The following is a 72089-nucleotide window of genomic DNA, read 5'->3' as shown; positions in this document are numbered from 1 at the left end:
TTAAGGTGTGAGAGCCAAAATGAACTTTTTATTGCTTTAAATGCGTTTTCAGCCCGATTGTACACTTCAGGTGAAACTGTCAAAATCTTCAAAATGAGCATAAGCACATTGAAATAAATGCTGGAATCATCTTCAGGATGCTAAAATACACTAAATACAGCAAAAAGTTTGAGTCTACAACGTTTAGTTTAGGTGTGAGAGCCAATATTAACTTTTTATTGCTGTAATTTCAGCCCCTGATTGTACACTTCAGGTGAAACTGTCAAAATCTTCAAAATGAGCATAAGCAAATTGAAATAAATGCTGGAATCATCTTCAGGATGCTAAAATACACTAAATACAGCAAAAAGTTTGAGTCTACAACATTTAGTTAAGGTGTGAGAGCCAAAATGAACTTTTTATTGCTTTAAATGCGTTTTCAGCCGATTGTACACTTCAGGTGAAACTGTCAAAATCTTCAAAATGAGCATAAGCACATTTAAATAAATGCTGGAATCATCTTCAGGATGCTAAAATACACTAAATACAGCAAAAAGTTTGAGTCTACAACGTTTAGTTTAGGTGTGAGAGCCAAGATTAACTTTTTATTGCTGTAATTTCAGCCCCTGATTGTACACTTCAGGTGAAACTGTCAAAATCTTCAAAATGAGCATAAGCACATTGAAATAATTGCTGGAATCATCTTCAGGATGCTAAAATACACTAAATACAGCAAAAAGTTTGAGTCTACAACATTTAGTTAAGGTGTGAGAGCCAAAATGAACTTTTTATTGCTTTAAAAGCGTTTTCAGCCCGATTGTACATTTCAGGTGAAACTGTCAAAATCTTCAAAATGAGCATAAGCACATTTAAATAAATGCTGGAATCATCTTCAGGATGCTAAAATACACTAAATGCAGCAAAAAGTTAGAGTCTACAACATTTAGTAAAGGTGTGAGAGCTAAAATTAACTTTTTATTGCTTTAAATGCGTTTTCAGCCCGATTGTACACTTCAGATGAAACTGTCAAAATCTTTAAAATGAGAATGAGCACATTGAAATAAATGCTGGAATCATCTTCAGGATGCTAAAATACACTAAACACAGCAAAAAGTTTGAGTCTACAACGTTTAGTTTAGGTGTGAGAGCCAAGATGAACTTTTTATTGTTGCAATTTATGCCCGTGATTGTACACTTCAGGTGAAACTGTCAAAATCTTCAAAATGAGCATAAGCACATTGAAATAAATGCTGGAATCATCTTCAGGATGCTAAAATACACTAAATACAGCAAAAAGTTTGAGTCTACAACGTTCAGTTTAGGTGTGAGAGCCAAGATTAACTTTTTATTGCTGTAATTTCAGCCCCTGATTGTACACTTCAGGTGAAACTGTCAAAATCTTCAAAATGAGCATAAGCACATTTAAATAAATGCTGGAATCATCTTCAGGATGCAAAAATAGACTAAATACAGCAAAAAGTTTGAGTCTACAACGTTTAGTTAAGGTGTGAGAGCCAAAATGAACTTTTTATTGCTTTAAATGCGTTTTCAGCCGATTGTACACTTCAGGTGAAACTGTCAAAATCTTCAAAATGAGAATAAGCACATTTAAATAAATGCTGGAATCATCTTCAGGATGCTAAAATACACTAAATACAGCAAAAAGTTTGAGTCTACAACGTTTAGTTTAGGTGTGAGAGCCAAGATTAACTTTTTTTTGCTGTAATTTCAGCCCCTGATTGTACACTTCAGGTGAAACTGTCAAAATCTTCTAAATGAGCATAAGCACATTGAAATAAATGCTGGAATCATCTTCAGGATGCTAAAATACACCAAATACAGCAAAAAGTTTGAGTCTACAACAGTTAGTTAAGGTGTGAGAGCCAAAATGAACTTTTTATTGCTTTAAATGCGTTTTCAGCCCTTTTGTACATTTCAGGTGAAACTGTCAAAATCTTCAAAATGAGCATAAGCACATTTAAATAAATGCTGGAATCATCTTCAGGATGCTAAAATACACTAAATACAGCAAAAAGTTAGAGTCTACAAGGTTTAGTTTAGGTGTGAGAGCCAAAATGAACTTTTTATTGCTTTAAATGCATTTTCAGCCCGATTGTACACTTCAGGTGAAACTGTCAATGTCTTCAAAATTAGCATAATCACAATGAAATTATTGCTGGAATCGTCTTTAAGATGCTAAAATACACTAAATACAGCAAAAAGTTTGAGTCTACAACGTTTAGTTAAGGTGTGAGAGCCAAAATGAACTTTTTATTGCTTTCAATGCGTTTTCAGCCCCTGATTGTACACTTCAGGTGAAACTGTCAAAATCTTCAAAATGAGCATAAGCACAATGAAATTATTGCTGGAATTGTCTTCAAGATGCTAAAATAGACTAATTACAGCAAAAAGTTTGAGTTTTCAACGTTTAGTTAAGGTGTGAGAGCCAAAATGAACTTTTTATTGCTTTAAAGGCGTTTTCAGCCCGATTGTACACTTCAGGTGAAACTGTCAAAATCTTCAAAATGAGCATGAGCACATTTAAATAAATGCTGGAATCATCTTCAGGATGCTAAAATACACTAAATACAGCAAAAAGTTTGAGTCTACAACGTTTAGTTTAGGTGTGAGAGCCAAGATTAACTTTTTATTGCTGTAATGTCAGCCCCTGATTGTACACTTCAGGTGAAACTGTCAAAATCTTCAAAATGAGCATAAGCACATTTAAATAAATGCTGGAATCATCTTCAGGATGCTAAAATACACTAAATACAGCAAAAAGTTTGAGTCTACAACGTTTAGTTTAGGTGTGAGAGCCAAGATTAACTTTTTTTTGCTGTAATTTCAGCCCCTGATTTTTGACTCTTCACGTGAAACTGTCAAAATCTTCAAAATGAGCATGAGCACATTGAAATAAATGCTGGAATCATCTTCAGGATGCTAAAATACACTAAATGCAGCAAAAAGTTAGAGTCTACAACGTTTAGTTAAGGTGTGAGAGCCAAAATGATTTTTTTATTGCTTTAAATGCATTTTCAGCCCGATTGTACACTTCAGGTGAAACTGTCAAAATCTTCAAAATGAGCATAAGCACAATGAAATAAATGCTGGAATCATCTTCAGGATGCTAAAATACACTAAATGCAGCAAAAAGTTAGAGTCTAAAACATTTAGTAAAGGTGTGAGAGCTAAAATGAACTTTTTATTGCTTTAAATGCGTTTTTAGCCCGATTGTACACTTCAGGTGAAACTGTCAACATCTTCAAAATGAGCATGAGCACATTGAAATAAATGCTGGAATCATCTTCAGGATGCTAAAATACACTAAACATAGCAAAAAGTTTGAGTCTACAACGTTTAGTTTAGGTGTGAGAGCCAAGATGATTTTTTTATTGCTGCAATTTCAGCCCCTGATTGTACACTTTAGGTGAAACTGTCAATGTCTTCAAAATTAGCATAAGCACAATGAAATTATTGCTGGAATCGTCTTTAAGATGCTAAAATACACTAAATACAGCAACAAGTTTGAGTCTACAACGTTTAGTTAAGGTGTGAGAGCCAAAATGAACTTTTTATTGCTTTCAATGCGTTTTCAGCCCCTGATTGTACACTTCAGGTGAAACTGTCAAAATCTTCAAAATGAGCATGATCACATTGAAATAAATGCTGGAATCATCTTCAGGATGCTAAAATACACTAAATACAGCAAAAAGTTAGAGTCTACAACGTTTAGTTTAGGTGTGAGAGCCAAAATGAACTTTTTATTGCTTTAAATGCATTTTCAGCCGATTGTACACTTCAGGTGAAACTGTCAAAATCTTCAAAATGAGCATAAGCACAATGAAATAAATGCTGGAATCATCTTCAGGATGCTAAAATACACTAAATACAGCAAAAAGTTTGAATCTACAACGTTTAGTTTAGGTGTGAGAGCCAAGATGAACTTTTTATTGCTGCAATTTCAGCCACTGATTGTACACTTCAGGTGAAACTGTCAATGTCTTCAAAATTAGCATAAGCACAATGAAATTATTGCTGGAATCGTCTTTAAGATGCTAAAATACACTAAATACAGCAAAAAGTTTGAGTCTACAACGTTTAGTTAAGGTGTGAGAGCCAAAATGAACTTTTTATTGCTTTCAATGCGTTTTCAGCCCCTGATTGTACACTTCAGGTGAAAATGTCAAAATCTTCAAAATGATCATAAGCACAATGAAATAAATGCTGGAATCATCTTCAGGATGCTAAAATACACTAAATACAGCAAAAAGTTTGAATCTACAACGTTTAGTTTAGGTGTGAGAGTCAAGATGAATTTTTTATTGTTGCAATTTCAGCCCGTGATTGTACACTTCAGGTGAAACTGTCAATATCTTCAAAATGAGCATAAGCACAATGAATTTATTGCTGGAATCGTCTTCAAGATGCTAAAATACACTAAATACAGCAAGAAGTTTGAGTGTACAACATTTAGTTAAGGTGTGAGAGCCAAAATGAACTTTTTATTGCTTTAAATGCATTTTCAGCCCGATTGTACACTTCAGGTGAAACTGTCAATATCTTCAAAATGAGCATAAGCACAATGAAATTATTGCTGGAATCGTCTTCAAGATGCTAAAATAGACTAAATACAGCAAAAAGTTTGAGTCTACAACGTTTAGTTTAGGTGTGAGAGCCAAGATGAACTTTTTATTGCTGCAATTTCAGCCCGTGATTGTACACTTCAGGTGAAACTGTCAAAATCTTCAAAATGAGCATAAGCACATTGAAATAAATGCTGGAATCATCTTCAGGATGCTAAAATACACTAAATACAGCAAAAAGTTTGAGTCTACAACATTTAGTTAAGGTGTGAGAACCAAAATGAACTTTTTATTGCTTTAAATGCGTTTTCAGCCGATTGTACACTTCAGGTGAAACTGTCAAAATCTTCAAAATGAGCATAAGCACATTTAAATAAATGCTGGAATCATCTTCAGGATGCTAAAATACACTAAATACAGCAAAAAGTTTGAGTCTACAACGTTTAGTTTAGGTGTGAGAGCCAAGATTAACTTTTTTTTAATGTAATTTCAGCCCCTGATTGTACACTTCAGGTGAAACTGTCAAAATCTTCAAAATGAGCATGATCACATTGAAATAAATGCTGGAATCATCTTCAGGATGCTAAAATACACTAAATACAGCAAAAAGTTAGAGTCTACAACGTTTAGTTTAGGTGTGAGAGCCAAAATGAACTTTTTATTGCTTTAAATGCATTTTCAGCCGATTGTACACTTCAGGTGAAACTGTCAAAATCTTCAAAATGAGCATAAGCAAAATGAAATAAATGCTGGAATCATCTTCAGGATGCTAAAATACACTAAATACAGCAAAATGTTTGAGTCTACAACGTTTAGTTTAGGTGTGAGAGCCAAGATGAACTTTTTATTGCTGCAATTTCAGCCCCTGATTGTACACTTCAGGTGAAACTGTCAATATCTTAAAAATGAGCAAAAGCACAATGAAATTATTGCTGGAATCGTCTTTAAGATGCTAAAATACACTAAATACAGTAAAAAGTTTGAGTCTACAACGTTTAGTTTAGGTGTGAGAGCCAAGATCAACGTTTTATTGTTGCAATTTATGCCCGTGATTGTACACTTCAGGTGAAACTGTCAATATCTTCAAAATGAGCATAAGCACAATGAAATTATTGCTGGAATCGTCTTCAAGATGCTAAATTGACTAAATACAGCAAAAAGTTTGAGTCTACAACGTTTAGTTTAGGTGTGAGAGCCAAGATGAACTTTTTATTGCTGCAATTTCAGCCCGTGATTGTACACTTCAGGTGAAACTGTCAAAATCTTCAAAATGAGCATAAGCACATTGAAATAAATGCTGGAATCATCTTCAGGATGCTAAAATACACTAAATACAGCAAAAAGTTTGAGTCTACAACGTTTAGTTTAGGTGTGAGAGCCAAGATTAACTTTTTATTGCTGTAATTTCAGCCCTGATTGTACACTTCAGGTGAAACTGTCAAAATCTTCAAAATGAGCATAAGCACATTGGAATAAATGCTGGAATCATCTTCAGGATGCTAAAATACACTAAATACAGCAAAAAGTTTGAGTGTACAACATTTAGTTAAGGTGTGAGAGCCAAAATGAACTTTTTATTGCTTTAAATGCGTATTCAGCCGATTGTACACTTCAGGTGAAACTGTCAAAATCTTCAAAATGAGCATAAGCACATTTAAATAAATGCTGGAATCATCTTCAGGATGCTAAAATACACTAAATACAGCAAAAAGTTTGAGTCTACAACGTTTAGTTTAGGTGTGAGAGCTAAGATTAACTTTTTTTTGCTGTAATTTCAGCCCCTGATTTTTGACTCTTCAGGTGAAACTGTCAAAATCTTCAAAATGAGCATGAGCACATTGAAATAAATGCTAGAATCATCTTCAGGATGCTAAAATACACTAAATACAGCAAAAAGTTAGAGTCTACAACGTTTAGTTTAGGTGTGAGAGCCAAAATGAACTTTTTATTGCTTTAAATGCATTTTCAGCCCGATTGTACACTTCAGGTGAAACTGTCAAAATCTTCAAAATGAGCATAAGCACAATGAAATTATTGCTGGAATCGTCTTTAAGATGCTAAAATACACTAAATACAGCAAAAAGTTTGAGTCTACAACGTTTAGTTAAGGTGTGAGAGCCAAAATGAACTTTTTATTGCTTTCAATGCGTTTTCAGCCCCTGATTGTACACTTCAGGTGAAAATGTCAAAATTTTCAAAATGAGCATAAGCACAATGAAATAAATGCTGGAATCATCTTCAGGATGCTAAAATACACTAAATACAGCAAAAAGTTTGAATCTACAACGTTTAGTTTAGGTGTGAGAGCCAAGATGAATTTTTTATTGTTGCAATTTCAGCCCGTGATTGTACACTTCAGGTGAAACTGTCAATATCTTCAAAATGAGCATAAGCACAATGAATTTATTGCTGGAATCGTCTTCAAGATGCTAAAATACACTAAATACAGCAAAAAGTTTGAGTCTACAACATTTAGTAAAGGTGTGAGAGCCAAAATTTTCTTTTTATTGCTTTAAATGCGTTTTCAGCCCCTGATTGTACACTTCAGGTGAAACTGTCAAAATCTTCAAAATGAGCATAAGCACAATGAAATTAATGTTGGAATCATCTTTAGGATGCTAAAATACACTAAATACAGCAAAAAGTTAGAGTCTACAACGTTTAGTTTAGGTGTGAGAGCCAAGATTAACTTTTTATTGCTGCAATTTCAGCCCGTGATTGTACACTTCAGGTGAAACTGTCAATATCTTCAAAATGAGCATAAGCACAATGAAATTATTGCTGGAATTGTCTTCAAGATGCTAAAATAGACTAATTACAGCAAAAAGTTTGAGTTTACAACGTTTAGTTAAGGTGTGAGAGCCAAAATGAACTTTTTATTGCTTTAAATGCGTTTTCAGCCCGATTGTACACTTCAGGTGAAACTGTCAAAATCTTCAAAATGAGCATAAGCACAATGAAATAAAGGCTGGAATCATCTTCAGGATGCTAAAATACACTAAATACAGCAAAAAGTTTCAGTCTACAACGTTTAGTTTAGGTGTGAGAGCCAAGATGAACTTTTTATTGCTGCAATTTCAGCCCCTGATTGTACACTTCAGGTGAAACTGTCAATATCTTCAAAATGAGCATAAGCACAATGAAATTATTGCTGGAATCGTCTTTAAGATGCTAAAATACACTAAATACAGTAAAAAGTTTGAGTCTACAACGTTTAGTTTAGGTGTGAGAGCCAAGATGAACTTTTTATTGTTGCAATTTATGCCCGTGATTGTACACTTCAGGTGAAACTGTCAATATCTTCAAAATGAGCATAAGCACGATGAAATTATTGCTGGAATCGTCTTCAAGATGCTAAAATAGACTAAATACAGCAAAAAGTTTGAGTCTACAACGTTTAGTTTAGGTGTGAGAGCCAAGATGAACTTTTTATTGCTGCAATTTCAGCCCGTGATTGTACACTTCAGGTGAAACTGTCAAAATCTTCAAAATGAGCATAAGCACATTGAAATAAATGCTGGAATCATCTTCAGGATGCTAAAATACACTAAATACAGCAAAAAGTTTGAGTCTACAACGTTTAGTTTAGGTGTGAGAGTAAAGATTAACTTTTTATTGCTGTAATTTCAGCCCCTGATTGTACACTTCAGGTGAAACTGTCAAAATCTTCAAAATGAGCATAAGCACATTGAAATAAATGCTGGAATCATCTTCAGGATGCTAAAATACACTAAATACAGCAAAAAGTTTGAGTCTACAACATTTAGTTAAGGTGTGAGAGCCAAAATGAACTTTTTATTGCTTTAAATGCGTTTTCAGCCCGATTGTACACTTCAGGTGAAACTGTCAAAATCTTCAAAATGAGCATAAGCACAATGAAATAAAGGCTGGAATCATCTTCAGGATGCTAAAATACACTAAATACAGCAAAAAGTTTCAGTCTACAACGTTTAGTTTAGGTGTGAGAGCCAAGATGAACTTTTTATTGCTGCAATTTCAGCCCCTGATTGTACACTTCAGGTGAAACTGTCAATATCTTCAAAATGAGCATAAGCACAATGAAATTATTGCTGGAATCGTCTTTAAGATGCTAAAATACACTAAATACAGTAAAAAGTTTGAGTCTACAACGTTTAGTTTAGGTGTGAGAGCCAAGATTAACTTTTTATTGTTGCAATTTATGCCCGTGATTGTACACTTCAGTTGAAACTGTCAATATCTTCAAAATGAGCATAAGCACGATGAAATTATTGCTGGAATCGTCTTCAAGATGCTAAAATACACTAAATACAGCAAAAAGTTTGAGTCTACAATGTTTAGTTTAGGTGTGAGAGCCAAGATGAACTTTTTATTGCTGCAATTTCAGCCCGATTGTACACTTCAGGTGAAACTGTCAAAATCTTCAAAATGAGCATAAGCACATTGAAATAAATGCTGGAATCATCTTCAGGATGCTAAAATACACTAAATACAGCAAAAAGTTTGAGTCTACAACGTTTAGTTTAGGTGTGAGAGCCAAGATTAACTTTTGATTGCTGTAATTTCAGCCCCTGATTGTACACTTCAGGTGAAACTGTCAAAATCTTCAAAATGAGCATAAGCAAATTGAAATAAATGCTGGAATCATCTTCAGGATGCTAAAATACACTAAATACAGCAAAAAGTTTGAGTCTACAACATTTAGTTAAGGTGTGAGAGCCAAAATGAACTTTTTATTGCTTTAAATGCGTTTTCAGCCGATTGTACACTTCAGGTGAAACTGTCAAAATCTTCAAAATGAGCATAAGCACATTTAAATAAATGCTGGAATCATCTTCAGGATGCTAAAATACACTAAATACAGCAAAAAGTTTGAGTCTACAACATTTAGTTAAGGTGTGAGAGCCAAAATGAACTTTTTATTGCTTTAAATGCGTTTTCAGCCCGATTGTACACTTCAGGTGAAACTGTCAAAATCTTCAAAATGAGCATAAGCACAATGAAATAAAGGCTGGAATCATCTTCAGGATGCTAAAATACACTAAATACAGCAAAAAGTTTCAGTCTACAACGTTTAGTTTAGGTGTGAGAGCCAAGATGAACTTTTTATTGCTGCAATTTCAGCCCCTGATTGTACACTTCAGGTGAAACTGTCAATATCTTCAAAATGAGCATAAGCACAATGAAATTATTGCTGGAATCGTCTTTAAGATGCTAAAATACACTAAATACAGTAAAAAGTTTGAGTCTACAACGTTTAGTTTAGGTGTGAGAGCCAAGATGAACTTTTTATTGTTGCAATTTATGCCCGTGATTGTACACTTCAGTTGAAACTGTCAATATCTTCAAAATGAGCATAAGCACGATGAAATTATTGCTGGAATCGTCTTCAAGATGCTAAAATACACTAAATACAGCAAAAAGTTTGAGTCTACAATGTTTAGTTTAGGTGTGAGAGCCAAGATGAACTTTTTATTGCTGCAATTTCAGCCCGTGATTGTACACTTCAGGTGAAACTGTCAAAATCTTCAAAATGAGCATAAGCACATTGAAATAAATGCTGGAATCATCTTCAGGATGCTAAAATACACTAAATACAGCAAAAAGTTTGAGTCTACAACGTTTAGTTTAGGTGTGAGAGCCAAGATTAACTTTTGATTGCTGTAATTTCAGCCCCTGATTGTACACTTCAGGTGAAACTGTCAAAATCTTCAAAATGAGCATAAGCAAATTGAAATAAATGCTGGAATCATCTTCAGGATGCTAAAATACACTAAATACAGCAAAAAGTTTGAGTCTACAACATTTAGTTAAGGTGTGAGAGCCAAAATGAACTTTTTATTGCTTTAAATGCGTTTTCAGCCGATTGTACACTTCAGGTGAAACTGTCAAAATCTTCAAAATGAGCATAAGCACATTTAAATAAATGCTGGAATCATCTTCAGGATGCTAAAATACACTAAATACAGCAAAAAGTTTGAGTCTACAACATTTAGTTAAGGTGTGAGAGCCAAAATGAACTTTTTATTGCTTTAAATGCGTTTTCAGCCCGATTGTACACTTCAGGTGAAACTGTCAAAATCTTCAAAATGAGCATAAGCACATTGAAATAAATGCTGGAATCATCTTCAGGATGCTAAAATACACTAAATACAGCAAAAAGTTTGAGTCTACAACGTTTAGTTTAGGTGTGAGAGCCAAGATTAACTTTTTATTGCTGTAATTTCAGCCCCTGATTGTACACTTCAGGTGAAACTGTCAAAATCTTCAAAATGAGCATAAGCAAATTGAAATAAATGCTGGAATCATCTTCAGGATGCTAAAATACACTAAATACAGCAAAAAGTTTGAGTCTACAACATTTAGTTAAGGTGTGAGAGCCAAAATGAACTTTTTATTGCTTTAAATGCGTTTTCAGCCGATTGTACACTTCAGGTGAAACTGTCAAAATCTTCAAAATGAGCATAAGCACATTTAAATAAATGCTGGAATCATCTTCAGGATGCTAAAATACACTAAATACAGCAAAAAGTTTGAGTCTACAACGTTTAGTTTAGGTGTGAGAGCCAAGATTAACTTTTTATTGCTGTAATTTCAGCCCCTGATTGTACACTTCAGGTGAAACTGTCAAAATCTTCAAAATGAGCATAAGCACATTGAAATAATTGCTGGAATCATCTTCAGGATGCTAAAATACACTAAATACAGCAAAAAGTTTGAGTCTACAACATTTAGTTAAGGTGTGAGAGCCAAAATGAACTTTTTATTGCTTTAAAAGCGTTTTCAGCCCGATTGTACATTTCAGGTGAAACTGTCAAAATCTTCAAAATGAGCATAAGCACATTTAAATAAATGCTGGAATCATCTTCAGGATGCTAAAATACACTAAATGCAGCAAAAAGTTAGAGTCTACAACATTTAGTAAAGGTGTGAGAGCTAAAATGAACTTTTTATTGCTTTAAATGCGTTTTCAGCCCGATTGTACACTTCAGATGAAACTGTCAAAATCTTTAAAATGAGAATGAGCACATTGAAATAAATGCTGGAATCATCTTCAGGATGCTAAAATACACTAAACACAGCAAAAAGTTTGAGTCTACAACGTTTAGTTTAGGTGTGAGAGCCAAGATGAACTTTTTATTGTTGCAATTTATGCCCGTGATTGTACACTTCAGGTGAAACTGTCAAAATGTTCAAAATGAGCATAAGCACATTGAAATAAATGCTGGAATCATCTTCAGGATGCAAAAATAGACTAAATACAGCAAAAAGTTTGAGTCTACAACGTTTAGTTAAGGTGTGAGAGCCAAAATGAACTTTTTATTGCTTTAAATGCCTTTTCAGCCGATTGTACACTTCAGGTGAAACTGTCAAAATCTTCAAAATGAGAATAAGCACATTTAAATAAATGCTGGAATCATCTTCAGGATGCTAAAATACACTAAATACAGCAAAAAGTTTGAGTCTACAACGTTTAGTTTAGGTGTGAGAGCCAAGATTAACTTTTTTTTGCTGTAATTTCAGCCCCTGATTGTACACTTCAGGTGAAACTGTCAAAATCTTCTAAATGAGCATAAGCACATTGAAATAAATGCTGGAATCATCTTCAGGATGCTAAAATACACCAAATACAGCAAAAAGTTTGAGTCTACAACAGTTAGTTAAGGTGTGAGAGCCAAAATGAACTTTTTATTGCTTTAAATGCGTTTTCAGCCCTTTTGTACATTTCAGGTGAAACTGTCAAAATCTTCAAAATGAGCATAAGCACATTTAAATAAATGCTGGAATCATCTTCAGGATGCTAAAATACACTAAATACAGCAAAAAGTTAGAGTCTACAAGGTTTAGTTTAGGTGTGAGAGCCAAAATGAACTTTTTATTGCTTTAAATGCATTTTCAGCCCGATTGTACACTTCAGGTGAAACTGTCAATGTCTTCAAAATTAGCATAATCACAATGAAATTATTGCTGGAATCGTCTTTAAGATGCTAAAATACACTAAATACAGCAAAAAGTTTGAGTCTACAACGTTTAGTTAAGGTGTGAGAGCCAAAATGAACTTTTTATTGCTTTCAATGCGTTTTCAGCCCCTGATTGTACACTTCAGGTGAAACTGTCAAAATCTTCAAAATGAGCATAAGCACAATGAAATTATTGCTGGAATTGTCTTCAAGATGCTAAAATAGACTAATTACAGCAAAAAGTTTGAGTTTTCAACGTTTAGTTAAGGTGTGAGAGCCAAAATGAACTTTTTATTGCTTTAAATGCGTTTTCAGCCCGATTGTACACTTCAGGTGAAACTGTCAAAATCTTCAAAATGAGCATGAGCACATTTAAATAAATGCTGGAATCATCTTCAGGATGCTAAAATACACTAAATGCAGCAAAAAGTTAGAGTCTACTAAATTTAGTAAAGGTGTGAGAGCTAAAATTAACTTTTTATTGCTTTAAATGCGTTTTCAGCCCGATTGTACACTTCAGGTGAAACTGTCAATATCTTCAAAATGAGCATGAGCACATTTAAATAAATGCTGGAATCATCTTCAGGATGCTAAAATACACTAAACACAGCAAAAACTTTGAGTCTACAACGTTTAGTTTAGGTGTGAGAGCCAAGATGAATTTTTTATTGCTGCAATTTCAGCCCCTGATTGTACACTTCAGGTGAAACTGTCAATGTCTTTAAAATTAGCATAAGCACAATGAAGTTATTGCTGGAATCGTCTTTAAGATGCTAAAATACACTAAATACAGCAAAAAGTTTGAGTCTACAACGTTTAGTTAAGGTGTGAGAGCCAAAATGAACTTTTTATTGCTTTCAATGCGTTTTCAGCCCCTGATTGTACACTTCAGGTGAAACTGTCAATATCTTCAAAATGAGCATAAGCACAATGAAATTATTGCTGGAATTGTCTTCAAGATGCTAAAATAGACTAATTACAGCAAAAAGTTTGAGTTTTCAACGTTTAGTTTAGGTGTGACAGCCAAGATGAACTTTTTATTGCTGCAATTTCAGCCCCTGATTGTACACTTCAGGTGAAACTGTCAAAATCTTCAAAATGAGCATAAGCACAACGAAATTATTGCTGGAATCGTCTTCAAGATGCTAAAATAGACTAAATACAGCAAAAAGTTTGAGTCTACAACGTTTAGTTTAGGTGTGACAGCCAAGATGAACTTTTTATTGCTGCAATTTCAGCCCGTGATTGTACACTTCAGGTGAAACTGTCAAAATCTTCAAAATGAGCATAAGCACATTGAAATAAATGCTGGAATCATCTTCAGGATGCTAAAATACACTAGATACAGCAAAAAGTTTGAGTCTACAACATTTAGTTTATGTGTGAGAGCCAAGATTAACTTTTTATTGCTGTAATTTCAACCCCTGATTGTACACTTCAGGTGAAACTGTCAAAATCTTTTAAATGAGCATAAGCACATTGGAATAAATGCTGGAATCATCTTCAGGATGCTAAAATACACTAAATACAGCAAAAAGTTTGAGTCTACAACATTTAGTTAAGGTGTGAGAGCCAAAATGAACTTTTTATTGCTTTAAATGCGTTTTCAGCCGATTGTACACTTCAGGTGAAACTGTCAAAATCTTCAAAATGAGCATGAGCACATTGAAATAAATGCTGGAATCATCTTCAGGATGCTAAAATACACTAAATACAGCAAAAAGTTAGAGTCTACAACGTTTAGTTTAGGTGTGAGAGCCAAAATGAACTTTTTATTGCTTTAAATGCATTTTCAGCCCGATTGTACACTTCAGGTGAAACTGTCAAAATCTTCAAAATGAGCATAAGCACAATGAAATAAATGCTGGAATCATCTTCAGGATGCTAAAATACACTAAATGCCGCAAAAAGTTAGAGTCTACAACATTTAGTAAAGGTGTGAGAGCTAAAATGAACTTTTTATTGCTTTAAATGCGTTTTTAGCCCGATTGGACACTTCAAGTGAAACTGTCAAAATCTTCAAAATGAGCAAAAGCACAATGCAATTAATGCTGGAATCATCTTCAAGTTGCTAAAATACACGAATGACAGCAAAAAGTTTGAGTCTACAACATTTAGTTAAGGTGTGAGAGCCAAGATGAATTTTTTATTGCTGCAATTTCAGCCCCTGATTGTACACTTCAGGTGAAACTGTCAATGTCTTCAAAATTAGCATAAGCACAATGAAATTATTGCTGGAATCGTCTTCAAGTTGCTAAAATACACTAATGACAGCAAAAAGTTTGAGTTTACAACATTTAGTTAAGGTGTGAGAGCCAAAATGAACTTTGTATTGCTTTAAATGCATTTTCAGCCCGATTGGACACTTCAAGTGAAACTGTCAAAATCTTCAAAATGAGCAAAAGCACAATGCAATTAATGCTGGAATCATCTTCAAGTTGCTAAAATACACTAATGGCAGCAAAAAGTTTGAGTCTACAACATTTAGTTAAGGTGTGAGAGCCTAAATGAACTTTGTATTGCTTTAAACGCGTTTTCAGCCCCTGATTGTACACTTCAGGTGAAACTGTCAAAATCTTCAAAATGAGCAAAAGCACAATGAAATTAATGCTGGAATCATCTTCAAGTTGCTAAAATACACTAATGACAGCAAAACGTTTGAGACTACAACATTTAGTTAAGGTGTGAGAGCCTAAATTAACTTTGTATTGCTTTAAATGCATTTTCAGCCCGATTGTACACTTCAGGTAAAACTGTCAAAATCTTCAAAATGAGCAAAAGCACAATGAAATTAATGCTGGAATCATCTTCAAGTTGTTAAAATACACTAATGACAGCAACAAGTTTGAGTCTACAACATTTAGTTAAGGTGTGAGAGCCAAAATGAACTTTTTATTGCTGTAAACGCGTTTTCAGCACCTGAGTGTACACTTACGGGGAAACTGTCAAAATCTTCAAAATGAGCAAAAGCACAATGAAATTAATGCTGGAATCATCTTCAAGTTGCTAAAATACACTAATGACAGCAAAAAGTTTGAGACTACAACATTTAGTTAAGGTGTGAGAGCCAAAATGAACTTTGTATTGCTTTAAATGCATTTTCAGCCCGATAGTACACTTCAGGTGAAACTGTCAAAATCTTCAAAATGAGCAAAAGCACAATGAAATTAATGCTGGAATCACCTTCAAGTTGCTAAAATACACTAATTACAGCAAAAAGTTTGAGTCTACAACATTTAGTTAAGGTGTGAGAGCCTAAATGAACTTTGTATTGCTTTAAATGCATTTTCAGCCCGATTGTACACTTCAGGTAAAACTGTCAAAATCTTCAAAATGAGCAAAAGCACAATGCAATTAATGCTGGGATCATCTTCAAGTTGCTAAAATACACTAATGACAGCAAAAAGTTTGAGTCTACAACATTTAGTTAAGGTGTGAGAGACAAAATGAACTTTGTATTGCTTTAAATGCATTTTCAGCCCGATTGGACACTTCAAGTGAAACTGTCAAAACCTTCAAAATGAGCAAAAGCACAATGAAATTAATGCTGGAATCATCTTCAAGTTTCTAAAATACACTAATGACAGCAAAAAGTTTGAGTCTACAACATTTAGTTAAGGTGTGAGAGCCAAAATGAACTTTGTATTGCTGTAAACGCGTTTTCAGCACCTGATTGTACACTTCAGGTGAAACTGTCAAAATCTTCAAAATGAGCAAAAGCACAATGCAATTAATGCTGGAATCATCTTCAAGTTGCTAAAATACACTAATAGCAGCAAAAAGTTTGAGTCTACAACATTTAGTTAAGGTGTGAGAGCCTAAATGAACTTTGTATTGCTTTAAACGCGTTTTCAGCCCCTGATTGTACACTTCAGGTGAAACTGTCAAAATCTTCAAAATGAGCAAAAGCACAATGAAATTAATGCTGGAATCATCTTCAAGTTGCTAAAATACACTAATGACAGCAAAAAGTTTGAGTCTACAACATTTAGTTAAGGTGTGAGAGCCTAAATTAACTTTGTATTGCTTTAAATGCATTTTCAGCCCGATTGTACACTTCAGGTAAAACTGTCAAAATCTTCAAAATGAGCAAAAGCACAATGAAATTAATGCTGGAATCATCTTCAAGTTGCTAAAATACACTAATGACAGCAACAAGTTTGAGTCTACAACATTTAGTTAAGGTGTGAGAGCCAAAATGAACTTTTTATTGCTGTAAATGCGTTTTCAGCACCTGATTGTACACTTCAGGTGAAACTGTCAAAATCTTCAAAATGAGCAAAAGCAAAATGAAATTAATGCTGGAATCATCTTCAAGTTGCTAAAATACACTAATGACAGCAAAAAGTTTGAGTCTACAACATTTAGTTAAGGTGTGAGAGCCAAAATGAACTTTGTATTGCTTTAAATGCATTTTCAGCCCGATTGGACACTTCAAGTGAAACTGTCAAAATCTTCAAAATGAGCAAAAGCACAATGAAATTAATGCTGGAATCATCTTCAAGTTTCTAAAATACACTAATGACAGCAAAAAGTTTGAGTCTACAACATTTAGTTAAGGTGTGAGAGCCAAAATGAACTTTGTATTGCTGTAAACGCGTTTTCAGCACCTGATTGTACACTTCAGGTGAAACTGTCAAAATCTTCAAAATGAGCAAAAGCACAATGCAATTAATGCTGGAATCATCTTCAAGTTGCTAAAATACACTAATGGCAGCAAAAAGTTTGAGTCTACAACATTTAGTTAAGGTGTGAGAGCCTAAATGAACTTTGTTTTGCTTTAAACGCGTTTTCAGCCCCTGATTGTACACTTCAGGTGAAACTGTCAAAATCTTCAAAATGAGCAAAAGCACAATGAAATTAATGCTGGAATCATCTTCAAGTTGCTAAAATACACTAATGACAGCAAAAAGTTTGAGTCTACAACATTTAGTTAAGGTGTGAGAGCCTAAATTAACTTTGTATTGCTTTAAATGCATTTTCAGCCCGATTGTACACTTCAGGTAAAACTGTCAAAATCTTCAAAATGAGCAAAAGCACAATGGAATTAATGCTGGAATCATCTTCAAGTTGCTAAAATACACTAATGACAGCAACAAGTTTGAGTCTACAACATTTAGTTAAGGTGTGAGAGCCAAAATGAACTTTTTATTGCTTTAAATGCGTTTTCAGCCGATTGTACACTTCAGGTGAAACTGTCAAAATCTTCAAAATGAGCATAAGCACAATGAAATAAATGCTGGAATCATCTTCAGGATGCTAAAATACACTAAATGCCGCAAAAAGTTAGAGTCTACAACATTTAGTAAAGGTGTGAGAGCTAAAATGAACTTTTTATTGCTTAAATGCGTTTTTAGCCCGATTGTACACTTCAGGTGAAACTGTCAAAATCTTCAAAATGAGCATGAGCACATTGAAATAAATGCTGGAATCATCTTCAGGATGCTAAAATACACTAAACACAGCAAAAAGTTTGAGTCTACAACGTTTAGTTTAGGTGTGAGAGCCAAGATGAATTTTTTATTGCTGCAATTTCAGCCCCTGATTGTACACTTCAGGTGAAACTGTCAATGTCTTCAAAATTAGCATAAGCACAATGAAATTATTGCTGGAATCGTCTTCAAGTTGCTAAAATACACTAATGACAGCAAAAAGTTTGAGTTTACAACATTTAGTTAAGGTGTGAGAGCCAAAATGAACTTTGTATTGCTTTAAATGCATTTTCAGCCCGATTGGACACTTCAAGTGAAACTGTCAAAATCTTCAAAATGAGCAAAAGCACAATGCAATTAATGCTGGAATCATCTTCAAGTTGCTAAAATACACTAATGACAGCAAAAAGTTTGAGTCTACAACATTTAGTTAAGGTGTGAGAGCCTAAATGAACTTTGTATTGCTTTAAACACGTTTTCAGCCCCTGATTGTACACTTCAGGTGAAACTGTCAATGTCTTCAAAATTAGCATAAGCACAATGAAATTATTGCTGGAATCGTCTTCAAGTTGCTAAAATACACTAATGACAGCAAAAAGTTTGAGTTTACAACATTTAGTTAAGGTGTGAGAGCCAAAATGAACTTTGTATTGCTTTAAATGCATTTTCAGCCCGATTGGACACTTCAAGTGAAACTGTCAAAATCTTCAAAATGAGCAAAAGCACAATGCAATTAATGCTGGAATCATCTTCAAGTTGCTAAAATACACTAATGGCAGCAAAAAGTTTGAGTCTACAACATTTAGTTAAGGTGTGAGAGCCTAAATGAACTTTGTATTGCTTTAAACGCGTTTTCAGCCCCTGATTGTACACTTCAGGTGAAACTGTCAAAATCTTCAAAATAAGCAAAAGCACAATGAATTTAATGCTGGAATCATCTTCAAGTTGCTAAAATACACTAATGACAGCAAAAAGTTTGAGTCTACAACATTTAGTTAAGGTGTGAGAGCCTAAATGAACTTTGTATTGCTTTAAACGCGTTTTCAGCCCCTGATTGTACACTTCAGGTGAAACTGTCAAAATCTTCAAAATGAGCAAAAGCACAATGAAATTAATGCTGGAATCATCTTCAAGTTGCTAAAATACACTAATGACAGCAAAAAGTTTGAGTCTACAACATTTAGTTAAGGTGTGAGAGCCTAAATTAACTTTGTATTGCTTTAAATGCATTTTCAGCCCGATTGTACACTTCAGGTAAAACTGTCAAAATCTTCAAAATGAGCAAAAGCACAATGAAATTAATGCTGGAATCATCTTCAAGTTGCTAAAATACACTAATGACAGCAACAAGTTTGAGTCTACAACATTTAGTTAAGGTGTGAGAGCCAAAATGAACTTTTTATTGCTGTAAATGCGTTTTCAGCACCTGATTGTACACTTCAGGTGAAACTGTCAAAATCTTCAAAATGAGCAAAAGCAAAATGAAATTAATGCTGGAATCATCTTCAAGTTGCTAAAATACACTAATGACAGCAAAAAGTTTGAGTCTACAACATTTAGTTAAGGTGTGAGAGCCAAAATGAACTTTGTATTGCTTTAAATGCATTTTCAGCCCGATTGGACACTTCAAGTGAAACTGTCAAAATCTTCAAAATGAGCAAAAGCACAATGAAATTAATGCTGGAATCATCTTCAAGTTTCTAAAATACACTAATGACAGCAAAAAGTTTGAGTCTACAACATTTAGTTAAGGTGTGAGAGCCAAAATGAACTTTGTATTGCTGTAAACGCGTTTTCAGCACCTGATTGTACACTTCAGGTGAAACTGTCAAAATCTTCAAAATGAGCAAAAGCACAATGCAATTAATGCTGGAATCATCTTCAAGTTGCTAAAATACACTAATGGCAGCAAAAAGTTTGAGTCTACAACATTTAGTTAAGGTGTGAGAGCCTAAATGAACTTTGTTTTGCTTTAAACGCGTTTTCAGCCCCTGATTGTACACTTCAGGTGAAACTGTCAAAATCTTCAAAATGAGCAAAAGCACAATGAAATTAATGCTGGAATCATCTTCAAGTTGCTAAAATACACTAATGACAGCAAAAAGTTTGAGTCTACAACATTTAGTTAAGGTGTGAGAGCCTAAATTAACTTTGTATTGCTTTAAATGCATTTTCAGCCCGATTGTACACTTCAGGTAAAACTGTCAAAATCTTCAAAATGAGCAAAAGCACAATGGAATTAATGCTGGAATCATCTTCAAGTTGCTAAAATACACTAATGACAGCAACAAGTTTGAGTCTACAACATTTAGTTAAGGTGTGAGAGCCAAAATGAACTTTTTATTGCTTTAAATGCGTTTTCAGCCGATTGTACACTTCAGGTGAAACTGTCAAAATCTTCAAAATGAGCATAAGCACAATGAAATAAATGCTGGAATCATCTTCAGGATGCTAAAATACACTAAATGCCGCAAAAAGTTAGAGTCTACAACATTTAGTAAAGGTGTGAGAGCTAAAATGAACTTTTTATTGCTTAAATGCGTTTTTAGCCCGATTGTACACTTCAGGTGAAACTGTCAAAATCTTCAAAATGAGCATGAGCACATTGAAATAAATGCTGGAATCATCTTCAGGATGCTAAAATACACTAAACACAGCAAAAAGTTTGAGTCTACAACGTTTAGTTTAGGTGTGAGAGCCAAGATGAATTTTTTATTGCTGCAATTTCAGCCCCTGATTGTACACTTCAGGTGAAACTGTCAATGTCTTCAAAATTAGCATAAGCACAATGAAATTATTGCTGGAATCGTCTTCAAGTTGCTAAAATACACTAATGACAGCAAAAAGTTTGAGTTTACAACATTTAGTTAAGGTGTGAGAGCCAAAATGAACTTTGTATTGCTTTAAATGCATTTTCAGCCCGATTGGACACTTCAAGTGAAACTGTCAAAATCTTCAAAATGAGCAAAAGCACAATGCAATTAATGCTGGAATCATCTTCAAGTTGCTAAAATACACTAATGACAGCAAAAAGTTTGAGTCTACAACATTTAGTTAAGGTGTGAGAGCCTAAATGAACTTTGTATTGCTTTAAACACGTTTTCAGCCCCTGATTGTACACTTCAGGTGAAACTGTCAATGTCTTCAAAATTAGCATAAGCACAATGAAATTATTGCTGGAATCGTCTTCAAGTTGCTAAAATACACTAATGACAGCAAAAAGTTTGAGTTTACAACATTTAGTTAAGGTGTGAGAGCCAAAATGAACTTTGTATTGCTTTAAATGCATTTTCAGCCCGATTGGACACTTCAAGTGAAACTGTCAAAATCTTCAAAATGAGCAAAAGCACAATGCAATTAATGCTGGAATCATCTTCAAGTTGCTAAAATACACTAATGGCAGCAAAAAGTTTGAGTCTACAACATTTAGTTAAGGTGTGAGAGCCTAAATGAACTTTGTATTGCTTTAAACGCGTTTTCAGCCCCTGATTGTACACTTCAGGTGAAACTGTCAAAATCTTCAAAATAAGCAAAAGCACAATGAATTTAATGCTGGAATCATCTTCAAGTTGCTAAAATACACTAATGACAGCAAAAAGTTTGAGTCTACAACATTTAGTTAAGGTGTGAGAGCCTAAATGAACTTTGTATTGCTTTAAACGCGTTTTCAGCCCCTGATTGTACACTTCAGGTGAAACTGTCAAAATCTTCAAAATGAGCAAAAGCACAATGAAATTAATGCTGGAATCATCTTCAAGTTGCTAAAATACACTAATGACAGCAAAAAGTTTGAGTCTACAACATTTAGTTAAGGTGTGAGAGCCTAAATTAACTTTGTATTGCTTTAAATGCATTTTCAGCCCGATTGTACACTTCAGGTAAAACTGTCAAAATCTTCAAAATGAGCAAAAGCACAATGAAATTAATGCTGGAATCATCTTCAAGTTGCTAAAATACACTAATGACAGCAACAAGTTTGAGTCTACAACATTTAGTTAAGGTGTGAGAGCCAAAATGAACTTTTTATTGCTGTAAATGCGTTTTCAGCACCTGATTGTACACTTCAGGTGAAACTGTCAAAATCTTCAAAATGAGCAAAAGCAAAATGAAATTAATGCTGGAATCATCTTCAAGTTGCTAAAATACACTAATGACAGCAAAAAGTTTGAGTCTACAACATTTAGTTAAGGTGTGAGAGCCAAAATGAACTTTGTATTGCTTTAAATGCATTTTCAGCCCGATTGGACACTTCAAGTGAAACTGTCAAAATCTTCAAAATGAGCAAAAGCACAATGAAATTAATGCTGGAATCATCTTCAAGTTTCTAAAATACACTAATGACAGCAAAAAGTTTGAGTCTACAACATTTAGTTAAGGTGTGAGAGCCAAAATGAACTTTGTATTGCTGTAAACGCGTTTTCAGCACCTGATTGTACACTTCAGGTGAAACTGTCAAAATCTTCAAAATGAGCAAAAGCACAATGCAATTAATGCTGGAATCATCTTCAAGTTGCTAAAATACACTAATGGCAGCAAAAAGTTTGAGTCTACAACATTTAGTTAAGGTGTGAGAGCCTAAATTAACTTTGTATTGCTTTAAATGCATTTTCAGCCCGATTGTACACTTCAGGTAAAACTGTCAAAATCTTCAAAATGAGCAAAAGCACAATGGAATTAATGCTGGAATCATCTTCAAGTTGCTAAAATACACTAATGACAGCAACAAGTTTGAGTCTACAACATTTAGTTAAGGTGTGAGAGCCAAAATGAACTTTTTATTGCTTTAAATGCGTTTTCAGCCGATTGTACACTTCAGGTGAAACTGTCAAAATCTTCAAAATGAGCATAAGCACAATGAAATAAATGCTGGAATCATCTTCAGGATGCTAAAATACACTAAATGCCGCAAAAAGTTAGAGTCTACAACATTTAGTAAAGGTGTGAGAGCTAAAATGAACTTTTTATTGCTTAAATGCGTTTTTAGCCCGATTGTACACTTCAGGTGAAACTGTCAAAATCTTCAAAATGAGCATGAGCACATTGAAATAAATGCTGGAATCATCTTCAGGATGCTAAAATACACTAAACACAGCAAAAAGTTTGAGTCTACAACGTTTAGTTTAGGTGTGAGAGCCAAGATGAATTTTTTATTGCTGCAATTTCAGCCCCTGACTGTACACTTCAGGTGAAACTGTCAATGTCTTCAAAATTAGCATAAGCACAATGAAATTATTGCTGGAATCGTCTTCAAGTTGCTAAAATACACTAATGACAGCAAAAAGTTTGAGTTTACAACATTTAGTTAAGGTGTGAGAGCCAAAATGAACTTTGTATTGCTTTAAATGCATTTTCAGCCCGATTGGACACTTCAAGTGAAACTGTCAAAATCTTCAAAATGAGCAAAAGCACAATGCAATTAATGCTGGAATCATCTTCAAGTTGCTAAAATACACTAATGACAGCAAAAAGTTTGAGTCTACAACATTTAGTTAAGGTGTGAGAGCCTAAATGAACTTTGTATTGCTTTAAACACGTTTTCAGCCCCTGATTGTACACTTCAGGTGAAACTGTCAATGTCTTCAAAATTAGCATAAGCACAATGAAATTATTGCTGGAATCGTCTTCAAGTTGCTAAAATACACTAATGACAGCAAAAAGTTTGAGTTTACAACATTTAGTTAAGGTGTGAGAGCCAAAATGAACTTTGTATTGCTTTAAATGCATTTTCAGCCCGATTGGACACTTCAAGTGAAACTGTCAAAATCTTCAAAATGAGCAAAAGCACAATGCAATTAATGCTGGAATCATCTTCAAGTTGCTAAAATACACTAATGGCAGCAAAAAGTTTGAGTCTACAACATTTAGTTAAGGTGTGAGAGCCTAAATGAACTTTGTATTGCTTTAAACGCGTTTTCAGCCCCTGATTGTACACTTCAGGTGAAACTGTCAAAATCTTCAAAATAAGCAAAAGCACAATGAATTTAATGCTGGAATCATCTTCAAGTTGCTAAAATACACTAATGACAGCAAAAAGTTTGAGTCTACAACATTTAGTTAAGGTGTGAGAGCCTAAATTAACTTTGTATTGCTTTAAATGCATTTTCAGCCCGATTGTACACTTCAGGTAAAACTGTCAAAATCTTCAAAATGAGCAAAAGCACAATGAAATTAATGCTGGAATCATCTTCAAGTTGCTAAAATACACTAATGACAGCAACAAGTTTGAGTCTACAACATTTAGTTAAGGTGTGAGAGCCAAAATTAACTTTTTATTGCTGTAAACGCGTTTTCAGCACCTGATTGTACACTTACGGGGAAACTGTCAAAATCTTCAAAATGAGCAAAAGCACAATGAAATTAATGCTGGAATAATCTTCAAGTTGCTAAAATACACCAATGACAGCAAAAAGTTTGAGTCTACAACATTTAGTTAAGGCGTGAGAGCCAAAATGAACTTTGTATTGCTTTAAATGCATTTTCAGCCCGATTGTACACTTCAAGTGAAACTGTCAAAATCAAAATGAAATTAATGCTGGATTCATCTTCAAGGTTCTAAAATACACTAATGACAGCAAAAAGTTTGAGTCTACAACATTTAGTTAAGGTGTGAGAGCCAAAATGAACTTTGTATTGCTGTAAACGCGTTTTCAGCACCTGATTGTACACTTCAGGTGAAACTGTCAAAATCTTCAAAATGAGCAAAAGCACAATGCAATTAATGCTGGAATCATCTTCAAGTTGCTAAAATACACTAATGGCAGCAAAAAGTTTGAGTCTACAACATTTAGTTAAGGTGTGAGAGCCTAAATGAACTTTGTATTGCTTTAAACGCGTTTTCAGCCCCTGATTGTACACTTCAGGTGAAACTGTCAAAATCTTCAAAATGAGCAAAAGCACAATGAAATTAATGCTGGAATCATCTTCAAGTTGCTAAAATACACTAATGACAGCAAAAAGTTTGAGTCTACAACATTTAGTTAAGGTGTGAGAGCCTAAATGAACTTTGTATTGCTTTAAATGCATTTTCAGCCCGATTGTACACTTCAGGTAAAACTGTCAAAATCTTCAAAATGAGCAAAAGCACAATGAAATTAATGCTGGAATCATCTTCAAGTTGCTAAAATACAGTAATGACAGCAACAAGTTTGAGTCTACAACATTTAGTTAAGGTGTGAGAGCCAAAATGAACTTTTTATTGCTGTAAACGCGTTTTCAGCACCTGATTGTACACTTCAGGTGAAACTGTCAAAATCTTCAAAATGAGCAAAAGCGCAATGAATTGAATGCTGGAATCATCTTCAAGTTGCTAAAATACACTAATGACAGCAAAAAGTTTGAGTCTACAACATTTAGTTAAGGTGTGAGAGCCTAAATTAACTTTGTATTGCTTTAAATGCATTTTCAGCCCGATTGTACACTTCAGGTAAAACTGTCAAAATCTTCAAAATGAGCAAAAGCACAATGAAATTAATGCTGGAATCATCTTCAAGTTGCTAAAATACACTAATGACAGCAACAAGTTTGAGTCTACAACATTTAGTTAAGGTGTGAGAGCCAAAATGAACTTTTTATTGCTTTAAATGCGTTTTCAGCCGATTGTACACTTCAGGTGAAACTGTCAAAATCTTCAAAATGAGCATGAGCACATTGAAATAAATGCTGGAATCATCTTCAGGATGCTAAAATACACTAAATACAGCAAAAGTTAGAGTCTACAACGTTTAGTTTTAGGTGTGAGAGCCAAAATGAACTTTTTATTGCTTTAAATGCATTTTCAGGCCCGATTGTACACTTCAGGTGAAACTGTCAAATCTTCAAAATGAGCATAAGCACAATGAAATAAATGCTGGAATCATCTTCAGGATGCTAAAATACACTAAATGCCTCAAAAAGTTAGAGTCTACAACATTTAGTAAAGGTGTGAGAGCTAAAATGAACTTTTTATTGCTTAAATGCGTTTTTAGCCCGATTGTTACACTTCAGGTGAAAACTGTCAAAATCTTCAAAATGAGCATGAGCACATTGAAATAAATGCTGGAATCATCTTCAGGATGCTAAAATACACTAAACACAGCAAAAAGTTTGAGTCTACAACGTTTAGTTTAGGTGTGAGAGCCAAGATGAATTTTTTATTGCTGCAATTTCAGCCCCTGATTGTACACTTCAGGTGAAACTGTCAATGTCTTCAAAATTAGCATAAGCACAATGAAATTAATGCTGGAATCGTCTTCAAGTTGCTAAAATACACTAATGACAGCAAAAAGTTTGAGTTTACAACATTTAGTTAAGGTGTGAGAGCCAAAATGAACTTTGTATTGCTTTAAATGCATTTTCAGCCCGATTGGACACTTCAAGTGAAACTGTCAAAATCTTCAAAATGAGCAAAAGCACAATGAAATTAATGCTGGAATCATCTTCAAGTTGCTAAAATACACTAATGGCAGCAAAAAGTTTGAGTCTACAACATTTAGTTAAGGTGTGAGAGCCTAAATGAACTTTGTATTGCTTTAAACGCGTTTTCAGCCCCTGATTGTACACTTCAGGTGAAACTGTCAAAATCTTCAAAATAAGCAAAAGCACAATGAATTTAATGCTGGAATCATCTTCAAGTTGCTAAAATACACTAATGACAGCAAAAAGTTTGAGTCTACAACATTTAGTTAAGGTGTGAGAGCCTAAATTAACTTTGTATTGCTTTAAATGCATTTTCAGCCCGATTGTACACTTCAGGTAAAACTGTCAAAATCTTCAAAATGAGCAAAAGCACAATGAAATTAATGCTGGAATCATCTTCAAGTTGCTAAAATACACTAATGACAGCAACAAGTTTGAGTCTACAACATTTAGTTAAGGTGTGAGAGCCAAAATTAACTTTTTATTGCTGTAAACGCGTTTTCAGCACCTGATTGTACACTTACGGGGAAACTGTCAAAATCTTCAAAATGAGCAAAAGCACAATGAAATTAATGCTGGAATAATCTTCAAGTTGCTAAAATACACTAATGACAGCAAAAAGTTTGAGTCTACAACATTTAGTTAAGGCGTGAGAGCCAAAATGAACTTTGTATTGCTTTAAATGCATGTTCAGGCCCGATTGGACACTTCAAGTGAAACTGTCAAAATCTTCAAAATGAGCAAAAGCACAATGAAATTAATGCTGGATTCATCTTCAAGGTTCTAAAATACACTAATGACAGCAAAAAGTTTGAGTCTACAACATTTAGTTAAGGTGTGAGAGCCAAAATGAACTTTTCATTGCTTTAAACGCGTTTTCAGCCCTTGATTGTACACTTCAGGTGAAACTGTCAAAATCTTCAAAATGAGCAAAAGCACAATGCAATTAATGCTGGAATCATCTTCAAGTTGCTAAAATACACTAATGGCAGCAAAAAGTTTGAGTCTACAACATTTAGTTAAGGTGTGAGAGCCTAAATGAACTTTGTATTGCTTTAAACGCGTTTTCAGCCCCTGATTGTACACTTCAGGTGAAACTGTCAAAATCTTCAAAATGAGCAAAAGCACAATGAAATTAATGCTGGAATCATCTTCAAGTTGCTAAAATACACTAATGACAGCAAAATGTTTGAGTCTACAACATTTAGTTAAGGTGTGAGAGCCTAAATGAACTTTGTATTGCTTTAAATGCATTTTCAGCCCGATTGTACACTTCAGGTAAAACTGTCAAAATCTTCAAAATGAGCAAAAGCACAATGAAATTAATGCTGGAATCATCTTCAAGTTGCTAAAATACAGTAATGACAGCAAAAAGTTTGAGTCTACAACATTTAGTTAAGGTGTGAGAGCCAAAATGAACTTTTTATTGCTGTAAACGCGTTTTCAGCACCTGATTGTACACTTCAGGTGAAACTGTCAAAATCTTCAAAATGAGCAAAAGCGCAATGAATTTAATGCTGGAATCATCTTCAAGTTGCTAAAATACACTAATGACAGCAAAAAGTTTGAGTCTACAACATTTAGTTAAGGTGTGAGAGCCTAAATTAACTTTGTATTGCTTTAAATGCATTTTCAGCCCGATTGTACACTTCAGGTAAAACTGTCAAAATCTTCAAAATGAGCAAAAGCACAATGAAATTAATGCTGGAATCATCTTCAAGTTGCTAAAATACACTAATGACAGCAACAAGTTTGAGTCTACAACATTTAGTTAAGGTGTGAGAGCCAAAATGAACTTTTTATTGCTGTAAACGCGTTTTCAGCACCTGATTGTACACTTACGGGGAAACTGTCAAAATCTTCAAAATGAGCAAAAGCACAATGAAATTAATGCTGGAATCATCTTCAAGTTGCTAAAATACACTAATGACAGCAAAAAGTTTGAGTCTACAACATTTAGTTAAGGTGTGAGAGCCAAAATGAACTTTGTATTGCTTTAAATGCATTTTCAGCCCGATTGGACACTTCAAGTGAAACTGTCAAAATCTTCAAAATGAGCAAAAGCACAATGAAATTAATGCTGGAATCATCTTCAAGTTTCTAAAATACACTAATGACAGCAAAAAGTTTGAGTCTACAACATTTAGTTAAGGTGTGAGAGCCAAAATGAACTTTGTATTGCTGTAAACGCGTTTTCAGCACCTGATTGTACACTTCAGGTGAAACTGTCAAAATCTTCAAAATGAGCAAAAGCACAATGCAATTAATGCTGGAATCATCTTCAAGTTGCTAAAATACACTAATGGCAGCAAAAAGTTTGAGTCTACAACATTTAGTTAAGGTGTGAGAGCCTAAATGAACTTTGTATTGCTTTAAACGCGTTTTCAGCCCCTGATTGTACACTTCAGGTGAAACTGTCAAAATCTTCAAAATGAGCAAAAGCACAATGAAATTAATGCTGGAATCATCTTCAAGTTGCTAAAATACACTAATGACAGCAAAAAGTTTGAGTCTACAACATTTAGTTAAGGTGTGAGAGCCTAAATTAACTTTGTATTGCTTTAAATGCATTTTCAGCACCTGATTGTACACTTCAGGTGAAACTGTCAAAATCTTCAAAATGAGCAAAAGCACAATGAAATTAATGCTGGAATCATCTTCAAGTTGCTAAAATACACTAATGACAGCAAAAAGTTTGAGACTACAACATTTAGTTAAGGTGTGAGAGCCAAAATGAACTTTGTATTGCTTTAAATGCATTTTCAGCCCGATAGTACACTTTAGGTGAAACTGTCAAAATCTTCAAAATGAGCAAAAGCACAATGAAATTAATGCTGGAATCATCTTCAAGTTGCTAAAATACACTAATGACAGCAAAAAGTTTGAGTCTACAACATTTAGTTAAGGTGTGAGAGCCTAAATTAACTTTGTATTGCTTTAAATGCATTTTCAGCCCGATTGTACACTTCAGGTAAAACTGTCAAAATCTTCAAAATGAGCAAAAGCACAATGAAATTAATGCTGGAATCATCTTCAAGTTGCTAAAATACACTAATGACAGCAACAAGTTTGAGTCTACAACATTTAGTTAAGGTGTGAGAGCCAAAATGAACTTTTTATTGCTGTAAATGCGTTTTCAGCACCTGATTGTACACTTCAGGTGAAACTGTCAAAATCTTCAAAATGAGCAAAAGCAAAATGAAATTAATGCTGGAATCATCTTCAAGTTGCTAAAATACACTAATGACAGCAAAAAGTTTGAGTCTACAACATTTAGTTAAGGTGTGAGAGCCAAAATGAACTTTGTATTGCTTTAAATGCATTTTCAGCCCGATTGGACACTTCAAGTGAAACTGTCAAAATCTTCAAAATGAGCAAAAGCACAATGAAATTAATGCTGGAATCATCTTCAAGTTTCTAAAATACACTAATGACAGCAAAAAGTTTGAGTCTACAACATTTAGTTAAGGTGTGAGAGCCAAAATGAACTTTGTATTGCTGTAAACGCGTTTTCAGCACCTGATTGTACACTTCAGGTGAAACTGTCAAAATCTTCAAAATGAGCAAAAGCACAATGCAATTAATGCTGGAATCATCTTCAAGTTGCTAAAATACACTAATGGCAGCAAAAAGTTTGAGTCTACAACATTTAGTTAAGGTGTGAGAGCCTAAATTAACTTTGTATTGCTTTAAATGCATTTTCAGCCCGATTGTACACTTCAGGTAAAACTGTCAAAATCTTCAAAATGAGCAAAAGCACAATGGAATTAATGCTGGAATCATCTTCAAGTTGCTAAAATACACTAATGACAGCAACAAGTTTGAGTCTACAACATTTAGTTAAGGTGTGAGAGCCAAAATGAACTTTTTATTGCTTTAAATGCGTTTTCAGCCGATTGTACACTTCAGGTGAAACTGTCAAAATCTTCAAAATGAGCATAAGCACAATGAAATAAATGCTGGAATCATCTTCAGGATGCTAAAATACACTAAATGCCGCAAAAAGTTAGAGTCTACAACATTTAGTAAAGGTGTGAGAGCTAAAATGAACTTTTTATTGCTTAAATGCGTTTTTAGCCCGATTGTACACTTCAGGTGAAACTGTCAAAATCTTCAAAATGAGCATGAGCACATTGAAATAAATGCTGGAATCATCTTCAGGATGCTAAAATACACTAAACACAGCAAAAAGTTTGAGTCTACAACGTTTAGTTTAGGTGTGAGAGCCAAGATGAATTTTTTATTGCTGCAATTTCAGCCCCTGACTGTACACTTCAGGTGAAACTGTCAATGTCTTCAAAATTAGCATAAGCACAATGAAATTATTGCTGGAATCGTCTTCAAGTTGCTAAAATACACTAATGACAGCAAAAAGTTTGAGTTTACAACATTTAGTTAAGGTGTGAGAGCCAAAATGAACTTTGTATTGCTTTAAATGCATTTTCAGCCCGATTGGACACTTCAAGTGAAACTGTCAAAATCTTCAAAATGAGCAAAAGCACAATGCAATTAATGCTGGAATCATCTTCAAGTTGCTAAAATACACTAATGACAGCAAAAAGTTTGAGTCTACAACATTTAGTTAAGGTGTGAGAGCCTAAATGAACTTTGTATTGCTTTAAACACGTTTTCAGCCCCTGATTGTACACTTCAGGTGAAACTGTCAATGTCTTCAAAATTAGCATAAGCACAATGAAATTATTGCTGGAATCGTCTTCAAGTTGCTAAAATACACTAATGACAGCAAAAAGTTTGAGTTTACAACATTTAGTTAAGGTGTGAGAGCCAAAATGAACTTTGTATTGCTTTAAATGCATTTTCAGCCCGATTGGACACTTCAAGTGAAACTGTCAAAATCTTCAAAATGAGCAAAAGCACAATGCAATTAATGCTGGAATCATCTTCAAGTTGCTAAAATACACTAATGGCAGCAAAAAGTTTGAGTCTACAACATTTAGTTAAGGTGTGAGAGCCTAAATGAACTTTGTATTGCTTTAAACGCGTTTTCAGCCCCTGATTGTACACTTCAGGTGAAACTGTCAAAATCTTCAAAATAAGCAAAAGCACAATGAATTTAATGCTGGAATCATCTTCAAGTTGCTAAAATACACTAATGACAGCAAAAAGTTTGAGTCTACAACATTTAGTTAAGGTGTGAGAGCCTAAATTAACTTTGTATTGCTTTAAATGCATTTTCAGCCCGATTGTACACTTCAGGTAAAACTGTCAAAATCTTCAAAATGAGCAAAAGCACAATGAAATTAATGCTGGAATCATCTTCAAGTTGCTAAAATACACTAATGACAGCAACAAGTTTGAGTCTACAACATTTAGTTAAGGTGTGAGAGCCAAAATTAACTTTTTATTGCTGTAAACGCGTTTTCAGCACCTGATTGTACACTTACGGGGAAACTGTCAAAATCTTCAAAATGAGCAAAAGCACAATGAAATTAATGCTGGAATAATCTTCAAGTTGCTAAAATACACCAATGACAGCAAAAAGTTTGAGTCTACAACATTTAGTTAAGGCGTGAGAGCCAAAATGAACTTTGTATTGCTTTAAATGCATTTTCAGCCCGATTGTACACTTCAAGTGAAACTGTCAAAATCAAAATGAAATTAATGCTGGATTCATCTTCAAGGTTCTAAAATACACTAATGACAGCAAAAAGTTTGAGTCTACAACATTTAGTTAAGGTGTGAGAGCCAAAATGAACTTTGTATTGCTGTAAACGCGTTTTCAGCACCTGATTGTACACTTCAGGTGAAACTGTCAAAATCTTCAAAATGAGCAAAAGCACAATGCAATTAATGCTGGAATCATCTTCAAGTTGCTAAAATACACTAATGGCAGCAAAAAGTTTGAGTCTACAACATTTAGTTAAGGTGTGAGAGCCTAAATGAACTTTGTATTGCTTTAAACGCGTTTTCAGCCCCTGATTGTACACTTCAGGTGAAACTGTCAAAATCTTCAAAATGAGCAAAAGCACAATGAAATTAATGCTGGAATCATCTTCAAGTTGCTAAAATACACTAATGACAGCAAAAAGTTTGAGTCTACAACATTTAGTTAAGGTGTGAGAGCCTAAATGAACTTTGTATTGCTTTAAATGCATTTTCAGCCCGATTGTACACTTCAGGTAAAACTGTCAAAATCTTCAAAATGAGCAAAAGCACAATGAAATTAATGCTGGAATCATCTTCAAGTTGCTAAAATACAGTAATGACAGCAACAAGTTTGAGTCTACAACATTTAGTTAAGGTGTGAGAGCCAAAATGAACTTTTTATTGCTGTAAACGCGTTTTCAGCACCTGATTGTACACTTCAGGTGAAACTGTCAAAATCTTCAAAATGAGCAAAAGCGCAATGAATTGAATGCTGGAATCATCTTCAAGTTGCTAAAATACACTAATGACAGCAAAAAGTTTGAGTCTACAACATTTAGTTAAGGTGTGAGAGCCTAAATTAACTTTGTATTGCTTTAAATGCATTTTCAGCCCGATTGTACACTTCAGGTAAAACTGTCAAAATCTTCAAAATGAGCAAAAGCACAATGAAATTAATGCTGGAATCATCTTCAAGTTGCTAAAATACACTAATGACAGCAACAAGTTTGAGTCTACAACATTTAGTTAAGGTGTGAGAGCCAAAATGAACTTTTTATTGCTTTAAATGCGTTTTCAGCCGATTGTACACTTCAGGTGAAACTGTCAAAATCTTCAAAATGAGCATGAGCACATTGAAATAAATGCTGGAATCATCTTCAGGATGCTAAAATACACTAAATACAGCAAAAAGTTAGAGTCTACAACGTTTAGTTTAGGTGTGAGAGCCAAAATGAACTTTTTATTGCTTTAAATGCATTTTCAGCCCGATTGTACACTTCAGGTGAAACTGTCAAAATCTTCAAAATGAGCATAAGCACAATGAAATAAATGCTGGAATCATCTTCAGGATGCTAAAATACACTAAATGCCTCAAAAAGTTAGAGTCTACAACATTTAGTAAAGGTGTGAGAGCTAAAATGAACTTTTTATTGCTTAAATGCGTTTTTAGCCCGATTGTACACTTCAGGTGAAACTGTCAAAATCTTCAAAATGAGCATGAGCACATTGAAATAAATGCTGGAATCATCTTCAGGATGCTAAAATACACTAAACACAGCAAAAAGTTTGAGTCTACAACGTTTAGTTTAGGTGTGAGAGCCAAGATGAATTTTTTATTGCTGCAATTTCAGCCCCTGATTGTACACTTCAGGTGAAACTGTCAATGTCTTCAAAATTAGCATAAGCACAATGAAATTAATGCTGGAATCGTCTTCAAGTTGCTAAAATACACTAATGACAGCAAAAAGTTTGAGTTTACAACATTTAGTTAAGGTGTGAGAGCCAAAATGAACTTTGTATTGCTTTAAATGCATTTTCAGCCCGATTGGACACTTCAAGTGAAACTGTCAAAATCTTCAAAATGAGCAAAAGCACAATGAAATTAATGCTGGAATCATCTTCAAGTTGCTAAAATACACTAATGGCAGCAAAAAGTTTGAGTCTACAACATTTAGTTAAGGTGTGAGAGCCTAAATGAACTTTGTATTGCTTTAAACGCGTTTTCAGCCCCTGATTGTACACTTCAGGTGAAACTGTCAAAATCTTCAAAATAAGCAAAAGCACAATGAATTTAATGCTGGAATCATCTTCAAGTTGCTAAAATACACTAATGACAGCAAAAAGTTTGAGTCTACAACATTTAGTTAAGGTGTGAGAGCCTAAATTAACTTTGTATTGCTTTAAATGCATTTTCAGCCCGATTGTACACTTCAGGTAAAACTGTCAAAATCTTCAAAATGAGCAAAAGCACAATGAAATTAATGCTGGAATCATCTTCAAGTTGCTAAAATACACTAATGACAGCAACAAGTTTGAGTCTACAACATTTAGTTAAGGTGTGAGAGCCAAAATTAACTTTTTATTGCTGTAAACGCGTTTTCAGCACCTGATTGTACACTTACGGGGAAACTGTCAAAATCTTCAAAATGAGCAAAAGCACAATGAAATTAATGCTGGAATAATCTTCAAGTTGCTAAAATACACTAATGACAGCAAAAAGTTTGAGTCTACAACATTTAGTTAAGGCGTGAGAGCCAAAATGAACTTTGTATTGCTTTAAATGCATGTTCAGCCCGATTGGACACTTCAAGTGAAACTGTCAAAATCTTCAAAATGAGCAAAAGCACAATGAAATTAATGCTGGATTCATCTTCAAGGTTCTAAAATACACTAATGACAGCAAAAAGTTTGAGTCTACAACATTTAGTTAAGGTGTGAGAGCCAAAATGAACTTTTCATTGCTTTAAACGCGTTTTCAGCCCTTGATTGTACACTTCAGGTGAAACTGTCAAAATCTTCAAAATGAGCAAAAGCACAATGCAATTAATGCTGGAATCATCTTCAAGTTGCTAAAATACACTAATGGCAGCAAAAAGTTTGAGTCTACAACATTTAGTTAAGGTGTGAGAGCCTAAATGAACTTTGTATTGCTTTAAACGCGTTTTCAGCCCCTGATTGTACACTTCAGGTGAAACTGTCAAAATCTTCAAAATGAGCAAAAGCACAATGAAATTAATGCTGGAATCATCTTCAAGTTGCTAAAATACACTAATGACAGCAAAATGTTTGAGTCTACAACATTTAGTTAAGGTGTGAGAGCCTAAATGAACTTTGTATTGCTTTAAATGCATTTTCAGCCCGATTGTACACTTCAGGTAAAACTGTCAAAATCTTCAAAATGAGCAAAAGCACAATGAAATTAATGCTGGAATCATCTTCAAGTTGCTAAAATACAGTAATGACAGCAAAAAGTTTGAGTCTACAACATTTAGTTAAGGTGTGAGAGCCAAAATGAACTTTTTATTGCTGTAAACGCGTTTTCAGCACCTGATTGTACACTTCAGGTGAAACTGTCAAAATCTTCAAAATGAGCAAAAGCGCAATGAATTTAATGCTGGAATCATCTTCAAGTTGCTAAAATACACTAATGACAGCAAAAAGTTTGAGTCTACAACATTTAGTTAAGGTGTGAGAGCCTAAATTAACTTTGTATTGCTTTAAATGCATTTTCAGCCCGATTGTACACTTCAGGTAAAACTGTCAAAATCTTCAAAATGAGCAAAAGCACAATGAAATTAATGCTGGAATCATCTTCAAGTTGCTAAAATACACTAATGACAGCAACAAGTTTGAGTCTACAACATTTAGTTAAGGTGTGAGAGCCAAAATGAACTTTTTATTGCTGTAAACGCGTTTTCAGCACCTGATTGTACACTTACGGGGAAACTGTCAAAATCTTCAAAATGAGCAAAAGCACAATGAAATTAATGCTGGAATCATCTTCAAGTTGCTAAAATACACTAATGACAGCAAAAAGTTTGAGTCTACAACATTTAGTTAAGGTGTGAGAGCCAAAATGAACTTTGTATTGCTTTAAATGCATTTTCAGCCCGATTGGACACTTCAAGTGAAACTGTCAAAATCTTCAAAATGAGCAAAAGCACAATGAAATTAATGCTGGAATCATCTTCAAGTTTCTAAAATACACTAATGACAGCAAAAAGTTTGAGTCTACAACATTTAGTTAAGGTGTGAGAGCCAAAATGAACTTTGTATTGCTGTAAACGCGTTTTCAGCACCTGATTGTACACTTCAGGTGAAACTGTCAAAATCTTCAAAATGAGCAAAAGCACAATGCAATTAATGCTGGAATCATCTTCAAGTTGCTAAAATACACTAATGGCAGCAAAAAGTTTGAGTCTACAACATTTAGTTAAGGTGTGAGAGCCTAAATGAACTTTGTATTGCTTTAAACGCGTTTTCAGCCCCTGATTGTACACTTCAGGTGAAACTGTCAAAATCTTCAAAATGAGCAAAAGCACAATGAAATTAATGCTGGAATCATCTTCAAGTTGCTAAAATACACTAATGACAGCAAAAAGTTTGAGTCTACAACATTTAGTTAAGGTGTGAGAGCCTAAATTAACTTTGTATTGCTTTAAATGCATTTTCAGCACCTGATTGTACACTTCAGGTGAAACTGTCAAAATCTTCAAAATGAGCAAAAGCACAATGAAATTAATGCTGGAATCATCTTCAAGTTGCTAAAATACACTAATGACAGCAAAAAGTTTGAGACTACAACATTTAGTTAAGGTGTGAGAGCCAAAATGAACTTTGTATTGCTTTAAATGCATTTTCAGCCCGATAGTACACTTTAGGTGAAACTGTCAAAATCTTCAAAATGAGCAAAAGCACAATGAAATTAATGCTGGAATCATCTTCAAGTTGCTAAAATACACTAATGACAGCAAAAAGTTTGAGTCTACAACATTTAGTTAAGGTGTGAGAGCCTAAATGAACTTTGTATTGCTTTAAATGCATTTTCAGCCCGATTGTACACTTCAGGTAAAACTGTCAAAATCTTCAAAATGAGCAAAAGCACAATGCAATTAATGCTGGAATCATCTTCAAGTTGCTAAAATACACTAATGACAGCAACAAGTTTGAGTCTACAACATTTAGTTAAGGTGTGAGAGCCTAAATGAACTTTTTATTGCTGTAAACGCGTTTTCAGCATCTGATTGTACACTTCAGGTGAAACTGTCAAAATCTTCAAAATGAGCAAAAGCACAATGAAATTAATGCTGGAATCATCTTCAAGTTGCTAAAATACACTAATGACAGCAAAAAGTTTGAGACTACAACATTTAGTTAAGGTGTGAGAGCCAAAATGAACTTTGTATTGCTTTAAATGCATTTTCAGCCCGATTGGAAACTTCAAGTGAAACTGTCAAAATCTTCAAAATGAGCAAAAGCACAATGAAATTAATGCTGGAATCATCTTCAAGTTTCTAAAATACACTAATGACAGCAAAAAGTTTGAGTCTACAACATTTAGTTAAGGTGTGAGAGCCAAAATGAACTTTGTATTTCTGTAAACGCGTTTTCAGCACCTGATTGTACACTTCAGGTGAAACTGTCAAAATCTTCAAAATGAGCAAAAGCACAATGCAATTAATGCTGGAATCATCTTCAAGTTGCTAAAATACACTAATGGCAGCAAAAAGTTTGAGTCTACAACATTTAGTTAAGGTGTGAGAGCCTAAATGAACTTTGTATTGCTTTAAACGCGTTTTCAGCCCCTGATTGTACACTTCAGGTGAAACTGTCAAAATCTTCAAAATGAGCAAAAGCACAATGAAATTAATGCTGGAATCATCTTCAAGTTGCTAAAATACACTAATGACAGCAAAAAGTTTGAGTCTACAACATTTAGTTAAGGTGTGAGAGCCTAAATTAACTTTGTATTGCTTTAAATGCATTTTCAGCCCGATTGTACACTTCAGGTAAAACTGTCAAAATCTTCAAAATGAGCAAAAGCACAATGAAATTAATGCTGGAATCATCTTCAAGTTGCTAAAATACACTATTGACAGCAACAAGTTTGAGTCTACAACATTTAGTTAAGGTGTGAGAGCCAAAATGAACTTTTTATTGCTTTAAATGCGTTTTCAGCCGATTGTACACTTCAGATGAAACTGTCAAAATCTTCAAAATGAGCATGAGCACATTGAAATAAATGCTGGAATCATCTTCAGGATGCTAAAATACACTAAATGCCGCAAAAAGTTAGAGTCTACAACATTTAGTAAAGGTGTGAGAGCTAAAATGAACTTTTTATTGCTTTAAATGCGTTTTTAGCCCGATTGTACACTTCAGGTGAAACTGTCAAAATCTTCAAAATGAGCATGAGCACATTGAAATAAATGCTGGAATCATCTTCAGGATGCTAAAATACACTAAACACAGCAAAAAGTTTGAATCTACAACGTTTAGTTTAGGTGTGAGAGCCAAGATGAATTTTTTATTGCTGCAATTTCAGCCCCTGATTGTACACTTCAGGTGAAACTGTCAATGTCTTCAAAATTAGCATAAGCACAATGAAATTATTGCTGGAATCGTCTTCAAGTTGCTAAAATACACTAATGACAGCAAAAAGTTTGAGTTTACAACATTTAGTTAAGGTGTGAGAGCCAAAATGAACTTTGTATTGCTTTAAATGCATTTTCAGCCCGATTGGACACTTCAAGTTAAACTGTCAAAATCTTCAAAATGAGCAAAAGCACAATGCAATTAATGCTGGAATCATCTTCAAGTTGCTAAAATACACTAATGGCAGCAAAAAGTTTGAGTCTACAACATTTAGTTAAGGTGTGAGAGCCTAAATGAACTTTGTATTGCTTTAAACGCGTTTTCAGCCCCTGATTGTACACTTCAGGTGAAACTGTCAAAATCTTCAAAATGAGCAAAAGCACAATGCAATTAATGCTGGAATCATCTTCAAGTTGCTAAAATACACTAATGACAGCAAAAAGTTTGAGTCTACAACATTTAGTTAAGGTGTGAGAGCCTAAATGAACTTTGTATTGCTTTAAATGCATTTTCAGCCCGATTGTACACTTCAGGTAAAACTGTCAAAATCTTCAAAATGAGCAAAAGCACAATGCAATTAATGCTGAAATCATCTTCAAGTTGCTAAAATACACTAATGACAGCAACAAGTTTGAGTCTACAACATTTAGTTAAGGTGTGAGAGCCAAAATGAACTTTTTATTGCTGTAAACGCGTTTTCAGCACCTGATTGTACACTTCAGGTGAAACTGTCAAAATCTTCAAAATGAGCAAAAGCACAATGAAATTAATGCTGGAATCATCTTCAAGTTGCTAAAATACACTAATGACAGCAAAAAGTTTGAGACTACAACATTTAGTTAAGGTGTGAGAGCCAAAATGAACTTTGTATTGCTTTAAATGCATTTTCAGCCCGATAGTACACTTCAGGTGAAACTGTCAAAATCTTCAAAATGAGCAAAAGCACAATGAAATTAATGCTGGAATCATCTTCAAGTTGCTAAAATACACTAATGACAGCAAAAAGTTTGAGTCTACAACATTTAGTTAAGGTGTGAGAACCTAAATGAACTTTGTATTGCTTTAAATGCATTTTCAGCCCGATTGTACACTTCAGGTAAAACTGTCAAAATCTTCAAAATGAGCAAAAGCACAATGAAATTAATGCTGGAATCATCTTCAAGTTGCTAAAATACACTAATGACAGCAACAAGTTTGAGTCTACAACATTTAGTTAAGGTGTGAGAGCCAAAATGAACTTTTTATTGCTTTAAATGCGTTTTCAGCCGATTGTACACTTCAGATGAAACTGTCAAAATCTTCAAAATGAGCATGAGCACATTGAAATAAATGCTGGAATCATCTTCAGGATGCTAAAATACACTAAATGCCGCAAAAAGTTTGAGTCTACAACATTTAGTTAAGGTGTGAGAGCCTAAATGAACTTTGTATTGCTTTAAATGCATTTTCAGCCCGATTGGACACTTCAAGTGAAACTGTCAAAATCTTCAAAATGAGCAAAAGCACAATGAAATTAATGCTGCAATCATCTTCAAGTTTCTAAAATACACTAATGACAGCAAAAAGTTTGAGTCTACAACATTTAGTTAAGGTGTGAGAGCCAAAATGAACTTTGTATTGCTGTAAACGCGTTTTCAGCACCTGATTGTACACTTCAGGTGAAACTGTCAAAATCTTCAAAATGAGCAAAAGCACAATGCAATTAATGCTGGAATCATCTTCAAGCTGCTAAAATACACTAATGGCAGCAAAAAGTTTGAATCTACAACATTTAGTTAAGGTGTGAGAGCCTAAATGAACTTTGTATTGCTTTAAATGCATTTTCAGCCCGATTGTACACTTCAGGTAAAACTGTCAAAATCTTCAAAATGAGCAAAAGCACAATGAAATTAATGCTGGAATCATCTTCAATTTGCTAAAATACACTAATGACAGCAACAAGTTTGAGTCTACAACATTTAGTTAAGGTGTGAGAGCCAAAATGAACTTTTTATTGCTGTAAACGCGTTTTCAGCACCTGATTGTACACTTCAGGTGAAACTGTCAAAATCTTCAAAATGAGCAAAAGCACAATGAAATTAATGCTGGAATCATCTTCAAGTTGCTAAAATACACTAATGACAGCAAAACGTTTGAGACTACAACATTTAGTTAAGGTGTGAGAGCCAAAATGAACTTTGTATTGCTTTAAATGCATTTTCAGCCCGATTGTACACTTCAGGTAAAACTGTCAAAATCTTCAAAATGAGCAAAAGCACAATGCAATTAATGCTGGAATCATCTTCAAGTTGCTAAAATACACTATTGACAGCAAAAAGTTTGAGTCTACAACATTTAGTTAAGGTGTGAGAGCCTAAATGAACTTTGTATTGCTTTAAATGCATTTTCAGCCCGATTGGACACTTCAAGTGAAACTGTCAAAATCTTCAAAATGAGCAAAAGCACAATGCAATTAATGGTGGAATCATCTTCAAGTTTCTAAAATACACTAATGACAGCAAAAAGTTTGAGTCTACAACATTTAGTTAAGGTGAGAGCCAAAATGAACTTTGTATTGCTGTAAACGCGTTTTCAGCACCTGATTGTACACTTCAGGTGAAACTGTCAAAATCTTCAAAATGAGCAAAAGCACAATGCAATTAATGCTGGAATCATCTTCAAGTTGCTAAAATACACTAATGGCAGCAAAAAGTTTGAGTCTACAACATTTAGTTAAGGTGTGAGAGCCTAAATGAACTTTGTATTGCTTTAAACGCGTTTTCAGCCCCTGATTGTACACTTCAGGTGAAACTGTCAAAATCTTCAAAATGAGCAAAAGCACAATGCAATTAATGCTGGAATCATCTTCAAGTTGCTAAAATACACTAATGACAGCAAAAAGTTTGAGTCTACAACATTTAGTTAAGGTGTGAGAGCCAAAATTAACTTTTTATTGCTTTAAACGCGTTTTCAGCCCTTGATTGTACACTTCAGGTGAAACTGTCAAAATCTTCAAAATGAGCAAAAGCACAATGAAATTAATGCTGGAATCATCTTCAAGTTGCTAAAATACACTAATGACAGCAAAAAGTTTGAGTCTACAACATTTAGTTAAGGTGTGAGAGCCAAAATGAACTTTGTATTGCTGTAAACGCGTTTTCAGCACCTGATTGTACACTTCAGGTGAAACTGTCAAAATCTTCAAAATGAGCAAAAGCACAATGCAATTAATGCTGGAATCATCTTCAAGTTGCTAAAATACACTAATGGCAGCAAAAAGTTTGAGTCTACAACATTTAGTTAAGGTGTGAGAGCCTAAATGAACTTTGTATTGCTTTAAACGCGTTTTCAGCCCCTGATTGTACACTTCAGGTGAAACTGTCAAAATCTTCAAAATGAGCAAAAGCACAATGAAATTAATGCTGGAATCATCTTCAAGTTGCTAAAATACACTAATGACAGCAAAAAGTTTGAGTCTACAACATTTAGTTAAGGTGTGAGAGCCTAAATTAACTTTGTATTGCTTTAAATGCATTTTCAGCCCGATTGTACACTTCAGGTAAAACTGTCAAAATCTTCAAAATGAGCAAAAGCACAATGAAATTAATGCTGGAATCATCTTCAAGTTGCTAAAATACACTATTGACAGCAACAAGTTTGAGTCTACAACATTTAGTTAAGGTGTGAGAGCCAAAATGAACTTTTTATTGCTTTAAATGCGTTTTCAGCCGATTGTACACTTCAGATGAAACTGTCAAAATCTTCAAAATGAGCATGAGCACATTGAAATAAATGCTGGAATCATCTTCAGGATGCTAAAATACACTAAATGCCGCAAAAAGTTAGAGTCTACAACATTTAGTAAAGGTGTGAGAGCTAAAATGAACTTTTTATTGCTTTAAATGCGTTTTTAGCCCGATTGTACACTTCAGGTGAAACTGTCAAAATCTTCAAAATGAGCATGAGCACATTGAAATAAATGCTGGAATCATCTTCAGGATGCTAAAATACACTAAACACAGCAAAAAGTTTGAATCTACAACGTTTAGTTTAGGTGTGAGAGCCAAGATGAATTTTTTATTGCTGCAATTTCAGCCCCTGATTGTACACTTCAGGTGAAACTGTCAATGTCTTCAAAATTAGCATAAGCACAATGAAATTATTGCTGGAATCGTCTTCAAGTTGCTAAAATACACTAATGACAGCAAAAAGTTTGAGTTTACAACATTTAGTTAAGGTGTGAGAGCCAAAATGAACTTTGTATTGCTTTAAATGCATTTTCAGCCCGATTGGACACTTCAAGTTAAACTGTCAAAATCTTCAAAATGAGCAAAAGCACAATGCAATTAATGCTGGAATCATCTTCAAGTTGCTAAAATACACTAATGGCAGCAAAAAGTTTGAGTCTACAACATTTAGTTAAGGTGTGAGAGCCTAAATGAACTTTGTATTGCTTTAAACGCGTTTTCAGCCCCTGATTGTACACTTCAGGTGAAACTGTCAAAATCTTCAAAATGAGCAAAAGCACAATGCAATTAATGCTGGAATCATCTTCAAGTTGCTAAAATACACTAATGACAGCAAAAAGTTTGAGTCTACAACATTTAGTTAAGGTGTGAGAGCCTAAATGAACTTTGTATTGCTTTAAATGCATTTTCAGCCCGATTGTACACTTCAGGTAAAACTGTCAAAATCTTCAAAATGAGCAAAAGCACAATGCAATTAATGCTGAAATCATCTTCAAGTTGCTAAAATACACTAATGACAGCAACAAGTTTGAGTCTACAACATTTAGTTAAGGTGTGAGAGCCAAAATGAACTTTTTATTGCTGTAAACGCGTTTTCAGCACCTGATTGTACACTTCAGGTGAAACTGTCAAAATCTTCAAAATGAGCAAAAGCACAATGAAATTAATGCTGGAATCATCTTCAAGTTGCTAAAATACACTAATGACAGCAAAAAGTTTGAGACTACAACATTTAGTTAAGGTGTGAGAGCCAAAATGAACTTTGTATTGCTTTAAATGCATTTTCAGCCCGATAGTACACTTCAGGTGAAACTGTCAAAATCTTCAAAATGAGCAAAAGCACAATGAAATTAATGCTGGAATCATCTTCAAGTTGCTAAAATACACTAATGACAGCAAAAAGTTTGAGTCTACAACATTTAGTTAAGGTGTGAGAACCTAAATGAACTTTGTATTGCTTTAAATGCATTTTCAGCCCGATTGTACACTTCAGGTAAAACTGTCAAAATCTTCAAAATGAGCAAAAGCACAATGAAATTAATGCTGGAATCATCTTCAAGTTGCTAAAATACACTAATGACAGCAACAAGTTTGAGTCTACAACATTTAGTTAAGGTGTGAGAGCCAAAATGAACTTTTTATTGCTTTAAATGCGTTTTCAGCCGATTGTACACTTCAGATGAAACTGTCAAAATCTTCAAAATGAGCATGAGCACATTGAAATAAATGCTGGAATCATCTTCAGGATGCTAAAATACACTAAATGCCGCAAAAAGTTTGAGTCTACAACATTTAGTTAAGGTGTGAGAGCCTAAATGAACTTTGTATTGCTTTAAATGCATTTTCAGCCCGATTGGACACTTCAAGTGAAACTGTCAAAATCTTCAAAATGAGCAAAAGCACAATGAAATTAATGCTGCAATCATCTTCAAGTTTCTAAAATACACTAATGACAGCAAAAAGTTTGAGTCTACAACATTTAGTTAAGGTGTGAGAGCCAAAATGAACTTTGTATTGCTGTAAACGCGTTTTCAGCACCTGATTGTACACTTCAGGTGAAACTGTCAAAATCTTCAAAATGAGCAAAAGCACAATGCAATTAATGCTGGAATCATCTTCAAGCTGCTAAAATACACTAATGGCAGCAAAAAGTTTGAATCTACAACATTTAGTTAAGGTGTGAGAGCCTAAATGAACTTTGTATTGCTTTAAATGCATTTTCAGCCCGATTGTACACTTCAGGTAAAACTGTCAAAATCTTCAAAATGAGCAAAAGCACAATGAAATTAATGCTGGAATCATCTTCAATTTGCTAAAATACACTAATGACAGCAACAAGTTTGAGTCTACAACATTTAGTTAAGGTGTGAGAGCCAAAATGAACTTTTTATTGCTGTAAACGCGTTTTCAGCACCTGATTGTACACTTCAGGTGAAACTGTCAAAATCTTCAAAATGAGCAAAAGCACAATGAAATTAATGCTGGAATCATCTTCAAGTTGCTAAAATACACTAATGACAGCAAAACGTTTGAGACTACAACATTTAGTTAAGGTGTGAGAGCCAAAATGAACTTTGTATTGCTTTAAATGCATTTTCAGCCCGATTGTACACTTCAGGTAAAACTGTCAAAATCTTCAAAATGAGCAAAAGCACAATGCAATTAATGCTGGAATCATCTTCAAGTTGCTAAAATACACTATTGACAGCAAAAAGTTTGAGTCTACAACATTTAGTTAAGGTGTGAGAGCCTAAATGAACTTTGTATTGCTTTAAATGCATTTTCAGCCCGATTGGACACTTCAAGTGAAACTGTCAAAATCTTCAAAATGAGCAAAAGCACAATGCAATTAATGGTGGAATCATCTTCAAGTTTCTAAAATACACTAATGACAGCAAAAAGTTTGAGTCTACAACATTTAGTTAAGGTGAGAGCCAAAATGAACTTTGTATTGCTGTAAACGCGTTTTCAGCACCTGATTGTACACTTCAGGTGAAACTGTCAAAATCTTCAAAATGAGCAAAAGCACAATGCAATTAATGCTGGAATCATCTTCAAGTTGCTAAAATACACTAATGGCAGCAAAAAGTTTGAGTCTACAACATTTAGTTAAGGTGTGAGAGCCTAAATGAACTTTGTATTGCTTTAAACGCGTTTTCAGCCCCTGATTGTACACTTCAGGTGAAACTGTCAAAATCTTCAAAATGAGCAAAAGCACAATGCAATTAATGCTGGAATCATCTTCAAGTTGCTAAAATACACTAATGACAGCAAAAAGTTTGAGTCTACAACATTTAGTTAAGGTGTGAGAGCCAAAATTAACTTTTTATTGCTTTAAACGCGTTTTCAGCCCTTGATTGTACACTTCAGGTGAAACTGTCAAAATCTTCAAAATGAGCAAAAGCACAATGAAATTAATGCTGGAATCATCTTCAAGTTGCTAAAATACACTAATGACAGCAAAAAGTTTGAGTCTACAACATTTAGTTAAGGTGTGAGAGCCAAAATGAACTTTGTATTGCTGTAAACGCGTTTTCAGCACCTGATTGTACACTTCAGGTGAAACTGTCAAAATCTTCAAAATGAGCAAAAGCACAATGCAATTAATGCTGGAATCATCTTCAAGTTGCTAAAATACACTAATGGCAGCAAAAAGTTTGAGTCTACAACATTTAGTTAAGGTGTGAGAGCCTAAATGAACTTTGTATTGCTTTAAACGCGTTTTCAGCCCCTGATTGTACACTTCAGGTGAAACTGTCAAAATCTTCAAAATGAGCAAAAGCACAATGAAATTAATGCTGGAATCATCTTCAAGTTGCTAAAATACACTAATGACAGCAAAAAGTTTGAGTCTACAACATTTAGTTAAGGTGTGAGAGCCTAAATTAACTTTGTATTGCTTTAAATGCATTTTCAGCCCGATTGTACACTTCAGGTAAAACTGTCAAAATCTTCAAAATGAGCAAAAGCACAATGAAATTAATGCTGGAATCATCTTCAAGTTGCTAAAATACACTATTGACAGCAACAAGTTTGAGTCTACAACATTTAGTTAAGGTGTGAGAGCCAAAATGAACTTTTTATTGCTTTAAATGCGTTTTCAGCCGATTGTACACTTCAGATGAAACTGTCAAAATCTTCAAAATGAGCATGAGCACATTGAAATAAATGCTGGAATCATCTTCAGGATGCTAAAATACACTAAATGCCGCAAAAAGTTAGAGTCTACAACATTTAGTAAAGGTGTGAGAGCTAAAATGAACTTTTTATTGCTTTAAATGCGTTTTTAGCCCGATTGTACACTTCAGGTGAAACTGTCAAAATCTTCAAAATGAGCATGAGCACATTGAAATAAATGCTGGAATCATCTTCAGGATGCTAAAATACACTAAACACAGCAAAAAGTTTGAATCTACAACGTTTAGTTTAGGTGTGAGAGCCAAGATGAATTTTTTATTGCTGCAATTTCAGCCCCTGATTGTACACTTCAGGTGAAACTGTCAATGTCTTCAAAATTAGCATAAGCACAATGAAATTATTGCTGGAATCGTCTTCAAGTTGCTAAAATACACTAATGACAGCAAAAAGTTTGAGTTTACAACATTTAGTTAAGGTGTGAGAGCCAAAATGAACTTTGTATTGCTTTAAATGCATTTTCAGCCCGATTGGACACTTCAAGTTAAACTGTCAAAATCTTCAAAATGAGCAAAAGCACAATGCAATTAATGCTGGAATCATCTTCAAGTTGCTAAAATACACTAATGGCAGCAAAAAGTTTGAGTCTACAACATTTAGTTAAGGTGTGAGAGCCTAAATGAACTTTGTATTGCTTTAAACGCGTTTTCAGCCCCTGATTGTACACTTCAGGTGAAACTGTCAAAATCTTCAAAATGAGCAAAAGCACAATGCAATTAATGCTGGAATCATCTTCAAGTTGCTAAAATACACTAATGACAGCAAAAAGTTTGAGTCTACAACATTTAGTTAAGGTGTGAGAGCCTAAATGAACTTTGTATTGCTTTAAATGCATTTTCAGCCCGATTGTACACTTCAGGTAAAACTGTCAAAATCTTCAAAATGAGCAAAAGCACAATGCAATTAATGCTGAAATCATCTTCAAGTTGCTAAAATACACTAATGACAGCAACAAGTTTGAGTCTACAACATTTAGTTAAGGTGTGAGAGCCAAAATGAACTTTTTATTGCTGTAAACGCGTTTTCAGCACCTGATTGTACACTTCAGGTGAAACTGTCAAAATCTTCAAAATGAGCAAAAGCACAATGAAATTAATGCTGGAATCATCTTCAAGTTGCTAAAATACACTAATGACAGCAAAAAGTTTGAGACTACAACATTTAGTTAAGGTGTGAGAGCCAAAATGAACTTTGTATTGCTTTAAATGCATTTTCAGCCCGATAGTACACTTCAGGTGAAACTGTCAAAATCTTCAAAATGAGCAAAAGCACAATGAAATTAATGCTGGAATCATCTTCAAGTTGCTAAAATACACTAATGACAGCAAAAAGTTTGAGTCTACAACATTTAGTTAAGGTGTGAGAGCCTAAATGAACTTTGTATTGCTTTAAATGCATTTTCAGCCCGATTGTACACTTCAGGTAAAACTGTCAAAATCTTCAAAATGAGCAAAAGCACAATGCAATTAATGCTGGAATCATCTTCAAGTTTCTAAAATACACTAATGACAGCAAAAAGTTTGAGTCTACAACATTTAGTTAAGGTGTGAGAGCCTAAATGAACTTTGTATTGCTTTAAATGCATTTTCAGCCCGATTGGACACTTCAAGTGAAACTGTCAAAATCTTCAAAATGAGCAAAAGCACAATGAAATTAATGCTGCAATCATCTTCAAGTTTCTAAAATACACTAATGACAGCAAAAAGTTTGAGTCTACAACATTTAGTTAAGGTGTGAGAGCCAAAATGAACTTTGTATTGCTGTAAACGCGTTTTCAGCACCTGATTGTACACTTCAGGTGAAACTGTCAAAATCTTCAAAATGAGCAAAAGCACAATGCAATTAATGCTGGAATCATCTTCAAGCTGCTAAAATACACTAATGGCAGCAAAAAGTTTGAGTCTACAACATTTAGTTAAGGTGTGAGAGCCTAAATGAACTTTGTATTGCTTTAAATGCATTTTCAGCCCGATTGTACACTTCAGGTAAAACTGTCAAAATCTTCAAAATGAGCAAAAGCACAATGAAATTAATGCTGGAATCATCTTCAATTTGCTAAAATACACTAATGACAGCAACAAGTTTGAGTCTACAACATTTAGTTAAGGTGTGAGAGCCAAAATGAACTTTTTATTGCTGTAAACGCGTTTTCAGCACCTGATTGTACACTTCAGGTGAAACTGTCAAAATCTTCAAAATGAGCAAAAGCACAATGAAATTAATGCTGGAATCATCTTCAAGTTGCTAAAATACACTAATGACAGCAAAACGTTTGAGACTACAACATTTAGTTAAGGTGTGAGAGCCAAAATGAACTTTGTATTGCTTTAAATGCATTTTCAGCCCGATTGTACACTTCAGGTAAAACTGTCAAAATCTTCAAAATGAGCAAAAGCACAATGCAATTAATGCTGGAATCATCTTCAAGTTGCTAAAATACACTATTGACAGCAAAAAGTTTGAGTCTACAACATTTAGTTAAGGTGTGAGAGCCTAAATGAACTTTGTATTGCTTTAAATGCATTTTCAGCCCGATTGGACACTTCAAGTGAAACTGTCAAAATCTTCAAAATGAGCAAAAGCACAATGCAATTAATGGTGGAATCATCTTCAAGTTTCTAAAATACACTAATGACAGCAAAAAGTTTGAGTCTACAACATTTAGTTAAGGTGTGAGAGCCAAAATGAACTTTGTATTGCTGTAAACGCGTTTTCAGCACCTGATTGTACACTTCAGGTGAAACTGTCAAAATCTTCAAAATGAGCAAAAGCACAATGCAATTAATGCTGGAATCATCTTCAAGTTGCTAAAATACACTAATGGCAGCAAAAAGTTTGAGTCTACAACATTTAGTTAAGGTGTGAGAGCCTAAATGAACTTTGTATTGCTTTAAACGCGTTTTCAGCCCCTGATTGTACACTTCAGGTGAAACTGTCAAAATCTTCAAAATGAGCAAAAGCACAATGCAATTAATGCTGGAATCATCTTCAAGTTGCTAAAATACACTAATGACAGCAAAAAGTTTGAGTCTACAACATTTAGTTAAGGTGTGAGAGCCAAAATTAACTTTTTATTGCTTTAAACGCGTTTTCAGCCCTTGATTGTACACTTCAGGTGAAACTGTCAAAATCTTCAAAATGAGCAAAAGCACAATGAAATTAATGCTGGAATCATCTTCAAGTTGCTAAAATACACTAATGACAGCAAAAAGTTTGAGTCTACAACATTTAGTTAAGGTGTGAGAGCCAAAATGAACTTTGTATTGCTGTAAACGCGTTTTCAGCACCTGATTGTACACTTCAGGTGAAACTGTCAAAATCTTCAAAATGAGCAAAAGCACAATGCAATTAATGCTGGAATCATCTTCAAGTTGCTAAAATACACTAATGGCAGCAAAAAGTTTGAGTCTACAACATTTAGTTAAGGTGTGAGAGCCTAAATGAACTTTGTATTGCTTTAAACGCGTTTTCAGCCCCTGATTGTACACTTCAGGTGAAACTGTCAAAATCTTCAAAATGAGCAAAAGCACAATGCAATTAATGCTGGAATCATCTTCAAGTTGCTAAAATACACTAATGACAGCAAAAAGTTTGAGTCTACAACATTTAGTTAAGGTGTGAGAGCCAAAATTAACTTTTTATTGCTTTAAACGCGTTTTCAGCCCTTGATTGTACACTTCAGGTGAAACTGTCAAAATCTTCAAAATGAGCAAAAGCACAATGAAATTAATGCTGGAATCATCTTCAAGTTGCTAAAATATACTAATGACAGCAAAAAGTTTGAGTTTACAACATTTAGTTAAGGTGTGAGAGCCAAAATGAACTTTTTATTGCTTTAAATGCACTTTCAGCCCGAATGTACACTTCAGATGAAACTGTCAAAATCTTCAAAATGAGCAAAAGCACAATGAAATTAATGCTGGAATCATCTTCAAGTTGCTAAAATACACTAATGACAGCAAAAAGTTTGAGTTTACAACATTTAGTTAAGGTGTGAGAGCAAAAATGAACTTTGTATTGCTTTAAATGCATTTTCAGCCCGATTGGACACTTCAAGTGAAATTGTCAAAATCTTCAAAATGAGCAAAAGCACAATGAAATTAATGCTGGAATCATCTTCAAGTTTCTAAAATACACTAATGACAGCAAAAAGTTTGAGTCTACAACATTTAGTTAAGGTGTGAGAGCCAAAATGAACTTTGTATTGCTGTAAACGCGTTTTCAGCACCTGATTGTACACTTCAGGTGAAACTGTCAAAATCTTCAAAATGAGCAAAAGCACAATGCAATTAATGCTGGAATCATCTTCAAGTTGCTAAAATACACTAATGACAGCAAAAAGTTTGAGTCTACAACATTTAGTTAAGGTGTGAGAGCCTAAATGAACTTTGTATTGCTTTAAATGCATTTTCAGCCCGATTGGACACTTCAAGTGAAACTGTCAAAATCTTCAAAATGAGCAAAAGCACAATGAAATTAATGCTGGAATCATCTTCAAGTTGCTAAAATACACTAATGACAGCAAAACATTTGAGTCTACAACATTTAGTTAAGGTGTGAGAGCCAAAATGAACTTTTTATTGCTGTAAACGCGTTTTCAGCACCTGATTGTACACTTCAGGTGGAACTGTCAAAATCTTCAAAATGAGCAAAAGCACAATGAAATTAATGCTGGAATCATCTTCAAGTTGCTAAAATACACTAATGACAGCAAAAAGTTTGAGTCTACAACATTTAGTTAAGGTGTGAGAGCCAAAATGAACTTTGTATTGCTTTAAATGCATTTTCAGCCCGATAGTACACTTCAGGTGAAACTGTCAAAATCTTCAAAATGAGCAAAAGCACAATGAAATTAATGCTGGAATCATCTTCAAGTTGCTAAAATACACTAATGACAGCAAAAAGTTTGAGTCTACAACATTTAGTTAAGGTGTGAGAGCCAAAATTAACTTTTTATTGCTTTAAACGCGTTTTCAGCCCTTGATTGTACACTTCAGGTGAAACTGTCAAAATCTTCAAAATGAGCAAAAGCACAATGAAATTAATGCTGGAATCATCTTCAAGTTGCTAAAATACACTAATGACAGCAAAAAGTTTGAGTCTACAACATTTAGTTAAGGTGTGAGAGCCTAAATGAACTTTTTATTGCTTTAAATGCATGTTCAGCCCGATTGGACAGTTCAAGTGAAACTGTCAAAATCTTCAAAATGAGCAAAAGCACAATGAAATTAATGCTGGAATCATCTTCAAGTTTCTAAAATACACTAATGACAGCAAAAAGTTTGATTCTACAACATTTAGTTAAGGTGTGAGAGCCAAAATGAACTTTGTATTGCTGTAAACGCGTTTTCAGCACCTGATTGTACACTTCAGGTGAAACTGTCAAAATCTTCAAAATGAGCAAAAGCACAATGCAATTAATGCTGGAATCATCTTCAAGTTGCTAAAATACACTAATGACAGCAAAAAGTTTGAGTCTACAACATTTAGTTAAGGTGTGAGAGCCAAAATTAACTTTGTATTGCTTTAAAATTCATTTTCAGCCCGGTTGTACACTTCATGTGAAACTGTCAAAATCTTAAAAATGAGCAAAAGCACAATGAAATTAATGTTGGAATCATCTTCAAGTTGCTAAAATACACTAATGACAGCAAAAAGTTTGAGTCTACAACATTTAGTTAAGTTGTGAGAGCCTAAATTAACTTTTTATTGCTTTAAACGCGTTTTCAGCCCTTGATTGTACACTTCAGGTGAAACTGTCAAAATCTTCAAAATGAGCAAAAGCACAATGAAATTAATGCTGGAATCATCTTCAAGCTGCTAAAATACACTAATGACAGCAAAAAGTTTGAGTCTACAACATTTAGTTAAGGTGTGAGAGCCAAAATGAACTTTGTATTGCTTTAAATGCATTTTCAGCCCGATAGTACACTTCAGGTGAAACTGTCAAAATCTTCAAAATGAGCAAAAGCACAATGAAATTAATGCTGGAATCATCTTCAAGTTGCTAAAATACAGTAATGACAGCAACAAGTTTGAGTCTACAACATTTAGTTAAGGTGTGAGAGCCAAAATGAACTTTTTATTGCTGTACACGCGTTTTCAGCACCTGATTGTACACTTACGGGGAAACTGTCAAAATCTTCAAAATGAGCAAAAGCACAATGAAATTAATGCTGGAATAATCTTCAAGTTGCTAAAATACACTAATGACAGCAAAAAGTTTGAGTCTACAACATTTAGTTAAGGCGTGAGAGCCAAAATGAACTTTGTATTGCTTTAAATGCATTTTCAGCCCGATTGGACACTTCAAGTGAAACTGTCAAAATCTTCAAAATGAGCAAAAGCACAATGAAATTAATGCTGGATTCATCTTCAAGGTTCTAAAATACACTAATGACAGCAAAAAGTTTGAGTCTACAACATTTAGTTAAGGTGTGAGAGCCAAAATGAACTTTGTATTGCTGTAAACGCGTTTTCAGCACCTGATTGTACACTTCAGGTGAAACTGTCAAAATCTTCAAAATGAGCAAAAGCACAATGCAATTAATGCTGGAATCATCTTCAAGTTGCTAAAATACACTAATGGCAGCAAAAAGTTTGAGTCTACAACATTTAGTTAAGGTGTGAGAGCCTAAATGAACTTTGTATTGCTTTAAACGCGTTTTTAGCCCCTGATTGTACACTTCAGGTGAAACTGTCAAAATCTTCAAAATGAGCAAAAGCACAATGAAATTAATGCTGGAATCATCTTCAAGTTGCTAAAATACACTAATGACAGCAAAAAGTTTGAGTCTACAACATTTAGTTAAGGTGTGAGAGCCTAAATGAACTTTGTATTGCTTTAAATGCATTTTCAGCCCGATTGTACACTTCAGGTAAAACTGTCAAAATCTTCAAAATGAGCAAAAGCACAATGAAATTAATGCTGGAATCATCTTCAAGTTGCTAAAATACAGTAATGACAGCAACAAGTTTGAGTCTACAACATTTAGTTAAGGTGTGAGAGCCAAAATGAACTTTTTATTGCTGTAAACGCGTTTTCAGCACCTGATTGTACACTTCAGGTGAAACTGTCAAAATCTTCAAAATGAGCAAAAGCGCAATGAATTTAATGCTGGAATCATCTTCAAGTTGCTAAAATACACTAATGACAGCAAAAAGTTTGAGTCTACAACATTTAGTTAAGGTGTGAGAGCCTAAATTAACTTTGTATTGCTTTAAATGCATTTTCAGCCCGATTGTACACTTCAGGTAAAACTGTCAAAATCTTCAAAATGAGCAAAAGCACAATGAAATTAATGCTGGAATCATCTTCAAGTTGCTAAAATACACTAATGACAGCAACAAGTTTGAGTCTACAACATTTAGTTAAGGTGTGAGAGCCAAAATGAACTTTTTATTGCTGTAAACGCGTTTTCAGCACCTGATTGTACACTTACGGGGAAACTGTCAAAATCTTCAAAATGAGCAAAAGCACAATGAAATTAATGCTGGAATCATCTTCAAGTTGCTAAAATACACTAATGACAGCAAAAAGTTTGAGTCTACAACATTTAGTTAAGGTGTGAGAGCCAAAATGAACTTTGTATTGCTTTAAATGCATTTTCAGCCCGATTGGACACTTCAAGTGAAACTGTCAAAATCTTCAAAATGAGCAAAAGCACAATGAAATTAATGCTGGAATCATCTTCAAGTTTCTAAAATACACTAATGACAGCAAAAAGTTTGAGTCTACAACATTTAGTTAAGGTGTGAGAGCCAAAATGAACTTTGTATTGCTGTAAACGCGTTTTCAGCACCTGATTGTACACTTCAGGTGAAACTGTCAAAATCTTCAAAATGAGCAAAAGCACAATGCAATTAATGCTGGAATCATCTTCAAGTTGCTAAAATACACTAATGGCAGCAAAAAGTTTGAGTCTACAACATTTAGTTAAGGTGTGAGAGCCTAAATGAACTTTGTATTGCTTTAAACGCGTTTTCAGCCCCTGATTGTACACTTCAGGTGAAACTGTCAAAATCTTCAAAATGAGCAAAAGCACAATGAAATTAATGCTGGAATCATCTTCAAGTTGCTAAAATACACTAATGACAGCAAAAAGTTTGAGTCTACAACATTTAGTTAAGGTGTGAGAGCCTAAATTAACTTTGTATTGCTTTAAATGCATTTTCAGCACCTGATTGTACACTTCAGGTGAAACTGTCAAAATCTTCAAAATGAGCAAAAGCACAATGAAATTAATGCTGGAATCATCTTCAAGTTGCTAAAATACACTAATGACAGCAAAAAGTTTGAGACTACAAGATTTAGTTAAGGTGTGAGAGCCAAAATGAACTTTGTATTGCTTTAAATGCATTTTCAGCCCGATAGTACACTTTAGGTGAAACTGTCAAAATCTTCAAAATGAGCAAAAGCACAATGAAATTAATGCTGGAATCATCTTCAAGTTGCTAAAATACACTAATGACAGCAAAAAGTTTGAGTCTACAACATTTAGTTAAGGTGTGAGAGCCTAAATGAACTTTGTATTGCTTTAAATGCATTTTCAGCCCGATTGTACACTTCAGGTAAAACTGTCAAAATCTTTAAAATGAGCAAAAGCACAATGCAATTAATGCTGGAATCATCTTCAAGTTGCTAAAATACACTAATGACAGCAACAAGTTTGAGTCTACAACATTTAGTTAAGGTGTGAGAGCCAAAATGAACTTTTTATTGCTGTAAACGCGTTTTCAGCATCTGATTGTACACTTCAGGTGAAACTGTCAAAATCTTCAAAATGAGCAAAAGCACAATGAAATTAATGCTGGAATCATCTTCAAGTTGCTAAAATACACTAATGACAGCAAAAAGTTTGAGACTACAACATTTAGTTAAGGTGTGAGAGCCAAAATGAACTTTGTATTGCTTTAAATGCATTTTCAGCCCGATTGGAAACTTCAAGTGAAACTGTCAAAATCTTCAAAATGAGCAAAAGCACAATGAAATTAATGCTGGAATCATCTTCAAGTTTCTAAAATACACTAATGACAGCAAAAAGTTTGAGTCTACAACATTTAGTTAAGGTGTGAGAGCCAAAATGAACTTTGTATTTCTGTAAACGCGTTTTCAGCACCTGATTGTACACTTCAGGTGAAACTGTCAAAATCTTCAAAATGAGCAAAAGCACAATGCAATTAATGCTGGAATCATCTTCAAGTTGCTAAAATACACTAATGGCAGCAAAAAGTTTGAGTCTACAACATTTAGTTAAGGTGTGAGAGCCTAAATGAACTTTGTATTGCTTTAAACGCGTTTTCAGCCCCTGATTGTACACTTCAGGTGAAACTGTCAAAATCTTCAAAATGAGCAAAAGCACAATGAAATTAATGCTGGAATCATCTTCAAGTTGCTAAAATACACTAATGACAGCAAAAAGTTTGAGTCTACAACATTTAGTTAAGGTGTGAGAGCCTAAATGAACTTTGTATTGCTTTAAATGCATTTTCAGCCCGATTGTACACTTCAGGTAAAACTGTCAAAATCTTCAAAATGAGCAAAAGCACAATGAAATTAATGCTGGAATCATCTTCAAGTTGCTAAAATACACTAATGACAGCAACAAGTTTGAGTCTACAACATTTAGTTAAGGTGTGAGAGCCAAAATGAACTTTTTATTGCTTTAAATGCGTTTTCAGCCGATTGTACACTTCAGATGAAACTGTCAAAATCTTCAAAATGAGCATGAGCACATTGAAATAAATGCTGGAATCATCTTCAGGATGCTAAAATACACTAAATGCCGCAAAAAGTTAGAGTCTACAACATTTAGTAAAGGTGTGAGAGCTAAAATGAAGTTTTTATTGCTTTAAATGCGTTTTTAGCCCGATTGTACACTTCAGGTGAAACTGTCAAAATCTTCAAAATGAGCATGAGCACATTGAAATAAATGCTGGAATCATCTTCAGGATGCTAAAATACACTAAACACAGCAAAAAGTTTGAATCTACAACGTTTAGTTTAGGTGTGAGAGCCAAGATGAATTTTTTATTGCTGCAATTTCAGCCCCTGATTGTACACTTCAGGTGAAACTGTCAATGTCTTCAAAATTAGCATAAGCACAATGAAATTATTGCTGGAATCGTCTTCAAGTTGCTAAAATACACTAATGACAGCAAAAAGTTTGAGTCTACAACATTTAGTTAAGGTGTGAGAGCCAAAATGAACTTTTTATTGCTGTAAACGCGTTTTCAGCACCTGATTGTACACTTCAGGTGAAACTGTCAAAATCTTCAAAATGAGCAAAAGCACTATGAAATTAATGCTGGAATCATCTTCAAGTTGCTAAAATACACTAATGACAGCAAAAAGTTTGAGACTACAACATTTAGTTAAGGTGTGAGAGCCAAAATGAACTTTGTATTGCTTTAAATGCATTTTCAGCCCGATAGTACACTTCAGGTGAAACTGTCAAAATCTTCAAAATGAGCAAAAGCACAATGAAATTAATGCTGGAATCATCTTCAAGTTGCTAAAATACACTAATGACAGCAAAAAGTTTGAGTCTACAACATTTAGTTAAGGTGTGAGAGCCTAAATGAACTTTGTATTGCTTTAAATGCATTTTCAGCCCGATTGTACACTTCAGGTAAAACTGTCAAAATCTTCAAAATGAGCAAAAGCACAATGCAATTAATGCTGGAATCATCTTCAAGTTTCTAAAATACACTAATGACAGCAAAAACTTTGAGTCTACAACATTTAGTTAAGGTGTGAGAGCCTAAATGAACTTTGTATTGCTTTAAATGCATTTTCAGCCCGATTGGACACTTCAAGTGAAACTGTCAAAATCTTCAAAATGAGCAAAAGCACAATGAAATTAATGCTGCAATCATCTTCAAGTTTCTAAAATACACTAATGACAGCAAAAAGTTTGAGTCTACAACATTTAGTTAAGGTGTGAGAGCCAAAATGAACTTTGTATTGCTGTAAACGCGTTTTCAGCACCTGATTGTACACTTCAGGTGAAACTGTCAAAATCTTCAAAATGAGCAAAAGCACAATGAAATTAATGCTGGAATCATCTTCAAGTTGCTAAAATACACTAATGACAGCAAAACGTTTGAGACTACAACATTTAGTTAAGGTGTGAGAGCCAAAATGAACTTTGTATTGCTTTAAATGCATTTTCAGCCCGATTGTACACTTCAGGTAAAACTGTCAAAATCTTCAAAATGAGCAAAAGCACAATGCAATTAATGCTGGAATCATCTTCAAGTTGCTAAAATACACTATTGACAGCAAAAAGTTTGAGTCTACAACATTTAGTTAAGGTGTGAGAGCCTAAATGAACTTTGTATTGCTTTAAATGCATTTTCAGCCCGATTGGACACTTCAAGTGAAACTGTCAAAATCTTCAAAATGAGCAAAAGCACAATGAAATTAATGCTGGAATCATCTTCAAGTTGCTAAAATACAGTAATGACAGCAACAAGTTTGAGTCTACAACATTTAGTTAAGGTGTGAGAGCCAAAATGAACTTTTTATTGCTGTACACGCGTTTTCAGCACCTGATTGTACACTTACGGGGAAACTGTCAAAATCTTCAAAATGAGCAAAAGCACAATGAAATTAATGCTGGAATAATCTTCAAGTTGCTAAAATACACTAATGACAGCAAAAAGTTTGAGTCTACAACATTTAGTTAAGGCGTGAGAGCCAAAATGAACTTTGTATTGCTTTAAATGCATTTTCAGCCCGATTGGACACTTCAAGTGAAACTGTCAAAATCTTCAAAATGAGCAAAAGCACAATAAAAAATTAATGCTGGAATCATCTTCAAGTTGCTAAAATACACTAATGACAGCAAAAAGTTTGAGTCTACAACATTTAGTTAAGGTGTGAGAGCCTAAATGAACTTTGTATTGCTTTAAATGCATTTTCAGCCCGATTGTACACTTCAGGTAAAACTGTCAAAATCTTCAAAATGAGCAAAAGCACAATGAAATTAATGCTGGAATCATCTTCAAGTTGCTAAAATACAGTAATGACAGCAACAAGTTTGAGTCTACAACATTTAGTTAAGGTGTGAGAGCCAAAATGAACTTTTTATTGCTGTAAACGCGTTTTCAGCACCTGATTGTACACTTCAGGTGAAACTGTCAAAATCTTCAAAATGAGCAAAAGCGCAATGAATTTAATGCTGGAATCATCTTCAAGTTGCTAAAATACACTAATGACAGCAAAAAGTTTGAGTCTACAACATTTAGTTAAGGTGTGAGAGCCTAAATTAACTTTGTATTGCTTTAAATGCATTTTCAGCCCGATTGTACACTTCAGGTAAAACTGTCAAAATCTTCAAAATGAGCAAAAGCACAATGAAATTAATGCTGGAATCATCTTCAAGTTGCTAAAATACACTAATGACAGCAACAAGTTTGAGTCTACAACATTTAGTTAAGGTGTGAGAGCCAAAATGAACTTTTTATTGCTGTAAACGCGTTTTCAGCACCTGATTGTACACTTACGGGGAAACTGTCAAAATCTTCAAAATGAGCAAAAGCACAATGAAATTAATGCTGGAATCATCTTCAAGTTGCTAAAATACACTAATGACAGCAAAAAGTTTGAGTCTACAACATTTAGTTAAGGTGTGAGAGCCTAAATGAACTTTGTATTGCTTTAAACGCGTTTTCAGCACCTGATTGTACACTTCAGGTGAAACTGTCAAAATCTTCAAAATGAGCAAAAGCACAATGAAATTAATGCTGGAATCATCTTCAAGTTGCTAAAATACACTAATGACAGCAAAAAGTTTGAGTCTACAACATTTAGTTAAGGTGTGAGAGCCTAAATGAACTTTGTATTGCTTTAAATGCATTTTCAGCCCGATTGTACACTTCAGGTAAAACTGTCAAAATCTTCAAAATGAGCAAAAGCACAATGAAATTAATGCTGGAATCATCTTCAAGTTGCTAAAATACAGTAATGACAGCAACAAGTTTGAGTCTACAACATTTAGTTAAGGTGTGAGAGCCAAAATGAACTTTTTATTGCTGTAAACGCGTTTTCAGCACCTGATTGTACACTTCAGGTGAAACTGTCAAAATCTTCAAAATGAGCAAAAGCGCAATGAATTTAATGCTGGAATCATCTTCAAGTTGCTAAAATACACTAATGACAGCAAAAAGTTTGAGTCTACAACATTTAGTTAAGGTGTGAGAGCCTAAATTAACTTTGTATTGCTTTAAATGCATTTTCAGCCCGATTGTACACTTCAGGTAAAACTGTCAAAATCTTCAAAATGAGCAAAAGCACAATGAAATTAATGCTGGAATCATCTTCAAGTTGCTAAAATACACTAATGACAGCAACAAGTTTGAGTCTACAACATTTAGTTAAGGTGTGAGAGCCAAAATGAACTTTTTATTGCTGTAAACGCGTTTTCAGCACCTGATTGTACACTTACGGGGAAACTGTCAAAATCTTCAAAATGAGCAAAAGCACAATGAAATTAATGCTGGAATCATCTTCAAGTTGCTAAAATACACTAATGACAGCAAAAAGTTTGAGTCTACAACATTTAGTTAAGGTGTGAGAGCCTAAATGAACTTTGTATTGCTTTAAACGCGTTTTCAGCCCCTGATTGTACACTTCAGGTGAAACTGTCAAAATCTTCAAAATGAGCAAAAGCACAATGAAATTAATGCTGGAATCATCTTCAAGTTGCTAAAATACACTAATGACAGCAAAAAGTTTGAGTCTACAACATTTAGTTAAGGTGTGAGAGCCTAAATGAACTTTGTATTGCTTTAAATGCATTTTCAGCCCGATTGTACACTTCAGGTAAAACTGTCAAAATCTTCAAAATGAGCAAAAGCACAATGAAATTAATGCTGGAATCATCTTCAAGTTGCTAAAATACACCAATGACAGCAACAAGTTTGAGTCTACAACATTTAGTTAAGGTGTGAGAGCCAAAATGAACTTTTTATTGCTTTAAATGCGTTTTCAGCCGATTGTACACTTCAGATGAAACTGTCAAAATCTTCAAAATGAGCATGAGCACATTGAAATAAATGCTGGAATCATCTTCAGGATGCTAAAATACACTAAACACATTAAAAAGTTTGAATCTACAACGTTTAGTTAAGGTGTGAGAGCCAAGATGAATTTTTTATTGCTGCAATTTCAGCCCCTGATTGTACACTTCAGGTGAAACTGTCAATGTCTTCAAAATTAGCATAAGCACAATGAAATTATTGCTGGAATCGTCTTCAAGTTGCTAAAATACACTAATGACAGCAAAAAGTTTGAGTCTACAACATTTAGTTAAGGTGTGAGAGCCAAAATGAACTTTTTATTGCTGTAAACGCGTTTTCAGCACCTGATTGTACACTTCAGGTGAAACTGTCAAAATCTTCAAAATGAGCAAAAGCACAATGAAATTAATGCTGGAATCATCTTCAAGTTGCTAAAATACACTAATGACAGCAAAAAGTTTGAGACTACAACATTTAGTTAAGGTGTGAGAGCCAAAATGAACTTTGTATTGCTTTAAATGCATTTTCAGCCCGATAGTACACTTCAGGTGAAACTGTCAAAATCTTCAAAATGAGCAAAAGCACAATGAAATTAATGCTGGAATCATCTTCAAGTTGCTAAAATACACTAATGACAGCAAAAAGTTTGAGTCTACAACATTTAGTTAAGGTGTGAGAGCCTAAATGAACTTTGTATTGCTTTAAATGCATTTTCAGCCCGATTGTACACTTCAGGTAAAACTGTCAAAATCTTCAAAATGAGCAAAAGCACAATGCAATTAATGCTGGAATCATCTTCAAGTTTCTAAAATACACTAATGACAGCAAAAAGTTTGAGTCTACAACATTTAGTTAAGGTGTGAGAGCCTAAATGAACTTTGTATTGCTTTAAATGCATTTTCAGCCCGATTGGACACTTCAAGTGAAACTGTCAAAATCTTCAAAATGAGCAAAAGCACAATGAAATTAATGCTGCAATCATCTTCAAGTTTCTAAAATACACTAATGACAGCAAAAAGTTTGAGTCTACAACATTTAGTTAAGGTGTGAGAGCCAAAATGAACTTTGTATTGCTGTAAACGCGTTTTCAGCACCTGATTGTACACTTCAGGTGAAACTGTCAAAATCTTCAAAATGAGCAAAAGCACAATGCAATTAATGCTGGAATCATCTTCAAGTTGCTAAAATACACTAATGGCAGCAAAAAGTTTGAGTCTACAACATTTAGTTAAGGTGTGAGAGCCTAAATGAACTTTGTATTGCTTTAAATGCATTTTCAGCCCGATTGTACACTTCAGGTAAAACTGTCAAAATCTTCAAAATGAGCAAAAGCACAATGAAATTAATGCTGGAATCATCTTCAATTTGCTAAAATACACTAATGACAGCAACAAGTTTGAGTCTACAACATTTAGTTAAGGTGTGAGAGCCAAAATGAACTTTTTATTGCTGTAAACGCGTTTTCAGCACCTGATTGTACACTTCAGGTGAAACTGTCAAAATCTTCAAAATGAGCAAAAGCACAATGAAATTAATGCTGGAATCATCTTCAAGTTGCTAAAATACACTAATGACAGCAAAACGTTTGAGACTACAACATTTAGTTAAGGTGTGAGAGCCAAAATGAACTTTGTATTGCTTTAAATGCATTTTCAGCCCGATTGTACACTTCAGGTAAAACTGTCAAAATCTTCAAAATGAGCAAAAGCACAATGCAATTAATGCTGGAATCATCTTCAAGTTGCTAAAATACACTATTGACAGCAAAAAGTTTGAGTCTACAACATTTAGTTAAGGTGTGAGAGCCTAAATGAACTTTGTATTGCTTTAAATGCATTTTCAGCCCGATTGGACACTTCAAGTGAAACTGTCAAAATCTTCAAAATGAGCAAAAGCACAATGCAATTAATGGTGGAATCATCTTCAAGTTTCTAAAATACACTAATGACAGCAAAAAGTTTGAGTCTACAACATTTAGTTAAGGTGTGAGAGCCAAAATGAACTTTGTATTGCTGTAAACGCGTTTTCAGCACCTGATTGTACACTTCAGGTGAAACTGTCAAAATCTTCAAAATGAGCAAAAGCACAATGCAATTAATGCTGGAATCATCTTCAAGTTGCTAAAATACACTAATGGCAGCAAAAAGTTTGAGTCTACAACATTTAGTTAAGGTGTGAGAGCCTAAATGAACTTTGTATTGCTTTAAACGCGTTTTCAGCCCCTGATTGTACACTTCAGGTGAAACTGTCAAAATCTTCAAAATGAGCAAAAGCACAATGCAATTAATGCTGGAATCATCTTCAAGTTGCTAAAATACACTAATGACAGCAAAAAATTTGAGTCTACAACATTTAGTTAAGGTGTGAGAGCCAAAATTAACTTTTTATTGCTTTAAACTAGTTTTCAGCCCTTGATTGTACACTTCAGGTGAAACTGTCAAAATCTTCAAAATGAGCAAAAGCACAATGAAATTAATGCTGGAATCATCTTCAAGTTGCTAAAATACACTAATGACAGCAAAAAGTTTGAGTCTACAACATTTAGTTAAGGTGTGAGAGCCAAAATGAACTTTGTATTGCTGTAAACGCGTTTTCAGCACCTGATTGTACACTTCAGGTGAAACTGTCAAAATCTTCAAAATGAGCAAAAGCACAATGCAATTAATGCTGGAATCATCTTCAAGTTGCTAAAATACACTAATGGCAGCAAAAAGTTTGAGTCTACAACATTTAGTTAAGGTGTGAGAGCCTAAATGAACTTTGTATTGCTTTAAACGCGTTTTCAGCCCCTGATTGTACACTTCAGGTGAAACTGTCAAAATCTTCAAAATGAGCAAAAGCACAATGCAATTAATGCTGGAATCATCTTCAAGTTGATAAAATACACTAATGACAGCAAAAAATTTGAGTCTACAACATTTAGTTAAGGTGTGAGAGCCAAAATTAACTTTTTATTGCTTTAAACGCGTTTTCAGCCCGAATGTACACTTCAGATGAAACTGTCAAAATCTTCAAAATGAGCAAAAGCACAATGAAATTAATGCTGGAATCATCTTCAAGTTTCTAAAATACACTAATGACAGCAAAAAGTTTGAGTCTACAACATTTAGTTAAGGTGTGAGAGCCTAAATGAACTTTGTATTGCTTTAAATGCATTTTCAGCCCGATTGGACACTTCAAGTGAAACTGTCAAAATCTTCAAAATGAGCAAAAGCACAATGAAATTAATGCTGCAATCATCTTCAAGTTTCTAAAATACACTAATGACAGCAAAAAGTTTGAGTCTACAACATTTAGTTAAGGTGTGAGAGCCAAAATGAACTTTGTATTGCTGTAAACGCGTTTTCAGCACCTGATTGTACACTTCAGGTGAAACTGTCAAAATCTTCAAAATGAGCAAAAGCACAATGCAATTAATGCTGGAATCATCTTCAAGCTGCTAAAATACACTAATGGCAGCAAAAAGTTTGAGTCTACAACATTTAGTTAAGGTGTGAGAGCCTAAATGAACTTTGTATTGCTTTAAATGCATTTTCAGCCCGATTGTACACTTCAGGTAAAACTGTCAAAATCTTCAAAATGAGCAAAAGCACAATGAAATTAATGCTGGAATCATCTTCAATTTGCTTAAATACACTAATGACAGCAACAAGTTTGAGTCTACAACATTTAGTTAAGGTGTGAGAGCCAAAATGAACTTTTTATTGCTGTAAACGCGTTTTCAGCACCTGATTGTACACTTCAGGTGAAACTGTCAAAATCTTCAAAATGAGCAAAAGCACAATGAAATTAATGCTGGAATCATCTTCAAGTTGCTAAAATACACTAATGACAGCAAAAAGTTTGAGTCTACAACATTTAGTTAAGGTGTGAGAGCCAAAATGAACTTTGTATTGCTGTAAACGCGTTTTCAGCACCTGATTGTACACTTCAGGTGAAACTGTCAAAATCTTCAAAATGAGCAAAAGCACAATGCAATTAATGCTGGAATCATCTTCAAGTTGCTAAAATACACTAATGGCAGCAAAAAGTTTGAGTCTACAACATTTAGTTAAGGTGTGAGAGCCAAAATGAACTTTGTATTGCTTTAAATGCATTTTCAGCCCGATTGTACACTTCAGGTAAAACTGTCAAAATCTTCAAAATGAGCAAAAGCACAATGCAATTAATGCTGGAATCATCTTCAAGTTGCTAAAATACACTATTGACAGCAAAAAGTTTGAGTCTACAACATTTAGTTAAGGTGTGAGAGCCTAAATGAACTTTGTATTGCTTTAAATGCATTTTCAGCCCGATTGGACACTTCAAGTGAAACTGTCAAAATCTTCAAAATGAGCAAAAGCACAATGAAATTAATGCTGGAATCATCTTCAAGCTGCTAAAATACACTAATGACAGCAAAAAGTTTGAGTCTACAACATTTAGTTAAGGTGTGAGAGCCAAAATGAACTTTGTATTGCTTTAAATGCATTTTCAGCCCGATAGTACACTTCAGGTGAAACTGTCAAAATCTTCAAAATGAGCAAAAGCACAATGAAATTAATGCTGGAATCATCTTCAAGTTGCTAAAATACAGTAATGACAGCAACAAGTTTGAGTCTACAACATTTAGTTAAGGTGTGAGAGCCAAAATGAACTTTTTATTGCTGTACACGCGTTTTCAGCACCTGATTGTACACTTACGGGGAAACTGTCAAAATCTTCAAAATGAGCAAAAGCACAATGAAATTAATGCTGGAATAATCTTCAAGTTGCTAAAATACACTAATGACAGCAAAAAGTTTGAGTCTACAACATTTAGTTAAGGCGTGAGAGCCAAAATGAACTTTGTATTGCTTTAAATGCATTTTCAGCCCGATTGGACACTTCAAGTGAAACTGTCAAAATCTTCAAAATGAGCAAAAGCACAATGCAATTAATGCTGGAATCATCTTCAAGTTTCTAAAATACACTAATGACAGCAAAAAGTTTGAGTCTACAACATTTAGTTAAGGTGTGAGAGCCTAAATGAACTTTGTATTGCTTTAAATGCATTTTCAGCCCGATTGGACACTTCAAGTGAAACTGTCAAAATCTTCAAAATGAGCAAAAGCACAATGAAATTAATGCTGGAATCATCTTCAATTTGCTAAAATACACTAATGACAGCAACAAGTTTGAGTCTACAACATTTAGTTAAGGTGTGAGAGCCAAAATGAACTTTTTATTGCTGTAAACGCGTTTTCAGCACCTGATTGTACACTTCAGGTGAAACTGTCAAAATCTTCAAAATGAGCAAAAGCACAATGAAATTAATGCTGGAATCATCTTCAAGTTGCTAAAATACACTAATGACAGCAAAACGTTTGAGACTACAACATTTAGTTAAGGTGTGAGAGCCAAAATGAACTTTGTATTGCTTTAAATGCATTTTCAGCCCGATTGTACACTTCAGGTAAAACTGTCAAAATCTTCAAAATGAGCAAAAGCACAATGCAATTAATGCTGGAATCATCTTCAAGTTGCTAAAATACACTATTGACAGCAAAAAGTTTGAGTCTACAACATTTAGTTAAGGTGTGAGAGCCTAAATGAACTTTGTATTGCTTTAAATGCATTTTCAGCCCGATTGGACACTTCAAGTGAAACTGTCAAAATCTTCAAAATGAGCAAAAGCACAATGCAATTAATGGTGGAATCATCTTCAAGTTTCTAAAATACACTAATGACAGCAAAAAGTTTGAGTCTACAACATTTAGTTAAGGTGTGAGAGCCAAAATGAACTTTGTATTGCTGTAAACGCGTTTTCAGCACCTGATTGTACACTTCAGGTGAAACTGTCAAAATCTTCAAAATGAGCAAAAGCACAATGCAATTAATGCTGGAATCATCTTCAAGTTGCTAAAATACACTAATGGCAGCAAAAAGTTTGAGTCTACAACATTTAGTTAAGGTGTGAGAGCCTAAATGAACTTTGTATTGCTTTAAACGCGTTTTCAGCCCCTGATTGTACACTTCAGGTGAAACTGTCAAAATCTTCAAAATGAGCAAAAGCACAATGCAATTAATGCTGGAATCATCTTCAAGTTGCTAAAATACACTAATGACAGCAAAAAATTTGAGTCTACAACATTTAGTTAAGGTGTGAGAGCCAAAATTAACTTTTTATTGCTTTAAACTAGTTTTCAGCCCTTGATTGTACACTTCAGGTGAAACTGTCAAAATCTTCAAAATGAGCAAAAGCACAATGAAATTAATGCTGGAATCATCTTCAAGTTGCTAAAATACACTAATGACAGCAAAAAGTTTGAGTCTACAACATTTAGTTAAGGTGTGAGAGCCAAAATGAACTTTGTATTGCTGTAAACGCGTTTTCAGCACCTGATTGTACACTTCAGGTGAAACTGTCAAAATCTTCAAAATGAGCAAAAGCACAATGCAATTAATGCTGGAATCATCTTCAAGTTGCTAAAATACACTAATGGCAGCAAAAAGTTTGAGTCTACAACATTTAGTTAAGGTGTGAGAGCCTAAATGAACTTTGTATTGCTTTAAACGCGTTTTCAGCCCCTGATTGTACACTTCAGGTGAAACTGTCAAAATCTTCAAAATGAGCAAAAGCACAATGCAATTAATGCTGGAATCATCTTCAAGTTGATAAAATACACTAATGACAGCAAAAAATTTGAGTCTACAACATTTAGTTAAGGTGTGAGAGCCAAAATTAACTTTTTATTGCTTTAAACGCGTTTTCAGCCCGAATGTACACTTCAGATGAAACTGTCAAAATCTTCAAAATGAGCAAAAGCACAATGAAATTAATGCTGGAATCATCTTCAAGTTTCTAAAATACACTAATGACAGCAAAAAGTTTGAGTCTACAACATTTAGTTAAGGTGTGAGAGCCTAAATGAACTTTGTATTGCTTTAAATGCATTTTCAGCCCGATTGGACACTTCAAGTGAAACTGTCAAAATCTTCAAAATGAGCAAAAGCACAATGAAATTAATGCTGCAATCATCTTCAAGTTTCTAAAATACACTAATGACAGCAAAAAGTTTGAGTCTACAACATTTAGTTAAGGTGTGAGAGCCAAAATGAACTTTGTATTGCTGTAAACGCGTTTTCAGCACCTGATTGTACACTTCAGGTGAAACTGTCAAAATCTTCAAAATGAGCAAAAGCACAATGCAATTAATGCTGGAATCATCTTCAAGCTGCTAAAATACACTAATGGCAGCAAAAAGTTTGAGTCTACAACATTTAGTTAAGGTGTGAGAGCCTAAATGAACTTTGTATTGCTTTAAATGCATTTTCAGCCCGATTGTACACTTCAGGTAAAACTGTCAAAATCTTCAAAATGAGCAAAAGCACAATGAAATTAATGCTGGAATCATCTTCAATTTGCTAAAATACACTAATGACAGCAACAAGTTTGAGTCTACAACATTTAGTTAAGGTGTGAGAGCCAAAATGAACTTTTTATTGCTGTAAACGCGTTTTCAGCACCTGATTGTACACTTCAGGTGAAACTGTCAAAATCTTCAAAATGAGCAAAAGCACAATGAAATTAATGCTGGAATCATCTTCAAGTTGCTAAAATACACTAATGACAGCAAAAAGTTTGAGTCTACAACATTTAGTTAAGGTGTGAGAGCCAAAATGAACTTTGTATTGCTGTAAACGCGTTTTCAGCACCTGATTGTACACTTCAGGTGAAACTGTCAAAATCTTCAAAATGAGCAAAAGCACAATGCAATTAATGCTGGAATCATCTTCAAGTTGCTAAAATACACTAATGGCAGCAAAAAGTTTGAGTCTACAACATTTAGTTAAGGTGTGAGAGCCAAAATGAACTTTGTATTGCTTTAAATGCATTTTCAGCCCGATTGTACACTTCAGGTAAAACTGTCAAAATCTTCAAAATGAGCAAAAGCACAATGCAATTAATGCTGGAATCATCTTCAAGTTGCTAAAATACACTATTGACAGCAAAAAGTTTGAGTCTACAACATTTAGTTAAGGTGTGAGAGCCTAAATGAACTTTGTATTGCTTTAAATGCATTTTCAGCCCGATTGGACACTTCAAGTGAAACTGTCAAAATCTTCAAAATGAGCAAAAGCACAATGAAATTAATGCTGGAATCATCTTCAAGCTGCTAAAATACACTAATGACAGCAAAAAGTTTGAGTCTACAACATTTAGTTAAGGTGTGAGAGCCAAAATGAACTTTGTATTGCTTTAAATGCATTTTCAGCCCGATAGTACACTTCAGGTGAAACTGTCAAAATCTTCAAAATGAGCAAAAGCACAATGAAATTAATGCTGGAATCATCTTCAAGTTGCTAAAATACAGTAATGACAGCAACAAGTTTGAGTCTACAACATTTAGTTAAGGTGTGAGAGCCAAAATGAACTTTTTATTGCTGTACACGCGTTTTCAGCACCTGATTGTACACTTACGGGGAAACTGTCAAAATCTTCAAAATGAGCAAAAGCACAATGAAATTAATGCTGGAATAATCTTCAAGTTGCTAAAATACACTAATGACAGCAAAAAGTTTGAGTCTACAACATTTAGTTAAGGCGTGAGAGCCAAAATGAACTTTGTATTGCTTTAAATGCATTTTCAGCCCGATTGGACACTTCAAGTGAAACTGTCAAAATCTTCAAAATGAGCAAAAGCACAATGCAATTAATGCTGGAATCATCTTCAAGTTTCTAAAATACACTAATGACAGCAAAAAGTTTGAGTCTACAACATTTAGTTAAGGTGTGAGAGCCTAAATGAACTTTGTATTGCTTTAAATGCATTTTCAGCCCGATTGGACACTTCAAGTGAAACTGTCAAAATCTTCAAAATGAGCAAAAGCACAATGAAATTAATGCTGCAATCATCTTCAAGTTTCTAAAATACACTAATGACAGCAAAAAGTTTGAGTCTACAACATTTAGTTAAGGTGTGAGAGCCAAAATGAACTTTGTATTGCTGTAAACGCGTTTTCAGCACCTGATTGTACACTTCAGGTGAAACTGTCAAAATCTTCAAAATGAGCAAAAGCACAATGCAATTAATGCTGGAATCATCTTCAAGTTGCTAAAATACACTAATGGCAGCAAAAAGTTTGAGTCTACAACATTTAGTTAAGGTGTGAGAGCCTAAATGAACTTTGTATTGCTTTAAATGCATTTTCAGCCCGATTGTACACTTCAGGTAAAACTGTCAAAATCTTCAAAATGAGCAAAAGCACAATGAAATTAATGCTGGAATCATCTTCAATTTGCTAAAATACACTAATGACAGCAACAAGTTTGAGTCTACAACATTTAGTTAAGGTGTGAGAGCCAAAATGAACTTTTTATTGCTGTAAACGCGTTTTCAGCACCTGATTGTACACTTCAGGTGAAACTGTCAAAATCTTCAAAATGAGCAAAAGCACAATGAAATTAATGCTGGAATCATCTTCAAGTTGCTAAAATACACTAATGACAGCAAAACGTTTGAGACTACAACATTTAGTTAAGGTGTGAGAGCCAAAATGAACTTTGTATTGCTTTAAATGCATTTTCAGCCCGATTGTACACTTCAGGTAAAACTGTCAAAATCTTCAAAATGAGCAAAAGCACAATGCAATTAATGCTGGAATCATCTTCAAGTTGCTAAAATACACTATTGACAGCAAAAAGTTTGAGTCTACAACATTTAGTTAAGGTGTGAGAGCCTAAATGAACTTTGTATTGCTTTAAATGCATTTTCAGCCCGATTGGACACTTCAAGTGAAACTGTCAAAATCTTCAAAATGAGCAAAAGCACAATGCAATTAATGGTGGAATCATCTTCAAGTTTCTAAAATACACTAATGACAGCAAAAAGTTTGAGTCTACAACATTTAGTTAAGGTGTGAGAGCCAAAATGAACTTTGTATTGCTGTAAACGCGTTTTCAGCACCTGATTGTACACTTCAGGTGAAACTGTCAAAATCTTCAAAATGAGCAAAAGCACAATGCAATTAATGCTGGAATCATCTTCAAGTTGCTAAAATACACTAATGGCAGCAAAAAGTTTGAGTCTACAACATTTAGTTAAGGTGTGAGAGCCTAAATGAACTTTGTATTGCTTTAAACGCGTTTTCAGCCCCTGATTGTACACTTCAGGTGAAACTGTCAAAATCTTCAAAATGAGCAAAAGCACAATGCAATTAATGCTGGAATCATCTTCAAGTTGCTAAAATACACTAATGACAGCAAAAAATTTGAGTCTACAACATTCAGTTAAGGTGTGAGAGCCAAAATTAACTTTTTATTGCTTTAAACGCGTTTTCAGCCCTTGATTGTACACTTCAGGTGAAACTGTCAAAATCTTCAAAATGAGCAAAAGCACAATGAAATTAATGCTGGAATCATCTTCAAGTTGCTAAAATACACTAATGACAGCAAAAAGTTTGAGTCTACAACATTTAGTTAAGGTGTGAGAGCCAAAATGAACTTTGTATTGCTGTAAACGCGTTTTCAGCACCTGATTGTACACTTCAGGTGAAACTGTCAAAATCTTCAAAATGAGCAAAAGCACAATGCAATTAATGCTGGAATCATCTTCAAGTTGCTAAAATACACTAATGGCAGCAAAAAGTTTGAGTCTACAACATTTAGTTAAGGTGTGAGAGCCTAAATGAACTTTGTATTGCTTTAAACGCGTTTTCAGCCCCTGATTGTACACTTCAGGTGAAACTGTCAAAATCTTCAAAATGAGCAAAAGCACAATGCAATTAATGCTGGAATCATCTTCAAGTTGATAAAATACACTAATGACAGCAAAAAATTTGAGTCTACAACATTTAGTTAAGGTGTGAGAGCCAAAATTAACTTTTTATTGCTTTAAACGCGTTTTCAGCCCGAATGTACACTTCAGATGAAACTGTCAAAATCTTCAAAATGAGCAAAAGCACAATGAAATTAATGCTGGAATCATCTTCAAGTTTCTAAAATACACTAATGACAGCAAAAAGTTTGAGTCTACAACATTTAGTTAAGGTGTGAGAGCCTAAATGAACTTTGTATTGCTTTAAATGCATTTTCAGCCCGATTGGACACTTCAAGTGAAACTGTCAAAATCTTCAAAATGAGCAAAAGCACAATGAAATTAATGCTGCAATCATCTTCAAGTTTCTAAAATACACTAATGACAGCAAAAAGTTTGAGTCTACAACATTTAGTTAAGGTGTGAGAGCCAAAATGAACTTTGTATTGCTGTAAACGCGTTTTCAGCACCTGATTGTACACTTCAGGTGAAACTGTCAAAATCTTCAAAATGAGCAAAAGCACAATGCAATTAATGCTGGAATCATCTTCAAGCTGCTAAAATACACTAATGGCAGCAAAAAGTTTGAGTCTACAACATTTAGTTAAGGTGTGAGAGCCTAAATGAACTTTGTATTGCTTTAAATGCATTTTCAGCCCGATTGTACACTTCAGGTAAAACTGTCAAAATCTTCAAAATGAGCAAAAGCACAATGAAATTAATGCTGGAATCATCTTCAATTTGCTAAAATACACTAATGACAGCAACAAGTTTGAGTCTACAACATTTAGTTAAGGTGTGAGAGCCAAAATGAACTTTTTATTGCTGTAAACGCGTTTTCAGCACCTGATTGTACACTTCAGGTGAAACTGTCAAAATCTTCAAAATGAGCAAAAGCACAATGAAATTAATGCTGGAATCATCTTCAAGTTGCTAAAATACACTAATGACAGCAAAAAGTTTGAGTCTACAACATTTAGTTAAGGTGTGAGAGCCAAAATGAACTTTGTATTGCTGTAAACGCGTTTTCAGCACCTGATTGTACACTTCAGGT

Source organism: Leptonotus elevatus, chromosome 2, assembly GCF_054856555.1.
Source record: "Leptonotus elevatus isolate MCC_2025b chromosome 2, RoL_Lele_1.0, whole genome shotgun sequence".
Lineage (NCBI taxonomy): Eukaryota > Metazoa > Chordata > Actinopteri > Syngnathiformes > Syngnathidae > Leptonotus > Leptonotus elevatus.
This window is presented reverse-complemented; position numbering follows the sequence as displayed.